Below are 72,089 nucleotides of genomic sequence, written 5' to 3'. Positions count from 1 at the left end.
TTTTGCCCCAGTTTGGGGTCCTCCCTTGGGATACAATCCTCCATGAGCTGCTCCAACATGGGTCCTTTTCATGGACTGTAGTTCTTCAAGAGCTGCTCCAGATTGGGTCCTTTTCTGCAGGGTACAGTTACTCAGGAGAAGACTGTTCCAGCACAGGTCCCACACAGGCTGAAGTTCTTGACAGAAAACCTGTTCCTGCCTGAGCACTTCCTCACAGGTGGCACTACCTGCCAGGATCCTACTCCAGCATGGGCTTTCAATATGGAAGGAAAAGAGCATCTTCATAGAATCATAGAATAGTTAGGGTTGGAAAGGACCTTAAGATCATCAAGTTCCAACCCCCCTGCCATGGGCAGGGACACCTCACACTAAACCATGTCACCCAGGGCTCTGTCCAACCTGGTCTTGAACACTGCCAGGGATGGAGCATTCACAACCTCCCTGGGCAACCCATTCCAGTGCCTCACCACCCTAACAGGAAAGAATTTCCTCCTTATATCCAATCTAAACTTCCCCTGTTTAAGTTTTAACCCATTACCCCTTGTCCTGTCACTACAGTCCCTAATGAAGAGTCCCTCCCCAGCATCCCTATAGGCCCCCTTCAGATACGGGAAGGCTGCTATGAGTTCTCCACGCAGCCTTCTCTTCTCCAGGCAGAACCGCCTCAATTTTCTCAGCCTATCTTCATACGGGAGGTGCTCCAGTCCCCTGATCATCCTCGTGGCCCTTCTCTGGACTTGTTCCAACAGTTCCATGCCCTTTTTATGTGGAGGACACCAGAACTGCACGCAATACTTCAAGTGAGGTCTCATCTTCCTTCAGGGCATATCCGCCTGCTCCAGCGTGGGGTCCTCCACATGCTGCCATGTGTTTATCTGCTTCAGCGTATTCCTCCATGGGCTGCTGTGTGAATATCTGCTCCTGTAGGCTCCTCCACGGGCTGCTATGTGGATATCTGCTCCAGTGGGGTCCTCCACAACTGCCCTATGGATACCTGCTCCACATGATCCTTCCTAGGATGAATCCTCCACATGTTGCAGGGATGCAAGCTGTTTCACTGTGGTCCTCCCCACAGGCTGCAGGGAAAATGCTCCAGCACCTGGAGTGTCACTTCCTGCTTCACTGACCTTGGTGTTTGCAGGACAACTTGTTTATCTCATATTTCTTCCTCACTCCTCTCTCTCACAGCTCCTGTGCAGCATTTTTTACCCCATTTTACATACATTACTACCACCAGCATTACTGATTGGCTAAGTTCTGGCCAGCACAATGTATATTTTGGAGTGAGCTGGAACAGGCTGTGTTCAACATAGGGGCAGCCTCTCACCTCTTCTCACAGAAACCAATAATTTATCCTTTCCCACCACCAAAACCTTGCCACATAAGTGCAATGAAATAAGATAGGGCTACACAAATCTGATTACTATACCTTATCTCATAGGGGTTTTTAGTATTGTTTGCTAAGTGGCTGTTAACAGATGAGAGAGTCAACAACACCTGACATCCTTGTAGAACAAGGAAGCAAATGGTTTTATATATTCAGGATGAGATGGCTACTATTATCATAGTACCAGCAACCATTCCGTGTTGAATACATAAACTAATCTAAGCAGTTAAGGAAGGTATCAGTAACAGAAGCAAATACATTGGCTCTTAAGCGTAGCAATAAGGGGTCACTTCAGGTGTAACAGCTGGTGTATGTGCTCATGTTTTTTCTTGCTTCTATGTGACTCACAAGTGGTTAAGGGTTGAAAAAAGCTGCCCAAGATCACTGCAATCATATACCACTCCAACATCTCCAAAGAAATAACTGCACAACTTAAACCCATCCGAGTCCTCACAGATCAGACACGCAATTGGCCAGCAGAGTTGTAAGATTGTTTGGCATATTGTTGGGCAAGTGTGGAGAAGGGCCACACTTCATCTTGCACAGTCGATAAATATTGCTACCACACTCCTAGCTAAGGAACATAATACAGAAGAATGAATGAGTTGGGGATTGCCTGAAAATCTGACAGCAGAATCAACACAGGGCTGATTCAACAACCCTGCAACTGGTGTACTGAGATTTTCAGGGCTGCTAAAGAACCCACATTTCCAAACCAAATACTGAGATATAATGTGCTTCATAGGTATCTATCCCACCACCTATGAAAAATCTTCCCTCTGCTTGCTCTACATTTGTATCATGTATCTTGGCTCACCCTCAAATGCTATTCATACTTACTGGACTGGAGCTGTTTCATCTTTCAGAGCAAACCATTCAGCTGGTAAAGGTTCATAAAGGCACCAGAGTGCCCAGTCAAATCCATCTGCAGCCACTGAATACTGAAGAAGCTCAAAGTCATCAAAACGAATATTGTCAAATACTGGTGATATTATAATAGTGCGATCTTCTTTTAGTCGAGACAGAATAGGTTCAGCCCTACCAAAATTAACAAGCAGAGTATATTCAGCTTGAAAAAAATGGAAATCTAATGAACAGTACTAACTTTACAGCCTGTTTCTAAAACTGGGTTAGCTACTTTATGTAAGCTATTTACTTTAGCCTCTGCAAAAAGTTATATGCCAGTCTTGGAGTACTAATAGCCCAAATTGTTAATGCCATGGCTCAACTCTCTCTCCTATTAGACTGCTTCTGCATTTTAACTGTCACTAATAAAAATAACAGTAAATTTCACTTTTAAATCTCTGAGTTTGTTGTTACCTGGGAGCCCTGGGTTCAGCAGTAGCAGTCATTTTTCTCCTTCTTAGTAGCTGGTGCAGTGCTGTGATTTTAACTTTCAGCCTGGGAACAGCCCTGAGAACACCAGTGTTTTTAATTCTCGCTAAGTAATGTTTAGTCTGACCAAGGACTTTGTGAGTCTCATGCTCTGTCAGGGAGGAAGGGAAGCCAGGAGGAAGCAGAGACAGGACACCTGACCCGAACTAACCAAAGGGGTATTCCATACCACAGCACGTCATGCCCAGGATGTAGAACTGGGGGCAGTTACCCAGCAGAGCTAGATCACTGCTCGGTCAGGCTCGGTATCGGTCGGCGGGTGGTGAGCAGGTGTATTCTCTTCCCTTGTTATTTCCTTTATCATTATTATTATTGGTGGTAGTAGTAGTGGGTTTGTGATATACCTTAGTTACTGGACTGCTCTTATCTCAACCCATGGGAGTTACATTCTTTTGATTCTCCTCCCCATCCCTCCAGGAGGGGGGGAGTGAGAGAGAGGCTGCGTGGCTGGGCTTAAACCATGACACTGGGTCTGCTTCCTTCAGGCTCCAGACAGTCCCCAATATCTCCATGAAGAGACAAAAAAGGAAAAGGAAAGGACCCCAGGGGGTGCTGTAAGTCCTGAGGTTGGTCATTCACCATCTTTTCCCTGTGCCTTGATGGTACATCTGGCGTATGAGGGAAAGGGTGTGACCGATCAATGGACCCTATGATCAATGATGGAAGAAGGCTCAGAGAAGAGAGGCAAGGATGATGTGCTCATAAAGCTCAGAAGAGAATGTAGGGAATGACCACAGCTATCATAAAGGAAGCTAAACTTATCCCAACCAAGGGAACCAGAGAATGTCCTTTCCTGCAGGTAAATGGCAGTATCAGTTGAGTGGGTCTACCGGTTATGTATGTGACCTTCCTAAAATAATCAATAGAAAGCATTATCTTCCTAAATTAGACAGACCACCATGGGAGAAGTGTATATCTGGCTCAGCCAACACAGAGTATAAAAACTGAACATCCAGGAAAATGAACATTAACGAGAGCAATGTGTTGGAGTTGGCTTCAACCCATGTAATCTTTCCAAGCAACTGGGGATGCCCAGCATCTCAAAGGTGAGCATATAAAGAGAAGTAATGTAAATCTCATTTGTAAAGCATCTTATTGAACATTACAATTGCTATATCATGCTTGTGCTGTGATTTCTGTATATTGCTGTATCACTTTTTTAAACCAAAATCTCATGTTTCTTCAAATAAGTAAATTTAGTATTAAAACATTAAACTCTCCTCATATAGAATATATAAAAGAACCTGGTCAGAGAGTATTGGACTCTGACAGAGGGAGTCTTTTTGCTGGACCCCAGTTGTTGTTAGCCCTAATAGAACTGACCTCACTACTCCTTACATACTCTTGACGTCCCAGCCTATCCCGATGTCATGGTTTAAGCCCATGGGTTGAGATAAGAAGAGTCCAGTAACTGAGGTATAATACAAAACTACTACTACTACCACCACCAGTAATATAACGATAAGGGAAATAACAAGGGAAGAGAATACAACCACTCATCACCCGCCGACCAATACTCAGCCCAACCCAAGCAGCGATCTGGCCTTCCAGGTAATTCCCCCCAGTTTCCATACTGGGCATGATATGCTGTGGTATGGAATACCTCGTTGGTTAGTTTGGGTCAGGTGTCCTGTCTCTGCTCCCTCCTGTCTTCTTGTGCCCCTCCTCACCGGCAGAGCATGAGATTCAAAGTCCTTGGCTGACATAAACATTACTTAGCAACAACTAAAAACATCAGTGTTATCAGCGTTGTTCCCTGCACCAGCTACTAAGAAGGAGAAAAAGGATTGCCACTGCTGAATGCAGGGCACCCAATGAGTCCTGAAGCCATGACTTCAGCATTACCTTTAAGGCTGTAACAACTAGGGAGTGCCAGTGTGTTATCAAAAGAGAGATACAGAGCACATAGAGCCATTCCGGCCTGCAAAAGGGCTGGGATAAGAATCTTGATCCCAGAAAGTGAAACATGAACAACAGTCAGCCAGTGAATTCAACAACCCCGGAGGAAAGAATGTGAAGAGATTTCACATAAAAAAGCACCATAGACATCACTACCTAACCAAATATAAACATCCATCATCAGCTGCTTGTTTTGCCTCCCTTTGCAAATAGAGTCCTACAGAACTATGATGCACTATTAAACTAACAGGCAAAAGCAAACAAGTGTTAGTGAAATCTGGAATAAAAATCAAGCCAATTTAAAGTCATAGGGCATTATGGCTGTTTAATTTACTTATAAAGGGTCAAAGCTGCTCACAGTGGAACTAAATGACCTTCATCGTTCTTAATTTCACTGTATAAAGTCTTTGTTCATAGAAATGTAATAAATACACAAAGGTAGGCATTTCTCCTTTCCTCTTTACTGAACAGCTTACTCTGTTACCTGTCTTTGCTACATATTTCCAACAATTGTATCCCTTTTCCTCTCAGAAATAAATGAGTGGTGGCTGTTAATTAACATGTGCAAGCCAGAAAAGGAGAACCATATGCAGGATGCCTGTCTCAGCTAATACAGTTATACTCCTTATCCCCCTCTCCCCACTTCAGAAACTCCCCTGTCTTCATAGGCTTACCATGCCATGTTCACCTCAATATGGGCATCCAAAATTGCAACAACATCTGCAGTTGATGCCTCCCAGCCAGAAATCCGGGCTTGTGTTAGGCCTTGTCTTTTCTGATGTCTGATGATCTTCAGCAGTTCCGAATGCTTTGCATTGTAATTTTTGACTTCTGTTTCCAAAGGTCCTTTCAGATCATCTAGAACCAGCCCCCAGATTTTAGTCGTTAAAAAAAAAACCCAAAAGTAAAAGAGTTCATCAGTATTAAGAAATCAAAAAGATTATGTAGGCAATGGCTTTCTAACATTTTTCAGATCCAGACTGAAACCTGATTTGTCGTTTGCAATAAAACAGAATTATTCAGGTACTTACGAATTCAAGCGGCTTATTTTAACAACCAGTTTCCTTCCTTTCAGCAGTTCCTATATTTCATTTACATACAGCGCTATCGTATGGCTTCTAAACTGTACACATATACATCAATGTGTAGAGACTTCAGACATGTGCCATAGCAGCAACCAATTATTTGTCTTAGTGCAGTAATTTCTTTATGTATCTTCTACCATGTGGAAAGGAAAGAGAAAATATACAAGCCCTGAAAATGTGAAATGCTCCTGTAAGAGATGTAGGCATACCATCTCCCTCACCAAAGAAGAATATAATGTCAGAGAAAAGGAACAAAAAGCCAGGATCTCCTAGCATCATTTTGGAAATTCATTTAATTGACTTCTTTATTTTGAGAGGTCTACCCTCTGTGCACCCAAAAGGCCACCAACATTAATTTAACACAATAGTGGCATAAATTAGCAAGACTCCTGCTTTCCCTGGGTCACTTACCATTTGAACTGTAATCATCTACCAGGATGATTTCTTTCAGTAAATGAGCAGGTGTTCTGTTAATTATACTAGTGATTGCACGTAAGATGATTGACAGTCCTTCATTCATAAATATAAGTACAACGCTAAGTGTTGGAAGGTCCTTCGGGTATGTTTTCATTTTACAGCTGTAACAGAAGACAAACAACTTTAGCACAGTTTCTAAAGAAAGAGAGCAAGGCAGCTGCAGGAAAGGAGAATTGGGATTTTCACACAGTGAAAATCAGCATAAGCGCGAGGGAAAAAAAGGAATTCCCAAATCCAAGTTTCATTATGCATTTGGGTTGTGTTATGTATGTATATAAATCACCAGGGTAAAGTTAACATTTCTGTTAAAAAAGAACAATTACTGTTTCTCAATCCAAAATAATTATAAAATATTGAACCTGAAGAATACAGTTAACTCAGCCAGCAATTATTACCTTACAAGGCAGTGGACATGTGAATAAAATCTGGCTTTTTGCATTTACAAAAGGAAATCACAATGACCAAACCTGACAGCAGACAAAAGCAAATTAGGTAATTATCCCTCTGTATGTGCAATAAAGAACAACAAGGTAAGACTAGCTATACTTATGCATGTGAGAAGGATTCCCTTGTACAAGGGATCTCTTTAGAAACGGAAAGAGCTTCAAAAGCCCTTCTTACAGAGCAAACCACTCCTTGTGGGACTTCATGCTACCCCACAATAAATTGTTCCCAGTACTGATACAAACTTGTTTTGTGCTATTTGAACACCTCTGGCCTTCTTGCTTACTGTCAAAAGATATATTTATTTATTTTAAGTATATATTTGGGATGTTTGTCAGCTCTGCTAATAGTTATCATCCTGGCCACTGGGCAGATGGTGAGGACTGGGTTTTTCTCATGGTGCTAAGCACTAACTCTCTTTAGAATAGACAACAGAGCATAGCTGGATTCTCCGGGTGATCATTCCTTCCCCTTAGAAACATGTTTATGAAAATACCAGACGGCTTAAGTTGTGTAGCTGCATACTGCAGCTCTGTGAGACATCTTCATGCTTCAGGTAGACCTCTACAGTGTCAACATTTGCACATGTGGAATGTATTTTTGTTGGAATTTCTCCTCTAGCTTTCCTACTCATTAGCACAAAAGCCTGAGGGAATATCTGCAAAACATGGTCTCTACAAACACCTCCTTATGATGTATTCGTATTTCTTTACGATGCCAAGCAAAAGAGCACCAGGCAGAGCATCCATTCTTTGGGACCACGTAGACTTATCATGTGCTTCTTCCAGCCACCTCCATGGTGGCTGCTCCAGAGAGGCCTCCAAAACAATCCCCCAGCAGAGTGAAGATTGTTGAGCTCCGGGCTACCTCAGGACAATCAGTGGCTGGCTCACTACTGCACAAGGCCCTTCTCCCTTGACCTTCTCCTCTGCAACACTACCCCACAGACACACACAGTCAAGGGCAACTTATTACTGCCTGCCCTAGATGGAACCAGGCCCACCTGGAGCAGGACAATGAGGACCCAGTTGCATAAACCTCCCCTTTACACCTTCTGGAGGGCTGCCGGTAAGACAACTCCCCTTTTCCAAGTTTGATATTGTTAATCCATGCCCAGTTTGCAACTCTGTCTGTTCCCCAAGTCCTTTTCTGAAATGCTCTATCAGAATTAGTACCAGTGACTATAGGTACAAAGGTTTAGGCTTATAGTATAAGTGTGATATTCCTCCATGTTTACATTAGTAAATTTCTGGAAAGCTTACTATTATCTGTTGCAATAAATCATGTACCTTATCACACTATATAGGAAAAAAAGTGCTTGCTTTTTTTAGCAGATATTTGTTCTTAATGAGATTTTTAATGGCTACTTATGCCAGCTTCCACAATACCACTGGTCTGCTTAAAAAAAATGCATTATCTATTGGCTTCAAGAACCAACTAGTTAGAATCACAGAATGGTCAGGGTTGGAAAGGACTGCTTGCCTACATTTTAATCCTTTAGATGTTTACCCCACTATATTTTCTGTGTAGTTAAACCTCAGACTGTTTGATAACTTAAGAAGGAAACAGAATGAGAAAATGAGGCTACAAAGAAAACTCACAAGGTCACTGGTCTATTATGCCTGTGCCTACAGTACTAAAGATAAGAGTGCTAGACATCCAGCTCACATGCTGAATCTTCTATCACCCTTCATGGAACTCACTGACTAATAATAAGTTCCAGCCAATTCTCCTGATGGGTTTCTAATCATCTTTAAGTAAGCAGTATAGGTATTCCCCACTTCCTTTCTGCAACATAGCTAAGAAAAACAAGCATTTTGTTAAAAAGGACAGAATTTTACAATGAAAGGGTTTCCTTCTTCATTGATTATATTTTGGGGAATTTCCAAATAAGGGCAAGGGGGTTAAAAATCACCACTTAGGATATCTCAGCATCTAACAGGCTTACATAAAAGACAACGTAAGAGAAAAGAGAAAGCATGCTTCAGGTGTCCTGCCTTCAGGTTTGAATAGAATATAAACAGACCAGAAGGTCTCATACCTTCTGAACTCTATGGTTAGTTTTTCCCCTCTTTACTGACAGTTAGAAGTCCTATATCAATTATAATGTTAACATTACATTCTTTTCCCTATGTGTTGTCTCTGCACTGTGACTTCTTTTCACAGTCTTTGCAGTATTACAAGTCTGAGTGAGATTTGGAAGAAAATTACTGAAAAAAAACCTAAATAAACAGAGCACAAACTGAGATCCGTTAGCAGATGATTTTAAGTTAGTCCAAAGCAATCTAGATCCCTTTCCCTTTAATTTCATGTCTCTTTGTGAAGGTAGAGAGGGCTTATACTGCACCTGGGAGATCTGGTGTCTCTGATAGGTCTATCCAGAGGTAGTCGATCACTGAGATAAACATTATACCCATAATTTAAGAAGAGATTCTGTGCAATAGTTTGCTCATCTTCACTTAAATCTGCACCCCAGCGTTGGAACAAAACTGAGTCTGGGTACAGCAAACGGTGTGCAACCTTCTTTTGCTCCTTTGCATTATCAGCTTTGTGGATTTCAGCCTTGGAGTTATCTTGCAGCTTCAGATCATGTTCTATTTGTTTTACATTCTCATGTAATGCTTCCATTGATTTTGCTGATTGAAAATAAAAGAGGATTGATTATAACAGCAGTTGAGAACACTCTCAATCATCATAATTGAGCCAAATTCTCCTTATAACGCTGCAAGTCAAGAGAAGTGCAAAGTTACAGCTAAACTAGTTATTCACATGAGAGTAGGATCAGACCCTCCCTCCTACACATGAACAGTTATTAAACATCACATTTCACAGCACCCTGCATCAGATTCTGCCCTCAATTGCAAGAGCACAGAGCAAGAGACACTGCACTGGCATCAGTGGAGAAATCTGGCAGGCGACACACAAATTGTTAAATCAGGCCCAAATCATTCCCATGATGTTATGCTTGAGTTACATTAATGTATTAATGACGCATAGCAGGATTGCCACCAAAGTCAGGCTGTTGATACCACATTTATTTTGAAAGTAAATGCAGTAAATGAGCCCTTTGCCCTCTCCTTTAATAAGCTTACTGGAATCTTCTGACTTATGCTCAGAAATATATGAACAGGATGAACCCTAATCTCTCACGGCTCTTTTAGGTTCACAATATTGTGCCACAAAGAAAAGTCACAGCCCAAGTGAGATTGTTCTTGAAGGTAAATACAATAAAAGAGGCCTTTGTAGCATCTTTTGAATTTCTGCTTTGAACATGGTAAGTCCTAATCTCTTTAGGTCCTGTTAAGTTCACAGTATTTGACTGTGCCATAAAAAAAGGCACAGAAAACATGCAGGAGCTAAAGCTTTCTACAGTGAAATTACTGTCCTGGTGAATGAAGGGAGAGGAGTGGACATTTATTTAAATTCAAGTAAGGATTCCAACAATGCTTCTCACATCATCCTCATTCAGAAGATAAGGAAGTAAGTGCTAGATAAGTGGATACCAAGGGGGATTGAACTGCCAAGATCAGAAGGTTGCAACTGCACAAAATCCGGATGGAAGCCAGTCACCAGTGCTGCACCCCAGGGGCCTAGACTGGTTCCAATACTGTTTTAATATGGTCATTAATGGCCTTGAAAATGGGGCAGAGTGCACCCTCATTGATTCTGTGCACAATACCAAACTGCAAGGAGTGGGTGGTACACCAAAGTCCTGCTGCTATTCAGAGGGACCTGAAGAGACTGCAGGAATAGGCCAACAGGAGCCTCATGAAGTTCAACATGTGTAGATGCAAAGTCCCCTGCATGTGGGGAGGAACAACCCCATGGACCAGCACCAGTTTTGCAGAAAAGGACCTACTGGACACTAAGTTGAACATGAGCCATCAGTACCCTGGGGCTGAATTAGAAAGAGTACTGCCAGCAGTTCAAGGGTCCTTCCCCTTTACTCAGCACTGGTGAGGCCACACATTGGAGTACTGTATCTACGTCTGGGCTCCTCAGTACGAGAGAGACATGGACATACTAGAGCAAATCCTACAAAAAGCCACTAAGATTATTCTGAGAGTGGGCCACCTGTTATACAAGGGGAAGCTGAGAAGCCTGAGAAGGTTTGGGGGTGGAGGGGACTTACTGATGAATATAGATATCTTATGAGAGGTGCTAACAAAGAGTCTCTTTCCTGGTGTCCTGTAAAAGGACAAGAGGCAGTGGGCTCAAACTGAAATACAGGGATTTCCATTTAAACGTAAGATGGGGGTGGTGGTTGTTAGTTGTGTTGGGTTCATGTTGTGGTTTTTCGTAAGTGCTGGTGTGACAAACTGAAACAGGTTGTTCCAGATAGGTTATTAAGTCCCCATCCTGGAGATATCCAAACCCCAACTGGACGATACCCTGGACAGCCCACTCTAGCTATTCATGCTTCAACCAGGGGAATTAGTAGAATACACCATATCCAGAGGTGCCTTCCAATCTCTACTACTAGGTGGTTCCATGACTAATTGAAGGCTTCAGCTTTCTTTCAAATGGCTCTAAAATAACCTACAGAAATATGCCCCACTATTGATGCCCATGAGAACAGGTGCCAGTGAAGACACTGTCAGCAATAACAATGACATTACGGGATACTGGTGCTTAGGATAGGGAATATTAAACCTGATCTAGATGTACAGAGAAAATTTCTCACCAAATTCAAGGGTGCAAGTGGCATTTTAAACAGCTAGTTTCAGGCTTGGATGATCAAGACATTCTAAGTTTCTTTTTCCATTCTACATAGCATGCATGTAGCTCTAATGCTAGGAGATCTGGACAATGTGGCAGTTAAAACAATGTCAGCCAGTAGGGTTCTGGCTGCTTTAGGCCTCCTACAGCTACCATGAGGTGATGAGATTCAAGCAACAGAAAAAGAATTGGAAATCTAGGGGGTCCAAAGGAAAAAGAGAGGTGGATTCTTCAGCCCTTATGCAGACAGCTCTATTGTGCCCACTTCCCAGAAGTCCAACCTACAACAGATACCTGAAAACAAAGTCAAAATTCACAAACGCCATTGTGAGAATGAAAAGGCCCTTTCCAAATTAACACTGCTCATACACAAGCATATCTGCTGGGACGCAGCTGGACGTTCACTGTGGTGGGATGAGATAGAAACAGTCCTGCCAGCAGATTTCAGATAATGCTGCCTGGGAACACAGTCCGATCAAGCAGAGTTCATCAAGGTCTTTTCCCCACAGCAACCCCATTGTGTCTGTGCTGAAGGTACATGAAGATTCACAGTTCCTCATTCTGCTCACCCGCACAGCAGAAGCCAGGGAAATGGGGCATTTCCAGTTTCTCTCAAAAAGAGATGGCAAAGTAATGGCAGGAATAATAACCACCTGAGACCGATATGCTGGTACAATTGCTGAACACTACTAAAAGAGTTCAGGTTCAGGAGCTGCCTAATATGCAAAAAAAACCACCATGCTGACTGTGCAAGATTTCATTGTTTTGGGTATAAGCAGAGAAGCTATCAGATCTTTTTTCAAGCTTACAAGAACATAAAACAACAAAAAAAAAAATGCTCTAAAGTGTCCAGGGAAACCCAGCGGTTATTGCTGCTATTATTCAGTCCTTCAGGAAATCTAGATACTTAGTCCTCAGAAAGTTAACCAGCATGTCATTTTACTTACAGAGGTTATGAATGTCCCAGTCCAAATGGTCCAGTCTCTGAAGGATGGTGTTTTCTTTCTTCAGAGATTGAGGATTTACTTCCAAGGAATCAGGTCTTCTCTTTCTTTGATCTTGCAGTAAGTGCACAAGATAACACACAAACCCTGTGCTCACAATTAACAGTGCAAGCTTACGTGATCTCTTCCAGGGTGCCATTGTGAATTTAAAGGAACTCAGCGTAGTACTGCTGGTTGGAGTTTGCCTGTGGTTCTGGGTCTGCACTCAATCTTCTCTCCAACCGTACTGCTTCAAATAGCCTCTACTTGGTTGAGAGCTAAGACTGCTCAGATGAAGTAATTAACAGTCTAATGAGTCATAGTAGTGATGATGATAAGGTACAGCTACAGGTGATTTCTCTTGCATGCTTACATGTATCTGTGCAAGTCACTGGTGCCAGAGAACACATGCAGCTCCCACTGGCTTGTGTAATGAGTCACGTGAACTGAGTGAGAACCTGGGGTGATGCTGTAGGAAGTGTGGAGTAGATGTCAAAAAACCTGTCATGCAACAAAGCACATGTAAGCATGAACACAGTTCGAATAAAAAGCAAGCCAATTCTGTTTCCTGGTCACCAGCAGCTGGGGAATTGTGAATCTAACCAAACAAAAACATTAAAATACATTAAAATGGATTTTCCATCAGATTTTGAGCTGGCTGTAAGTAATTGTGACTGGTATAGGGCACTTAGGGCACTTCAATGGCCCTCTCCCACACAGGCCACTCCTACAGCCCACCTACCCCTGCCAGCTCTACCTAACAAATTCACATAGTACACGTATGTGAATTTGAGGTAGCTCTCGCATACAGAGCTTTCCTTTCCATAAAAATAACCAGGCTTTCTCACACTTCCCGCATCGCTGTCCTACTATGGATCCTCTGCTGGCCACATTCCCTCAGGGCCATCCCTACCCTGGCATGTGCCCCCCATGGAGCACAGTCCCTTCAGAAGTAGCTCCTTCCAAACTTGTATTGGCAGACCTATGCCACCTTCTCAGCAGTTCCCTCTGAGTGTCTCCCACTGCTCCATCATGGAACTCCATAGGCTGCAGGAGGACATCTGTTCCACCATGGTCTTCACCACAGGCTGCAGAGGAATCTCTGCTCTGGCACCTGGAGCACCTCCTCCCTCTCTTCCTGCACTGACCTTGGCATCTGCAGAGCTACTTCTTCCATGTATTCTCACTCCTCTCTCTGGCTGCAAGTGCTTGTGCACAGTGACTTTTTCCTCTTCTTATACACAGCATGCCAGAGGTGCCACCATCATCATTGATGGGCTCAGACAGGGAAAGCTTCTAGCAGCTTCTCACAGAAGCCACCCCTGGAGCCAAAACCTTGCCACACAAACCCAGTACATCACTCTACTGTGTTAATTGCTGCTGGAACGAGAAGGGGGGAGAGTTGGAAGAGTGTTAAAAAAACAAGGAACAAGATCGAGATCCTTCCTCAAGCAAGAAAGGGCGGGACATGTGGAACTATGTCTCTCCTTGCCGTTTTCTTGCATTTCTTTGTCCTCATACACCTTCCCAAGACCTGAATGCTGCAAATGCTCCTAAGCACTGTGACTATTCACCTGGCAAGCCCTCCTGCTCAGAATCACAAAAAGGCTGAGGTTGGAAGGCACCTGTGAAAGCCATCTGGTCCAGCCCCCCTGCTCAAGTAGGAACACCTCGAGCTGGCTGCCCAGGACCATGTCCAGATGGCTTTTGAATATCCCCACGAATGGAGACTAGTCCATGTCTCTGGGCCACTTGGGCCAGTGAACAGTCACCCTCACAGTAAGTGTTTCCTGAAGTCCAGATGCTGTCTGAGTCACAGGTCAGTTACTTCCTAGGGGTATGGGCATATTATGTGATACTAGGAAGAGCATTTGAGGATTGTACAAGGTAATAAAGTGATTTTGGGAGGAGCAAACATAGAAGAGTGGCTGGTCAGTATCCTTGTCTGGCTCTGCCCTGCACCTCATCTGTCCTGTCTTCTTACTAAACTGTATTTCTAAGCATATTCCTGGTTGAGGGACTCTCTATTCTGTGCACATTTGTGTGCTTGGAGGTCTAAGTGCCACCAACTGGAGATCACATGTCAGAGGAACGAGTAACAAGCGGTGTCCCTCAGGAATTGGTGTTGGGCTCAGTCTTGTTCAACATCTTTGTCGCTGACATGGACAGTGGGATTGAGTGCACCCTCAGCAAGTTTGCCGATGACACCAAGCTGTGTGGTTCGGTTGATACCCTGGAGGGAAGGAATGCCATCCAGAGGGACCTTGACACGCTTGTGAGGTGGGCTGATGCCAACCTTATGAAGTTTAACCATGACAAGTGCAAGGTCCTGCACCTGTGTTGGAGCAATCCCAGGCACAGCTACAGGTTGGGCAGAGAAGAGATTCAGAGCAGCTCTGAGGAGGACTTGGGGGTGTTGGTTGATGAGAAAATGAACATGAGCCGGCTTCAGTGTGAGCTTGCAGCCCAGAAAGCCAACTGTATCCTGGGCTGCATCAAAAGGAGCGTGACCAGCAGGTCAAAGGAGGTGATCCTGCCCCTCTGCTCTCCTGAGACCTCACTTGGAGTATTGTGTGCAGTTCTGGTGTCCTCAACATAAAAAGGACATGGAACTGTTGGAACAAGTCCAGAGGAGGGCCACGAGGATGATCAGGGGACTGGAGCACCTCCTGTATGAAGACAGGCTGAGAAAGTTGGGGCTGTTCAGCCTGGAGAAGAGAAGGGTGCGTGGAGACCTCATAGCAGCCTTCCAGTATCTGAAGGGGGCCTATAGGGATGCTGGGGAGGGACTCTTCATTAGGGACTGTAGTGATAGGACAAGGGGTAACGGGTTAAAACTTAAACAGGGGAAGTTCAGATTGGATATAAGGAAGAAGTTTTTTCCTGTAAGGGTGGTGAGGCACTGGAATGGGTTGCCCAGGGAAGTTGTGAATGCTTCATCCCTGGCAGTGTTCAAGGCCAGGTTGGACAGAGCCCTGGGTGACATGGTTTAGTGTGAGGTGTCCCTGCCCATGGCAGGGGGGTTGGAACTTGATGATCTTAAGGTCCTTTCCAACCCTAACTATTCTATGATTCTATGAACTTGTGTGCCTGTAGTGCCAGCAACTGGAGTGACCAGAGTGAGTGAAGCCAAGTCTTGGCAAAGGAACTGGTGACCCGGAGTTTATCACAAACTGATAGCTTAATCTCTCTTTCATATCCAAAACCAACTTAAGGCCATAAAGCATAGGAATGTACATGAGAAACAGGTAAGGATCATAAAGGCACAAGGAAACAGGCAAACACCTTTTGTTTTCTTTTTCACTCAGTGTTATCACCATGCTAAGTTACTGCTCTGTTTTCACACTTTCCTGGAACACAACCCTGTACTTTGCCCCGGACAGCCTCACCACATGCAGGACCATCCTCAGATTTAAGTAACAGCAGTGTCTGCTTGAGGTGGAGCTCCTAAGAAAATGCTATTTATAGAACATGTATCTGTTCCTGTTAAACCACCCCTCCCCTAGTAAGTCTTCATGCTGTTAGCTCAAGACAGTAGGCAACTCCACAGAGACGAGACCCTGGTATTTACCTACTTGCAGAAACACTACAGCATAAGTTTAAGCCTTACACACCAGTTAATTCAATGGCAGACAGACATCACAAATGCTGTAACAGGGACAAAATAAAGTGCCGATGCCCTTTTAGACATGAGAAATCAGATACATATCCAGAAGAAACTAGATTTTTTTTAAGTGAGAATCCTTCCAACTGTTCACTGAAGCTCCTGTTTACAAACCACTCGGGGCCAAGGAAGCTTGGAGAACCTTCCTTCATCTGTAACACCCCTGGCAGATTTTCACAAAGCAAAGAGTCAAAAGGCAGAGTCAGCTTGCAATAGCCAGGTTCAGGGATGATCCTGAGATGAGTGAACTCAATAGTTTTAAAGCAAGGAACACTCACCCCTCTTGCCAAAATCATACAACCACAAGCTGGTTTGGGTTGGAAGGGATCTTAAAGATCATCTAGTTTCAAACCTCTGCCATAGACAGGGACACCTTCCACTAGACCAGGTTGCTCAAAGGCCCATCCAACCTGGCCTTGAACACTGCCAGGGATGGGGCAGCAGCAGCTTCTCTGGGCAACCTGTTCCAGTGTTTCATCACTCTCACAGTAAAGAACTTCTTCCCAATATCCAATCTTAATCTCTCTTCTGTCCTGTTACTACATGCCCTTCTAAAAAGTCCCACTCCAGGTTTCTGCTCCAAGGTCTCCCCAGAAGCTTCTCTTCTCCAGGCTGAACTCAGCTCTCAGCCTGTCTTCATAGGAGAGGTGCTCCAGCTCCCAGATCATCTTCATGGTCCTCCTCTGGACTCGCTCCAACAGGTCCACATCCTGCTCCAGTGTGGGCTCCTCCATGGGCTGCCAGTGGGTATCTGCCCCACCATGGACCTCCATGGATTGCATAGGAATCTCTGCTCTGGCTCCTGTGCCACCTCTTCCTCTTCTTCTGCATTGGTCTTTATTTTTATAGGTCTGCTTACCTCACATGTTCTCGCTCCTCTCTCCCAGCTGCTGTTGCACTGAGGTTTTTTCCCCCTTCTTAACTATGTTATCCCAGAGGCACTACCACCATCGCTGATGGGCTTAGCCTTGGCCAGCCATGAGTCTTTCTTGGAACCAGCTGGCATTGGCTGTTCTGGACATGTGAAAGATTCTAGCAGCCCCCATGCTACCAAAACCTTGCCAAACAAACCCAATACAGTATTCCAGAAACAGCTTAGTCCTTTCACTTACTTCCAAGGATAAAAAACAATCCTTCAGCTCATCTTTCATGATAGCACGGAGGTAACTCCATACACAAAACATCATACCTCCTTCTCCTCAACGACACTGGCCAAGACAGAAAATTAGATACCCTATATTTCTTAAATGATACAAAGTAATAAGGAAAAAAAAAATGCAAAGGAAAAGTTTGGTTTAGTTAGGTTTTTGACAGCTCCAAGAAGACACACCATAGATAGGCCAATAGATTGCTTGATTCATAAATTCCAAAAAGCTGACCTTCAAATGGAAATAAATAATGATAGCTGGCCTGTTTCCCCTGATGCATAGAAGTGTGCTTACCTGTGCTAAGATACTCCAGCTTCTTTTAGACTTTCAGAACCCTTTTTTATTTTCTTTCAGGGGGTGGGGAAAAGAGGAACAGGGAAGTAGAAATGTAAAGATGAATCACAGCAACATACTGGGTTGGTTGTTTTGAGTGAAGGCTGTGCTGCCATTCAGTGGGGCCTTGATAGGCTAGAGAATTGGGTGGGGAGAAACCTGATGAGGTTCAACAAAGGTAAGTGTAGGGTCCTGCACCTGGGGAAGAAGAACCCCAAGTACCAGTACAGGCTGGGGGCTGACCTACTAGAGAGCAGCTCAGCTGAGAAGGACCTGGGAGTCTTGGTAGATGGTAAATTGGTTATGAGCCAGCAGTGTGACCTTGCAGCCAGGAGGGCCAGTAGTTTCCTGGGGTGCACTGGGAGCAGTGTGGCCAGCAGGCCAGAGGGTGATCCTCCCCCTCTACTGACCCTGGTGAGGCCACATCTGGAGTATTGTGTCCAGTTCTGGGCTCCTCAGTACAAGAAAGACAAGGAGCTGCTGGAGAGGGCTCAGTAGCCACAAGGATGATCAGGGGTCTGGAGCATCTCTCCTATGAGGAGAGACTGCAGGAGCTGAGCCTGTTTAGCCTAGAGAAGAGCAGACTGAGCAGTGATCTCATCAGTGCAGATCAGTATCTCAAAGGCGAGCGCCAGGAGGATGGAGCTAGACTCTTTTCAGTGGTGCCCAGTGACAGGATGAGGAGCAATGGCCATAAACTGAAACACAGGAAGTTTCACCTCAACATGAGGAAGAACTTCTTTACACTGAGGGTGCAGAGCACTGGAACAGGCTGCCCAGGGAGGTTGTGGAGTCTCCCTCTCTGGAGACATTCAAAACCCATCTGGACATGTTCCTGTGGTTCCTGTGTAACCCGCTGTAAGTGACCCTGCTTTGGCAGGGGGTCGGACTAGATGATCTCCAGAGGTCCCTTCCAACCCTAATGATTCTGTGAAAAGAAATAATTTCAGTTTCTTCATGAACACTTACAAAGAGAAGACAAAAGTATTTTCATGGAAGAAACAGATTATGCTTCTGTTGAAATTTTACTGAAATCCAGGAAAAAATAAAAGACCTCTGGACAGAAACAAGGCTAGGAAAAAAAAAAAGAATGAGATCTTGAGAAGGAAAAATATAAGCTAGCAAGAACACAGCATTATGAAATCCAGCAAACGGTGTAACGGGAAATGAATTAACTACACTAGAGTGAAATATCTGGAAGAAAAGGTAGGGCAGTTCAGGATTTGCGTGCCATCACACATAGCAAGGAAAGTTCACCAACTGTAAACTCTTCAGATCACAGCTGAAATACTATACTGGTACAATTGCACAGACATTTCAGAGCCACTAAGAAGAAAGAAAAAAGAATCAGAGGGAGCAAAGAGCACCTTGTACTGTACACATCAGGGTTAAACCACAAGTACTGTACTACGCACTCTAAATAGAAGTACCTTAATACTACAAGTGTAGTACAATAGTATTTAAATACTGTGCATTTTAAAATACCTATTTTTTAAATATTCAGTTTGGTTAAAAGTACCAACAAAGTACTTCTTTCGTAATATGAATGCTTTCTGCACGATTTGGGTATACTGGCATGAACAGGAAGGAGAGAGGAGATAAGCACATCTGCAAGAGCTGTACCACTCCACTCACTTTCAGGATCAGAGCATGATCCTTCACTGGTCGTGTGTCACAGCTAAGATACCACTTTGATATACTGAAGAAAGGGAGGGAGGGGAAACACTTTCTAAGGTGCAGAATATCTGATGCACTGCCCAGAGCAGGCTCCTAGGGGCACCAGCTGCCTTTCAGTACAAGAAAAGACAGTGCATTGGAACTGGAGTAGATGGTCCACACCAAAGAAAAATCCTGCATCAGCCAAGAGGGGATGCTGTGAATCACTTTATATTCCTATTGGTTCTGAAACCATTTGAACCCATAGGTTTCAAGTATGTTACCTCTGGGGAAAAGATCATGAACTGGCGTTAAGTGGTCACTGCCATAAACAGAATTCTGCCCTTGTGAAGCAGCCCTGTGTGCACCATGCACTACAACACTGAGAGCTGTTCAGCATGTTTCTTTCCAAGAAGCTCCCCCTCACTTGATACCTGGTGATTTTCCTCTCGAAAATGTACTGGGCTGTATTTTTTCCTGACATATTTTTATTCTTTCCTGTCCACATTTATAACATCTTCAATGTCAATTCACTTGCCTTTATCCTCACAGGTCTTTGCCAAACTTTCTGATTTAGAAACAACTACAAGTTCATCGACAGCTACAAGTGTCACTAATGCATAACCTGACTCCTCCTGCATATTACAGGGAAAAACAGCCTTCAGACAAAACTGCCAGGTGTTCCTTCTCTCTCAGTCACCACACTGTGGATGTGCAAGCTATTACCATCTCTGTATTTGGGTTGTAGTCCTTAAGGTTCTGCAGCTGCATTTAAATCCACATTAGCATTTAAACCCCTTCAATCCAAATCCTTTTTTCCTGTTGGAAGAAATATATATGGATGTTCTGCACACAAAGAAATGGAACACTGCCAGGATTCACTAATTTTGTAATTAAATTTGAGGATATTGCCATATGTATCCCCCAAATATTCTGCATTCATTGAGGTTCATTCATCCTGCTTTTCATAATTATCTGTATTTATACAGCCAGGTTTTAAAGTAACACAAACTGAAAACTGCTCAAACTTAATTGAGTTGATCTCCATAGCTAAAGACTGAACAATGTGGTTTCCAGCTTATTCCCAGCCCTACAGGTTTCACCGCAGCTGATTAAAAAATTTTATTTAACTGTTTTTTCACCTCTCAACTGGAACAGAAACATCTGAGTGCTCACAATTCTGTTCACATTCCTGGGCTGCATGAAAAGCCCCATAGTATAAAAGCCCTACTGTATCCTGGGTTGCATAAAAAGTGTGACCCTTTCCTATCCTGAGACCCATCTTCTAGTTTTTCTCACCCCACACCCTCCAAAAAATCCCCCAAACAATCCATAGTCAAACAAGCTTTGTGCATTAACACTAAACCTCTCTCCAAAGCCTTGGAAGTAGATCAGCTGTGACTTACTGCTGATGATTTGCATACAAGCAAAATGGAAATGTGTGTCAAAACAGGCCTAAGAAAGCACAAGGGAAAGCAGAAGGAGATTCACAGGAATCCAGAATGAGCTTCATTCAGAATTTTCTCCAAAAGGCGTTTGTTTATTACAAAAACTTTAATGCTACCACCCTTGTTAAGCTTTTCCAAGAAAGAATGGGGATTAGGATGAGTGAGTCCCAGGCTACGTCTAGTCATTAGAAGGACAAAAGGAAGCCATAGCACCACCCTGTCACTCTATTCTTGGCTCTGCACCAACTTTCCTTTGCTATCTCATCAGTGTCCTTCACCTTCTGCCTCCATACCTCAAAGAGGCTACATTAACACCATCATTAATAACTTTTGAGTTCTTACACCACTTTGAATTACTTTAAATATAGCATTCCTATGACCTCATTTCACGTAATGCACATCCCTGCATATCACTTACGGCAGGGGGAAAGGAAGAAGACAAAACAGAGGGGAGAGGTAACTACAGGATAATTGTTGTCAGTCATTAACCATCTGAAGAAAGCTTTAAGGCCTTCCAAGAAGAAGTAGGCAGACAAGAAGACTTAACTGTATGCAAGTCACCTGTCTGCTCTTGAAAAAGCATAATTTTAGTGTTATTATATTTTCATCATAAATATGCACATATTTAGCAGTAAGTCCAAACCAGAGTCCTAACTGCTTATACAGTCTTTGAAGAAACATATGGTCCAAATCCTTCTTTCCACCTTAGATGCAGATACTATTCCCATCCAAACAAGCTGTTCCCAAAATGCAAGTATCCTTCAGTCCTATGTGCAGAGGAATCTAAAAAAGCAAAGTGGATTAAGTTTCCTGCTTTTGCTAACTCCTTCCTCCATATCTATCTCCCTTCATACTGAAAAATCACTTTGCAGTTACCTTCCCAACAAAGGATAAAGGCTAGTGGTATTTCCCACAGGAACTCAAAATATAGAGGCACTCTATCATTTCTATGAAGACCACCATTACCATTAGAACCATCTCATTATATTCTACTACTCCTTACAATTTCTCTTCACATCAGCCCCAATATACTGGCACCTCAAGACAGTGTATGAGTGAAGTTAACTACACTGAGCAGAAATGTTACTTTTTCCTATCAGGATACTCGAGTGCTGGAAGTAAGTGATGTTTTAGTGATACCTATGTGCAGTTTCCTTTTTGCTTTCCATCAGAGTGTCCTAGGTTGGGTGGGGTGTGTACACATGTACATACGTAGATGCACACACAGAATCATAGAATGGTTTGGGTTGGATCTTAAAAAAATCTAGTTCCAAGCCCCCTGACATGGGCAGGGACACCTCACCCTAGACCATGCTTCCTAAGGTTCTGTCCAACCTGGCCTTGAACACTGCCAGGGATGGGGCATTTACAACTTCTTTGGGCAACCCATTGTGCCTCACCACCCTCACAGTAATGAGCTTCCTTATACCTAACCTGAACTTCCACTGTTTAAGTTTGAACCCATTACCTCTTGTCCTATCACTACAGTCCCTGATGAAGAGTCCCTCTCCATTACCCTGGTAGGCCCCCTTCAGATATTAGAAAGCTGATATACAGATACACACACACAAACATATATATCTAACATGACCTTCACCAATTCTTCAGCCCTTATTGGTCCTAAACCATCTGTCTCCTAAGTGCACACACACTCACAAAGCCATGCAAAAATTCCATCTGCTCCATAAACAAATGCTGCCAAAGACCTTCTTTCTCACAAGACCCTCTAAAGCAGGCTGAAGGTAGGCAATAGATTATTATACTATGTGCTGGGAAAGGACTAAAGCAGGTTTTATTTCAGCCAGAGACAGTACTAGAGCCATGGATTATTATGCCACTGTACCTAAGTTTGTCAATGTACAATTTTGGGCCTGCCCTGAAAAAAGCCCTTCTGGACAGTCTTCTGGCTTCGAGCAGGCAAGAAAGAGAGATGAGAAACCGCAAAGTCCGAGCAGGAGACGCGGCGCAATAAGCAGCAGCACCCATTGCACTTAAAGGGCCATCGCCGCTTTCTGCTCTACCAGTGACCTCTTGTGGCGAGGGTGGAAAACAACAGCCCCCTTTTCCCCTCTTCCATACACTTTGCTTGACACCCAAGGGTCTTCAGCACAAACCTCGAGTCCACACATTTAAGGACGTTCAGTACTTCACAAATTGTAGATTGTCTGAATAATTACTGCAATCTGAGAAACTAGGAATAGAATAAGAAGGAAGATCTCATTGATAAACAAGTAGAATAAGAATCACTGGTGAAGCTGTATTATAGCAGTTTTGCTAGACTGTATTACAAGTGATTTTATTTAATTACTACACTCAAGACCCCTAAAGAAATAGCATTGGAAAGATAAATAATGAGAAACCACACTGTAGTTTCTACAAGGTAGGAAGCAGAAATGCTGTGTAAAGCCAAGTACTGTGGAAAACCAAACTTGAGGCAGCTGAGCACTAATGTAACACTCCAGTTTACCTGTATTCCTACCTGATACGGAGCAGGCTGCATAAAGCAGACTTTTCATGGGCGTTCATCACCTGCATGTTCTCCATCTAATGGCTACCTGAATTAAGATCTTGTAGGAGTAGTCTGTGGTGCAAATGAAGACACTAGAAAAGCTGTGCTTTGAATGTGAAAACTCCAGCAACTTTTTTGATATGGAAACAAAAAGATTTGATCAAATTCAGGCAGAGATCTTCCTTTGATCTTAAAGTGATTGAAAATAGAGAGCAATGCTTCACCCTCTTACTGAAAGAAAGATGATGTCCGAGCACATTAAAGACTCAGGCATATAAAAAACAGTTAAGACTTCCTCATGAAAATATGGAAGAAATTACATTTTCTCATGTCTATGACAGGCAGCACATACAACTATCACAAGAGATCAAATGACACGTAATAACTTGTTTACATGTCTGACTGACACTTCTTGACCTTAAAAACAGCTTTTGCCATTTTGGTTGGTATATTCTACCCGGGCTGTGCTCAGTTCAGAAAACAAAGTTCAGAAGAGTCAAGAACCTAAAACCGGTCTTTATCTGAGAGCTCATAAACTGAATAGGTGGCAGTACCAGCAATCCCTGTTGGAAAGACCATATTCTAGGTGACATAGTCCTGAACTACAACGTTCTTCAAATCACTTGAGCACCTACTGAAGAAGAGTGACATGTTTACTTTGAGAGCCAAAGGAGAAACTGGCTCATGTTAAGACACATTCCCTCTAGTCCCAATCTTCAAAATATTTTAATGTTCAGCAGCTAAGCAACAATATGCAATTTATTTGCATGACCTTTTAAAGAGAAAAACTGCATTTCAGTGACAGACTTCCATAATTGAAAAGACAACACCAGTGAAATATAGTTTACGTGATTAATGTATTTTACTCAGTATGTACACAGTTCTCCAAACAAACTGGATCATAAAAGGCAGTTTAACAAGTGTCAAGAAACCACCTTATTAGCTGTTACACTGGACAGGTCTTAGCTGGTTTTGCTTCCTCTAGCTCAGCGTCCAACCAGCGGAATCTGCGGTGACGGCGCAGAACTTCAATGGCTTTGTGTTCTAGAGGCGTTGGTTCAATACCCAGGTCTTCCAAACCAGGAAGGTCAGGAAATTTCATGTCTGTTGTATGAAACTTTAAGAAGAAAGGGGGGGGGAGGGGGAAGAGGGAGGAAAGAAGAAAAAAAGTAACTGACTTGATGGAATAAACAGCATTACACCCAACACAATCAAGGGCACACTAAAAAAAAGTATTGTGTACTTACGCCTCCTATCACCTTTTTTCTTTTATGGAAACAAAGTAGTATAAATCCACAGTACTAGAAACATTTTAGTATGCCTCAAAACAATTTTCTACAAATGGCAGCCCTTGGGAGATTCTACTACAGTTTTAAGGCTGCTGGTTTAAGAATGCTTCCCCCAAGAAAGAACGCTGCAATACAACACACTGCTGCATCCTGTAGTAGATCTAATGACCTATTCAAACACAAATGTGGACTCAGCCAACTGTGTGTCAGTCCCAGTTCCTTGACTGCTTTTGGCTCAGTGTCTTCCTCCCGAAATACGAAAAGATTCAGTGTGGCCCCACAGAACTATGGCATAATTACACAAGGTATTGTGTACCAAATGTAATTCGACCGGAGACACAGATGTTCTGCATCCAGCAAAAAGTCTTTCAGGCTTCAGATTTAGATTCAGGAATAAATAGCAGTGAGATATCCAGAAAGTGTCTTCATTTTTTTTTTTTTCATTAGGTGCACACTATCAGGAAGATTACTGCATTGCAACCACAGAATCAAGCCAAACTTGTAAGTGCATATTTGAACTGCAATTATATACATTCTGCTTTGTCAAGAAAATGTACTTTGAATTATCACCTTTGGTAGGTTGTTTTTCTCTGTTCATGGTTTAGAACAGGGTCCTGTACAGAACAAATATTTAAGTCCATTACCATATTCACAACACATACGACCTACGTCTTAGAAAACAGGGATTTCTCTTATGCTGTTATTCCTTGAAAGGTCTTCAAAAGTCAACCACATCTAATTTTGTGTAGATTACTTAAGGATGAAAAGCTGTGAAAGAGGAACAATCAAGACACAGAAGTGACATGGAGAAACTCTCTTACACTACCAATGCTATAGCTAACTGCAGTAGTTTTAATGATTTGGATGAAACATATCTCTAGAAACTAAAGGCAGCTAGAAGGAAGGAGATGTTAGATCTACATCCTGGGTAAATACAGACAATAGAACTATGATGCCAACTCTCTCAAGTATGGGGGATGAGTCAGTGGTTTGGGGGGGCAGGGAATTACACTAGACTGTAAGTTTACCTCCTTTATTACACATACTATCCACAGCTTTCCACAATTATTTCCAAACAGAATAGGAAACCAGTTTATTTCACAGATGGAGAAATATAACACAGGAATTAATTGCTTATAGCTATTCAGTAAGCAGTGCTAAGCATAAGACTCAGTTCCCTGAGATTCATGGTAGTACTCTATCTCAAATTAATTTGGGGAAAATCAGGTCAAAATAAGTTATTAATACTGCAGCATCACAAAGACATTAGAGTTCCAACTCTGCAAAATAGTTGGGAGAGTACCTGCAACCTTCAGAGAGCAGCAAGCTCAGAGACTGTCAGAGTACATGACTATCTTTGCTAACTTACACATATGCCAACAGTTTTGACATTAATACTTGCTAAATCCTACTTTTTCCTCACTTGCGGTTGGTTTTTGCAAGTTATTCCTCCACCCCCACTTAGCACTGAGAAGTCAGGAATAAACATAAAGCTGCAACATGTTCACAAGAAATGCACTCTAGAATTTGAGCTGTATCCAGTATTGTCAATTCAGCTTGTTAAAAACATCATTATCTGGATGGTGTAAATTATTTTAATGCATCTAGAGGTACATAAACTCACTAGTTACATAAAAGTGGGGAGTACATTCATACATACATTTCACAGTATCCAAACAGTCTGAAAGTCTTTATAATCAAATTCTAGCCACTGAACTGAAATTCAACACCATATGACGTACACACATTTCAGCACTCTTTGAATGCAAAACTACAACTGCAAGTTACAAACACACAAAACATTTTCCAAGAAGAATTTGTGGATTGTCCTACACTTACCCGGTCCACTTTGTCTCGTGTTAACCACGGTTCAAACGGATTCATCTCAAAGAATCTTGCAATTAAACTGTCATTAGAAAGAGTATTACACAAGCATAGTCATTATCCAGATGCACAAAAGAAAACAAGAACTGGTAAAAATATTTCGCACTTAACAGACTGTGAGCAAGAGCGTGTTCTGTAGCTGTTCTCACAAGCTATTAATTCATTAGAGTAGTGAACGTGCCAGCCAGCAAGTTCTTACTTGTGCTTCTGGTAACTTCAACTGTTTGCTACTGAATTATTCGGTCTCCTTTTCCTTTGGAAGGGAATGGAGGAGCAGATATTTAAGTAAAAATGAGTGTTGCTGGGTAGGGAAAGTAAACCTCCATATCCAACTCCCCACACACCAGAGGGTTCAGTCTTGCCCCTGCCTTTCATCCAAACTCTGTTCCCTAGTAGTGTAGGCAGTAATCCAACTAGTCACAAAGTTTGAGTCAATGCCTCCATGAGAAAACATGCTTGCTGACAACCGAGTTAGTTAACAGCCGTACAAACAAAATGATGGAATCAGGAACAATCTGCATCTATTAAAAATTATGAGGATTAGTATATATTTGCAGTTTAGAGAAATTAAGTTTCTCTTGAAAGAAAGAGAATATGGCAGAGAAAGTAAAATAATGCTACAGCTCCTCCCCAGTGTCTTGGGACCAACAGTATTTATTCGAGATAGAATCTCTTTCTGGAGTGGTCACCTGGCAGATTAGGGTTACTAAGCTACTGCACAAAACTAGGCTTTCAGATGCACTCTTTTCTCAAAAATATGAAATACTACCTAGCTTAGCCCATTAACATGAACTTCAGCAAATGTGACTAAAACTAATAAGCAGCTCAACAGTAACTTTTTAATAAGCTGCTCTGTATCAGCTTAGCCACACTGAGGTGATGCCTCTACAGCCAGTTCAGATCAGACACAACAGTTTCAGATGTTCTAGCATTATTCATCATCAGTTACATGAATTATATTAGAGGAATGAGTCCTATTAGCTGATTGGTAGGAGGGTTCTTTTTTAGCTAGTGACTTTTTTAGCCTATTAGCTCTCATTGTACTGAAACTGAGGAAGACCAGCACCCCAAACATTAACACATCTCAACCATGCTGAGGTCAACTTCTGAAATGGCATTTACTATTTGAGGTAGGTCTTCAAAAGTATATGATTATGCCTTAAGGACTATATCCAGGCTGATTTATACTGCACATCTTCATGTGCTATTACTCAGTAGCTGCAATTGAGCATATAAGCTTCTATGTGGCCTCTGAGGCCAAAACGCACAGCTGCAGAAGCTCAGTGCATGTGAACAGAGCCTTCGCAATCCATCCACTGCAGTCAACTGAAGTGATGCTACACCTTTCCTTTCTTATCTCCCAATTCACTACCATCTTCTAAAGATGTTACTGCCCTTATATGGCAAACAGACAAAGAAATGCTTGCTCACAACTGCACTGCTCAAATTTCCAATCCAAGATCTCAATACAAACTTACTCCAACCTGGGCTCAAATCACTACAAAGGACTGAACTAGATGGTCAATCAATACCCATACCCACCTTTACCCCAACTCCGCTTCCAGGGCAGCAATGCTAACTAGACTGGAAGAACAGCCGACAGCAGCAATACCTTAAGCTGCTGCTGAAAAATCCGTCAGGGCTTATGGTCAGTAACATACACACAGATTTTCCCTGTGGTGTTACTATAAATTTGTTTAGTTTGTTACTGATTGTCCCAGCTTAGGACCTTTTGCTACTTGTTGACTCAGCAAAGCCATTCAGTAACTCTGGACTAAATAACTAAGCTTATTACAAGTATACATTTCACACACTAGCTCATCAAACACAGGCCTGTGCCTGAGCTGAAGACTCAAAGCTAGCTAACAAGTATCTAGAGAAAGCCAGTTTCTACAATCCTACCATGTTAAATAACAACTGGCAATATTAATTAACCAACAAAACAGACATTTATGCTTCCGTGGTGGATCCCAAGTTCTTAGAGAAAGAAGGGTCCCACTTACTGGTAGAGAGGACGTGGAAGCGGATACGGAATAAAGGTTCGAAAGGAAACCGCGTAGATGTATTCTACCATGTCGTACAGGAAATACCGGTTAGGTCTTAAAGAAAAAGCAACAAAAATTATAGGTAATTTAGGTGTACTTGAATACTTGCACCAACAGACAAAAATTTTAAAGCCCTCCACCCCCAAGCCTACCAAGGGCCTGCTTCCTTCAATCTAAACAATTTGACAGATACGTCATTTTCCTCACAAGAGACAGATTCTGGCTCTCCAGATTCTGTACTGTTTAAAATAAAGAACAATTAAGTTAGAAAAACATATAATCTGACATCAGCAATGGTAACAATGCAAGTCACAAACTGCAAAATTGTTTCATCACTGTATTTGAAAGCAAACTGCACAGAGGTCAAAGGAGGTGATCCTGCCCCTCTACACTGCTCTCTTGAGACCCCACTTGGAGCACTGTGCAGTTCTGGCGTCCCCAGTATAGAAGATGGAGCTGTTGGAGCAAGTGCAGAGGAGGAGCACAAGGATGATCAGGGGGCTCAAGCACCTCCCATATGAAGACAGGCTGAGAAAGTTGGAGCTGCTCAGCCTGGAGAAGAGAAGACTGCTTGGAGAACTCACAGCAGCCTTCCAGTATCTGAAGAGATGCTGGGGACGGACTCTTCATCAGGGCTGTAGTGACAGGATAAGGAGCAACGGGTTTAAACTTAAACAGGGGAAGGTCAGGTTACATATAGGGAAGAAGCTCTTCCCTGTCAGGGTGGTGAGGCACTGGAACAGGTTGCCCAAAGAAGTGGTAAATGCCCCAGCCCTGGAAGTGTTCAAGGTCAGGTTGGACATGGTCTAGTGTGTGGCGTTCCTGTGCATGGCAGGGAGTTGGAACCAGATGATCTTAAGGTCCTTTCTAACCCAAACCCCAAACAATTCTATGAGTCTATGTATTCTACCATGTCATACAGGAGGTGTTGGTTAGGTCTGAAAGGCTGGTACCCAGGAAGCACTGGGAAGGGGTAGCTTATGTGGAGAGGTCGGGGCTGCCCCATGCTGGGGACAGCCAGCTCCAACAGACCCACCAGAGGGCACAGCTGAGCCCCTCAGACAAGAGGTGGCACCTCTGGGAAAATGTATTTAAGGAAGGACAAAAATGCCACAAAGGCCCAGAGAAGTGAGAAAAGGAAGCGTGATAAACAGCCCTGCAGACATCAAGGTGAGAGCAGGCACCTAAGCAGAGATTCCCATGCAGCTCATGAAGAGTCCATGCTAAAGCAGGTTTTTCTTGAAGGGCTGCAGCCTGTGAAAAGGCCCAGGCTGGAGCTGGGGGAAAGTGTGAAGAAGTTGGAACAACAGGAAGGAACTGTTATGGACTGACTACATAACCTGCTGTTGCCCATAACCCTGCGCTGCACAGGGTGAGGGGGTAGAAGATTCAAGAATGAAGGACTGAAGTTGAGCCTGGGGAAAGGGTGGAGGAAGGGAGGTAGTGTTGGTTTACTATTTTTTTTAATTTATTTTACACTATTCAAATCTATTTAAATTGGCAAGAGATAAAATTAAGTTTTCTCAACTTGAATGTGTTCGGCCCATGACATAAGTGGGAAGCAACCTCCCCCTTTCTTTATCTCAACCCATACATCTTTCATGCAATTTTCTCCCACTGTCCTGTTTAGGAGGAGAAGGGAGTAGCTGAGTGGGCATCTGGCTGCTGGCCAAGGCTAACCCACCACAGTTACACTGAATAAAGTGTGTTCTTAGTGAAAACTAAGAATGAGAGAACTGTAGAATCAGCTAGGTTGGAAAAGACCTTTAATATCAAGTCCAACCGTCACGCCAGGACTGCCAAGGCCACCACTAAACCATATCACTGAGGACCTCATCTACACAGTCTGTGAACACTTCCAAGGACGGTGATTCTACCACCTCCCTCAGCAACCTGTTCCACTGCCTGAGCACCCTTTGGGAAGAAATTGTTCCTAATATCCAATCTAAATGTCCCCTTGTGCATCTTGAGGCTGTTACCTTCTGTCCTATCACTTGTTACTTGGGAGAAGAGATAGACCACCACCTCACTACAACCTCCTTTTAGGCAGCTGTAGAGAGCAATAAGGTCCCCCCTGAACCTTCTCTTCTCCAGACTAAACAACCACAATTCCCTCAGCCATTCCCCATCACATTTGTGCTCCAGACCCTTCAACAGATTCATTGCCCTTCTCTGGACCCGCTCCAGCACCTCAATGTCTCTTCTGTAGTGAGGGGCCCAGAACTGAACTCAGGATTCAAGGTGTGGCCTCACCAGTGCTGAGTACAGGGGGATGCTCACTGCCCTGGCCCTGCTGGCCACACCAGTGCTGATACAGGCCAGGATGCCACTGGCCTTCTTGGCTGCCTGGGCACAACTGGCTCATGTTCAGCTCTGAAAGTCAGCACTTCCAGGTCCTTTTGTGCTAGAGTATGACTTACATATGCAAAACTTCACACAGCCCAAAAATCCAAGCCTATGATACAAAGAACACGAATTACAGTTTGATAAACCCAAGATCTCAGAGATATCAAGGTCTGAGGTTGCATGCATGGAAAATGACATGTACTTCAAAAAGAACAGCAGTACTAATGACCACAAACAGAATTTGTTGATAAACACTGGAAAAAAACAGAAACCCAAATTACTGCTACTTGAGCTTGTAAAAGCAAATTAGGAAAAAAACTTTGTAATGGATACACTTAAAGGTAGGTCAGCATATTTGGCATAATTCAAAAGAATTCAACACTTGAAACTTTGTATGAGCTTCATACAGGCGGCTGGATTACTGGCTGACATATAAGAATATACATTATAGCCAAATGTAAAAATGTGAAAATAAACATACATACTGTTTGTTCCTTTACAAATCAGCAAACATCAACAATACAACTTCACCAAGAATAGAACTTCACACGAAAGTTTCATTACATTACCCACAATACTAGCAGATAGCAAGCTCTAGCGAGCATTAACATTCAAGGCAGAAGGCTTAATGAGTGGAGGAAGCAAAACCAGTGCCACAAAGGAAAGAGGGGAACAGGTAAAAAACCACTAGCTGCCACAGTTAAAACTCTATTCCACCACATAGCAGGAAGGAAAAAAAAACCCACCCAGAACATACAGATTTAGTCAAGGGTTATGCTGCAGAGTTCCTTTGGTTTTCTAACACTGATTTGGATCTTTGGTTTAGACCAAAGTCTTTTCAGTCACTGCTATGTGCCTGAAATTGTATTCCTTGCAGTGACAGTCTGGCATCCTCGTTTGAATTCCTGCCTCCGAAACCTGGTAACTGAACTCCTGGCCTTCAGTAAATTGCCAAAATATAAGACTTGAAAACTGCAAGAATACATACAAAGTTTAGGCAACCGCCCTCCCACTTGGCTGCAAACAGTGCTTTGTTTTGTGTGCAGTTCTCAATTTCTCCTGCAGTTGGTGCAGTTGTTTTTGTGAGACAAAGATGAACCTAAAAGCAGGCGCCTCTCCTTCCTTTTGTGGCAGGCAGCTTTGGATACATATTGACCCATCTTCAAGTTGCCCCAAGAGATACCATAGTCACTCAAATAAGTATATTCATCACAGTTTGCGGTTTTGCCTTAGTTGTGTCTGACACCTACATATGTATTCTCTTTGATAAAAAATTAGGTTTGAATGGCTGTAGCATTCCCCTTGTTTCCACTTGTCCTTTAATGTGACACTTCGTATCATCCCTGTGATTTGAAAGCAACCTCAAGTTCCTTAACCTCGTTGTTATTGTCCCTTCCAGACCATTGGTAGCTTCTTTCTCTTATTTTGCTAGTTTCTAAGCAGAAGCTCCTCAGCATGATCCAAAAGAATCTGAAGACCTGCTTGGTGCCTCTTCCAGAGCATACAGTATACCTAGCATAGCTACCAGGATAACATCTTCCTCAACAGCTCAGTGACAGCACTGAAGAAAGTGAAATCACATGAGTAAAAACACAGACCAGCAATGATCTCTGCTTTACAGGAATAAAGAGCTGTCACTGCAACAGTGTCACAAAACAGAAAAAAAAACCCACAATCTCAGATAAGCCTTTTGCAAAATCAGATACTAGGCACATTTTCAGTGTATAAGCGGGAGAACACAGAGATACGCATGCAATAGAAAAGTTCAGCATCATTTACACCTTGACTAATTAGCAACTGTTTATCAATAAAGCTAATGCTCCTTTTACCACATATGTTAGATGAAGACCAGTTTCAGTGCTTATGTTAGAGCATCAAAACATGGACCCATTACCTTGGCATCTGCCATGTTGTTTATTCTTAATGCTAATGACCTATTCTGACTTGGAGCTTGCGTACACAAAAATATTCCAAGAGATCCACTGTCTCTATCTGTTCTAATTCCAGGTGGCTTCCACACAACTTTAGCATAATTTTCTCCAAATCCACGTTGTCTAGCGTGTTTCCCAAGACTGCCTATTTCTTTGTGTGCATGTACATAACATTAAATGCAGTGGGGCCCAAACTAGGATTTTCAGAGTACTCACAATAACAGCTTGAGTCATTTTTCCTCCCAAAAAGGAGGTGGAATTTATTGTAGCTCAAACTGTGTGCATGGATGGAGAAATTAAATGTACTGTGCAGCATGCCAAAAAATGACACCAAAAAGAAGTACTTCAGTTAATTAGAATCAGAAAAGTAACCTACCCAGCCAAGGCATATGTTTTTCCTTTAGCATCAGGATCCTTAATTGTGTTAATAATTGCCCTTGCTACATCAACCACCTGTAAGAAACAAATTCAGACAATTACCAATAGAAAACAGGAATGCATGCACACACTCCTCTTTCAGAAGTGATTTACAGGGGGAAAAGTCAGAAAACCCAACACACATGCACACACAAAAGATTTGGGATTGTTTTGATTTATTCAAAACTTACATATACTGGTTGCTTCACTGTTTTTTTTCCCAGAGAAATAAGAGGCACACCACCAAACCAGCGCATGTCTGACAGAAAGACACATACATAACTTGAGAACAAAATCAGAACTCTTTCAGGTAAATAACCAATACATTTTGCACTACACCCGAGTGTTCATCTATTCTGAACACTGAGTTAGCCGTTTTAAAAACATAAACTTGGGAAGAATTACCATCCAATTCCAGTAGCACTGTTTTCAACACAGTTTTCTCAACAACAATGGCTGTATTTACTGTTTACTTACAGTGATTCAGACATATCTCAACTTTGCAAGATAGAAGCAGATTACATTCTATCCTGTCTAGCAATTTTGTCGGTGATACATCAGAATCATTACTGGTGCTTCTGAGCCAAGAACAGCTCAGGCTGATTTTTACATTTGAGCATTATACCATCTTGAAAAATTACTTTTAGGGATAACTATTTTGAGGGTTAAGATGACCAGATCTTAGCTCAGACCAAAGACAGAAAACAAAACTAAGAAAAACCACCCAAGAAACAAATAGCAAAGACTAACTAGACTCAGAAAGAATTCAGTCATGAGGTAAAAATTTATTATGTTTCCTATTACACACCTTCAGCTAATAAATACAGTATACTTCTGATAAAAACATACCTCTCTGCTTCTCAAAAGCAAATCACATTTTCCCTCTGTACTCTATAGGCAGGTATACTAATCGTACATGGTTTTACGATTTCAATACATACTTGCGTAATGATTGAGAAATCGGTCCTCCCTCCCAAACATCTCAGACGGTTTCAAAATTATAGCATCTGGAAATTCTTCCCTCACTGCTTTCTCTCCAACAGCCTATCATTCAATTAAAATGAATACATTCATTAGATCCACTCTGAACAGACAAGAATGCCTTTTCAGAACATGATGCATCCTGACTACAGCACTGAAAGAAATTATACCATCAGTAGCTCAAAAATTATTTTTATCTGGCCATTTGATCTTTGAGATGCTATGCTAAAGGTCTCACAGAACATCCCAAAAGTCCCATCAACATGTAGATCATTTCTTGTACTCAAAATATAACACAGCCTCACCAGTGAAGTGACACAAATTTAAATTCAAAAAGAAAGAAGCCTAACCTAAATACTTTTCTTGCTTATATTAGATCAGAGCTTGGAAGAAAACAAAAGGTTTACATAAGCCCTACTACATTATAAGAACACTCCAAGAACTGCTTAAGTACAGTATGAAATTTCAGTGGCAGCTGTCTACTTTCCAATAGGTATGGTAATTACACTGAAGCTTACCTATACTATAGAGTTGTTACACGCTGAGAGCTACCAAATTTTAACTGTGTTGTTTTTTTAAAATGTTTAGAATGAAGACAAGGCAGAATACAATAAGCTCAAGCAAAACAAAAAATGTGGGACAACAGTTCTATTAAAAAGATAAAAATCAATAATAAAAAATTATACCACCTAATAGGGAAAAAAAAAAGATACCAAAACTATAATCATGATATTCATCTGTCTCTGCACCACTCTTTTTGGCATCAACTACTTACTTTGCTAGGTCATTCCAGCCTTAAGTTGTTTAGGCCTGATATCTGATCCCAAACCATCAAACTCGTTCCTCTTTCTTAATGACAACAACTTTAGATGCAAAGATATTCAAGGACAGAAGAAAGGGTTTTCAGTAATACACGATCTATTTCCCTTCAAAGTACATGAAGTACTAAGGGGGATTTCTAGCTCTGATAATCACAGTAACTCAGAAATTCCTCAGCTGCAGAAAACATTCCATAGTAAATTCATTCCCCAATTTCCTTTGAACAGACCCAGCAGGAATAGATGGGGGGGGGGGGGACGGGGGACGGGACCAACAGAAAAAAAAAAAAAAAAGGCATCTCTTGGAAAATATATTCAAAAGGATTCCAGACTTACTTTATTCCTGAGGTATTTGGAAGGACTCTTCATGCTAGCATTCAGGTGAGAGATATGAATAAACGTCTTCACACCAGCTTCCCTACTTATCTGCGCAATAGTTCTAGGAATATTTACAAATTCATCTTCAAAACTGAAGTTTCTAAATCAAGACAAAAACCAAATTTTACTTTAATAGCAATTATGGTATTACTTGAATATATTTCAAAAAACCTATCTTGATGCTCACTGTTTCTAAGAAGGTTTCCTTTCATGAGGGACTCTTCAGGTAACAAAAACTAGAAACCAGTGAATTGCAAAGGTAAGCTTCAATTACAGCTTCAGTACTGTCTGCTTTTTCACCTGCTAACATTAAATCAATATGAAAAATCCTCTTGCCCACTTGTCTCTGACAAACAGAAAGCTCTTTCCAAGTGAAAGCAGGTTTGTTTTGTTTTTTTAGAGAACTGCTGCATCTTGAAATCTGAGCAAAGCTGTCTTTTTATACCTGCTCTGTTCAAAATTTGACCTGATTTGATGCACTCAAATACTCTACAAAGGAGCTCAGAAATTCTTAGCAGCCTTAGTTTGGTCAGATGTACTGCAGAAGTAGACAAAACCAGACCACAGAATACACAGGTGCTTATGTAAATTGAAAATTTTACACTGACAGAACAATTAGAACCACTTCATAGCAGCTGTAAGGGACTTCAAGGAGAAACATGAAGAAAGAATGACTTCACTAACTTTATGCCATTCAAGGGGCCTAAAGTGGGGGGTTCAACTATTAATCTAGTTTGGCATCTGATCAAGAACAATACAGAAGCTCTGTCTCTAAGCAGAACTAACACTATAGGCTGGCAACAATCCCAAAATTGTTTCCAACTATCCCAAGACTGCAAGAAAGAGAATTAACTTCTCACGTCTTTATATTGTCCTTGTAAGCACCCTGCTCCATCCTTTCCATTTTCTTTGGGTAACAAACATCTTGTCCAAATGCCTCTCTCTCTGTCCTTATCTACTCCCACAGCTCTTCAGATCCCACTGGAGTCTAAAGAAAGCCTTAAAAATAAAAAGTTATTTTTGACCCTTCAATAACTAATCTGATCCTGGGAACCATCACTCCTGTTCCACACACAAAAATAGATTTTAGAAACATACAAGAACAAACAACATCCCTCCTGTAACTATGGAGTTTTCAAACAACATAGTATACACAGATGAGACTGTAAACTAATACTAGGCAAGGACGAAAGTATTTAATGGCAGACTTCACTTTTTTTGACTGATCTCTACTTCTAATCTTACCTTTTTCATAGACTTTGGGATGATAACAATATTTAGTCTGACCTTGTGTTTAACAGAGCACAGAATTTATATCAGGGTTCCAGCACTACCACTGATACCAAGATATATAAAATAACTTAAGAACATATGTGCAATACAGTGGTAAGGTATGGAACATCCAAAAGCCTTTAACATGTACAAAGATTCCTTGCATTTGAATCTACTGAAACTGACCAGAGTGACAAATCTGGGGGATTTTTAACTAGAATGAAACTTTTTGCTGTTGTCGCCACACTTCCTTTCAATAAGAAAGGAAACCTCCCTTACACAAATCATACTTTTTACGCAAATCCAGACATTTTAAAGGGGCCAGTACACAAGAAACACTTAGCTGAAAGACAAACAGATACCACAGTGTCCTTGGGCCAACTGTACAGGCTTTCTTTTCTTTCCTCACTTCCACATTAGAAAGAAACGTCTCCTCTTTTGACAGCAATTAGCATTTGAACCCTTACATTCGTAATTCAGCAACAGCGCAAACAATCTTGGCAAGCTGTTTTGTATATTTTTACCTTTACCTCAAAGAAGAAGATACCAAAAGTTAAAAAAAACTTGTCAGATGCACAAGACTTAATTTAGGTTTGGTGGGCTTTTCCCAAAATAAGCTTTGTTATAGACTCTAACAGTGGGACAAGGAGCTAAGTGACTATCAGAAAAAAAAAACAGTTCTACAAACTTGAATGCAAAATCAAAGCATCTCCCAGAATTATGTATATTTCACTAGATGAGAAACAGCTGAAACAGCGAGTCTGTTGGCAAGCACATATTTTAGGGAAAATAACTGTACACTATGAGACTACTAATTCTATTAATACAATTTGACTATTAATTCTACAATTTGAACATCAAATGACTTCACAAAAAAAAAAGAGCAGCAAAGGCATTAGACTTGTAAATGTAGATGAAACTGATGTCTGCACTTGTTTCTGTCTACTACAACAGCAAAATTATGTACCCTATAAAGGCAAATCACACAACTAATGACATTTTGTCTGGCAGTTCTGAACAAGGCTTTACACAAAGTAGATATAATTGCATGCACACACGAAAAAATCCCAAATGCACATGAGGCTATTACAGGTATTTTCAACCTAAAACAAACACAGGATTTTTTTATGGATCTCAAAAAGGAACTATTTTAAAAAATTATTTAAAAAAAAAATGCTTATGTAGCTAATAGTGTTTGTGCCAAAATTCTAGCAAGGAATTACGTTATTAATCTTAGAGAGTCTTAATTAGCTATTCCTGTTTATTAACATTTGCCAGAGAATAGGAAAAAACTTGATCACAGCTTATTCTAGTAGGCTACAATTCTTCACTATGCCAAAGTGACAGGATGAAAGTCCACTTCTGTAATAATGTAAATATGAGCTGACAGAAACTAGTGAGCCTCTGTCAGCCATAGGAAGGCATCCATTAAACATCTGTAAGGTGTATGAAAACAGCACATAGAACTCTCTGGCAGAACAAAAGCTGTAGGCCAAAAAATTATAGAAAGAATGCACTTTTCAAAAGCAGATCATAACCAGGACTTTAGTTAATAATTTAAAGAAATAGAAGAACTTTTATATAAAAATTTTCAGTTTTGCCTTTCCATAAAAGCCAAGTATAATGTCAGAGTCACGGCATACTGTATACATGCTGGAAAATGCGGTTACAATGTCCAATACCTGGTGTAAATCTATCTATAGGGTGGGGAAAAAAAAAAAAAAAAAAAAATGGAAAATTACTTTGTTTCCCACTCCTTTCCAACAAGATTAATGACCACATTGCTGTGTTCCACGGCTCTTCGGATAGAGTCTTTGTCCTTACAGTCCCACTCCTGTAACCAGAGCATCAAATGGGAAAAAGATGAGATAATGTGTAAATAGGCATAATCAAAGAAAGCTCTTTCACACCATTTCCATTTAGAGGCTAAACAATAGCTGGAGTTCTGACTTTAAGAATGATTAACAGATTTCCTTGTATAGCAATGGTATTGTATTTGATCTAAAGCCAAAGCAAAAGGCTTACCAAGAAGAGAAGTTGCCCCAGGTCACCCATGGGCCGCAGATACATGAGGTCATACTGATCACAGCGATAGGGGATGATTACTTGAGATCCAATGCGACCTAAACATTCACAAAATAAAGTCTGACTTATCCTAAACAACTACATAACTTTAAGTAGATGAACTCCTGAATACACAAAACTTCCTTTTTCCCTGGCAGTAAAACACAACACAGATATCTTGAATAGCTATCTGCACAGCTAAAAGTAGAACAGAAGTAAATGTTTGAACCTACATCACTGGAATTCTTAAGCAAGGACACACTTGAGTATTTGGGCTTGTAAGACAAAATAGAGAAGCATGTATTAAGCTTGTTAACAACAACAAAAATCAGAGCATGTGCTATAAATATATTACAATACCTAAAAATGTGTCACATCTAAGGGCATTTGCATTTTTTAAGTTGTATGGAAAGGGGAAAGAAAAAAAGCAATAATTGTTATCTAAAACTTGAATTCAAATGGGTTATTTCAAAGAATCCCAAATTCCTAGAATGTCCTAATAAGGCCAAAACAGAAAAAGTCAAATATGTGTTGTACCTCTCCTCAGAAACAGTTGACTCAGAAATAGTACTTGAAGGAGAATAACTTATTTTAACAACTTTAATGGTTGTTCTAAAGCTTCTAGATTTCCTAGATTAAAACAGTTTTCACTAATTGCCCTATCTTGACACTTTAGTAGACCAAACACTACAGAAGCATCACACTCTTAAGATCCAAAGTGCCAGAGATTTCTAGCAACCCTGCAACCTGAAGAAAAATTAGAGGGTTTTTTGTTTGTTTTTTTTTAATTAGTACTCCTGGGGAACATTACCTAAATGATTGACAACATATCGTCCTAGGAAACCTGTAGCCCCAAAGACAGTGGCCACAATGCCACTAACAGATGATCGTCCACTTCTTCCATGAGGGATCAATGCATGATGAACTCGGCGGTTCTGCTGCAACACAGATGGTGCTGCAGCTAGCACAGAAATGCCAGGGCCTACAACACAAAACGGAAGAGAGCATGTGACATAAGCTAAAAGTTAGCAGTGTCAAACTACAGTTAATGTTATTTCTCTTGTTACAGATCCATTTTCTCTAATCTCCCTCAGCAACATTTCCCATGTCAAGACTCCTGAGAGGCTATTTCAGAGACATCTGGATAGGTCAGAGGACAGCAGCCTTGAGGGAGCTGTTGGTAAAGACCAAACTAAGATATACAAAAGGAGCAGACTAAGGCTATTGGTTCCTAAACAGTAAATAAAGCTTTACTAGCTAGAATTAGTACTTGATGTACAAGGTGAAGTACAGAGGTTAAGCAAATAAAGAATACTTGCTACAGGCAGGTCCCACCCAAGTACATCCACATCCTACTCCCAGATCTCAGAACTGAAAGACAAAAAACTCAGCATCACTCCAGATGCAGTTAACCAGACTTTTCATCTCAGTCTAAATATATCAGACCCAAATGCTGGAAGAAGCAGCAACCCTCCTGTATCATAGCTCTGAGTGAAGGGAAATGAAGAGAAGAGATTCAAAGAGACAGATTCATGATGCAAAGAGTACTGCCTTAAAGCTGTTCCTTTTCTCAAGAAGCTATGAAAACATGAAAGCCATGAAAATATGACATCACTAGAATATTCACAGAAATTGACAAGGTCACTCCAATAGGGATTTTGAAAAGAAGAAACATATGTCCTCTCCAACCACATTACCTAAAAGCAAGAAACAAACTGCTAGTAAAAGATTTCAGAAATTAGAAGTGTTTTAGTGTAATTACATGTGCATGCTCACAGGAAGAAAGGAACAGATGAAAGACAGAGTGCATGAACACACTACAGACATCTGACTGTTGACAAGAGATCATAAGAGCTGTCATTGGAAAACCAGCCTGAGGATATAACAGAAATTAAGTAACTGACCTTCCAACTCTTAGTAAGTCATGGTCATAAGCATTTTTTGGAGAAAGATAAGCAAGTTTAATCTCACAGAAATCCAAGTGTCAAGAACCATAATGAAAACAAGATTAGTGTTTGATATCAGAATGACAGATGCATTAAGGAACAAAATAAAATCCCACTTGTACACTGAAGGAGTACGTTTTATTCCAATATGGTTAGGTGTTACCAGTTGCACTGTGGCACTGGTGTAGCCAAGATGAAAAGGACCAGTGATGTCTGAACATACATTACAGTTCATTAGATCAGCTGATATAATTCAAACCAGAAAATTCAGCAAGATTTCAGTGCCTGAAGGTGTTTCTCCATCTAAAAGTCTGTCTATCCCTCTTCTCTCTATAACTCACAAATTAGAATAATAAAAGAAACCACATCCCAATTTTGTCCTGAAAGGTAGCTTGACACTCACTTAGCTAGAGCAATCACACATATTGTACTTACCAAATTAATATATTATGCCTAGAAAATATACTTTAATACTACCAATACAAACTTCAAGTAGGTATATGACTTCCTAAAAACAGTTCCTACAAAACAGAGGTAAGCTCAGGAACAGTTAAACTGGGCATGGTATCTGTCTTAAAAGTGGCAGATATGCAGGTCCTATCCATTACTGAAGCAGAGACCTTGAGATTAACTATGAGAAAAAAAAAAAAAAGCAAAATATACACCATGATAAGCACCCACTAAGAAAAAAAAAAAAATTAAATCACACCATTTGTCAAAGATGTGCTGGAGTCTAAAGAAAGTACACACTCTGTGGCATCCAATTAATGTCTGAAAACCTAACATGCAGTTTTAAAAGTGACACAATATGTTCATATTAAACTTTAGAATACCTCAAAGCAAAATTTTAAGGAACGTGCCAACTCATCACTGCCACACTGACCATGCATCTTCACATTCTGCTTTATCTATCATCATCTATCATTAATTTAACACTGCCCTCAAAAATCCTTGTGTATAATTCTGAGGAATGGCAGTGAAGGTGAAGCAGTCATTTCACTGGATTTCCAATACAGCATATATTAAAACGCATTATCACACTGTGCTCACTATGTAATCTGACACAGGCTACAAAAACATACAGCCCATACCCTAGGTTTTCACCAGTTCAAAACTCCTGGAGAGGAGGGTTGCTTTTTATCTTTTTAAATGACAACAACAGAAAATGCATGCAAGTGAAATCACTAGTGCATACTGAATACTCTGTACAGAATAAAGCCTGTAGCTATGTAACAGGTACCTGGACAGTGAAAATTAACCAAGCTCAGTACAAGCGCAATCATAAAGGATAACACTGAGGAAGAGAGTTGAATGGTCTTGTTACCTTCATTCTTGTAGTGTTCTAACAACTAGGATTTTGTTACTTTTTTAGGAAAAGCAGACTCATGGAAAAATGTTCTTTATAACCACCAGCAGCATTCCTTCAAGTATGCAAAAAGCTACATGGTATGCCGAGATACTGAAGAAGCGAGTTTGATGACCCATACTCCTCAGTACTTTGTTTACATATTCTCTTTCTAAAGGTTTGTAAAAAAAATAAAATAAAAATTATACAATATTGACATCAAAATTCATATTTACAGAATTAACACTATCACTGTTACTTCTAGATAGGAACACATTTCAGTTCCTACAATATAAAACCTAAAAGCAACAAGATTTCAGTCCACTGTGAATACCTGTTGAAAAAAGCATTATTAAACCAATCAGCCTACATGAGAACGATTAAAAAGTTAATCTGAAAAAAAATTTAATGTCTTTCAACTACTTTGCAGTTTCTTTGCTGTTATTTCTGCAAAATAATATTGGTGACTGGCTCTTCATGATGCTATCACTGCCACACTAACAAATAACTCCCAATTAGTTTTGTATTCTCCCACCTTTTTGCATATACCTGTTGTTGTTTGCTTTATACTGTAACACCTTTAATAGTATACACCTCTTCTTGTTCCAAAACTGCACAAGATCTGTCACAAATTGACACCACAATATATGGCCACATGCCAAATGACTACTATTTTATGTTTTAAAAATAGGTTTAAAGGTATCTATGAGACTCAAAGAAAGCAGGCTACAGATCTTCACACTGATTTGTGAGTAAAGGACCTTCCACATGGTGTGGAAGCCTATCAAAATGCACATTGAGTAACTCACGGCTTAACATAGCCATATAGCTTTCACAGCCCATGTTGACACCTTCAGACTGAGCAGCACCGCTTAAAGCTCTGTGCTCCTGTATAACACTGACTTGTACCAGGATTCCTTCCCAGAATAGTACAGTAGGATTTCTTCACAAAACAGAATCTATTTGTCACTGAAAGTTTACTTTTACAATCCATATTTGAAGCTTATGAACACTCGCCTGAATTAAATCTCAAATATCCACAGTAAACCAGAAAAATCTTTTTCTTGAAAAGACACATCTCTCCAATCTAAAGTATGTTAAAGTCCTTCCTCACCTTTATCAACCTACAAAACCTGTTTGTCATCTCCCACTTTGTTCAACAGAGGAGCATGTGCTGAATCAATTTAACTATAAATCATAGAATCACAGACTGGTTTGGGTTGGAAAGGACATTAAGATCATCAAGTTCCAAGCCCCTGCTGTGAGCAGGGACACCTCACCCTAGACCATGTCATACGAGACTCTGTCCAACCTGGCCTTGAACACTGCCAGGGATGGTGCATTCACTACTGCTTTGGGCAACCTGTTCCAGTGCCTCACCACACTCACGGGAAAGTTCTGTTTTGGCATCAAAGGCCAAAATACAAGATTTAATATAAGTCTGCTACTTGAGCATGCTTACAAACCATGGCCAAAATGTCAAGGTCACCAAAAAAATCATAAAAGGAACTTACACTTTTAACCAATGGGGCATTTCATTTGCTGAAATTTAACAGTTCCGATAACACAACTTACTGTACAGCTTACACTGTACAGCTTGTGCCAATCCTACCTTTGGGCTGTAAACTCCAGCTCCCTAAAGAAAAGGAAGGCAGAAACCCGACCTTTCTGCCGCAAACAGTTGTATCAGCCAGCTGCTTTTCAGACGCTGCCCTGTGAGCTCCTCGCCCCGCTCTACACCGAGAGCAGACGTGTAGAGCGAGCAAGCGGCTGGCGTAGTGACACCCAGGCACGGAGCGCAAGGGCAGCCTAGCCCGCGGCACAGGCCCTCGGCAGCGGTGACACTCACCTGCCCTTGGCAACAAGAGGCTGCGAGGAGCCCGAGCGCAGAGAGACACGGCCGCCATCTTGCTTTACCCACCTCCCCTCACGCCGACGGCAGACGGATAGGGACAAACCTCGCCAGTGCGCCTGTAGTTCTCCGGGAGGCGGGAGTGCGCATGCGCGGGCACGTCCGCCAGAGTGCGGAGGCGTGTCGCGGGGGTGGGCTGGGGTTCGTTGGGGCTCGCTGGGGTTTCCCTCTCCGGCGGTTGCGCTATGTCCTCGGCCGGCCCCGCCGAACAGGAGTGCTATCAGCCGTACCCCCGATTGCTGGGCTGGGGCTAAGCCGGCCCGTAAGGGACGGGGGGGGGGTTGTTCGGGGGCGGGATGTGGTGTGGTGAGTGTAATGTGGGCGCGGCTGGGGAGGGATGCTTGAGGTAGACTGCTCTGGAGAGTGGGATGGAAGCACTTCGAGAGAGGGATTTCGGGGGAGGATGACCCCCAACGCATGCAGGTGCATTTGAAGCTCCCAGAGTGAAATACTGATTAATGTCTACGGGAACTGCTGTTTCACAGGTCTTTTCACCTCCTCATTGCCCATCTGAGTGGGAAATGAGCCAAGCCCTGCAATTAAATGACAGTAACCTTGGGCGCTACTGAGCTGCGCTGATTGAAAACGTTTCCAGTAACTTGCGCCTTGAATTACCTGGCCTCGTTAAATTTGCCTTAAGAAGGGATTAATTTTACGATTACAGCCACGCAACCACTCTAGAAATTCCTAACCCCCTCTGTCATCCTGGATCTCCAGCGTTTCACTGGGACTTCCTCCCTGAAGCGAGTGTTGCTGTGAATGTTGCATCATGCTCACACACAGGGCACTCTAAATCTGCCACTCGCGCTATTATAGACTTGTTTTTCCCATGGGTTCCCATTGCTTTTTGGTCTGCGCGGAATACAAATGGCCATTCCTTTGTAACCTGGCTTACTCCATTGTGGCTGGTACTCATATTCACCAAAAAGTTTTTAAAACTTCAGCACGGTAAAAGGCAGAACAGTCAGGGAAGATTTCTGGCAATTTGAACAGTTGCCAAAATATGCTATTTTAACTCAACTTCTGACACAAATACAAGAGGCAGTTCTACCAGAGCTGTGGCTCAGCAGGTGATTTGGGGTTTGGGGCAAAAGTCCAGGTGCTCTGTAAACTCTGACTATTCCCAGTTCTCAGCCCCAACACACTTTTTTAGCGTGCAAGCCAGATGCACACCAAAGCAAACATCCTCATCTCTTTTTGCTGGTAGCGGAGAACCACAGCAGAAGGCCCCCTCTCTCCCACCCCCAAACTACCTACCCACACTTTCTACCTTCATCGTGCCTGATGGTCTCACCACAGCTTTTTTAGCAGCCCAGGCTCCTCAGCACCTTCAGGGAGTCCAGTTTGTATGGCTATACTTAGATAGATTACAAAAAATCTGATAGCACACAGCTATGTGAAAGGGGCTGTCTGATTCCTGCATCTCACTCGCACATCTTGATCCAAGTCAGAGCCTGTTGCTGTGGGGTCTTGACCCTTAATTGTTCTCTACAGTGGCATAAATGTCCATGGAAAGTGCTTTTATAGCAAATTGTAAGCTTGGACTAGAAGGAGAAGGATGAATAAGGCAAAGGACCATAAATTAGGAGATGTGTCTTCTATGCTTGTCACCCACTGATTTTAGGTGAGATGAGCCAGAGCTCTGTGGCTTCCACTATTTCTAAAATAATATTTTCCTATTTCAGCAGTGCTATTGTAGGGATAAGATGTGCTAGTTGACCAGAGATGCTTATGTCTTATGGTGATGTAATCATAAAAATAAAACCAGTAAGATAATGGACACATCCAACTTGTTACAGCTCCAATTACAAGTTAACTGGGTTAAATGTGCAATATACAGGGAGCTGAATTTGATTTGGAGCAATTTGGAACATCATATTGCTGATTAAGGACTATCTCACTGTATTTGAATCCCAGGGAAGTTAGAGCCAAACGTCTAAAAGCAGCCTCAGGGCTAATGATCACCTAAAATGTGTGAGGATTTATTAGGAGTCCCGTGCTGGGTGTTTCTGGCATCTCTCACATCTCCCACATCCGGGAACAGCAAGCTCAGTTACAAATGCTGACTTTAAGGACTGGCAGGTATGAATGGTGTGCCTCAGTTTCCACACAATCCTACCTGTTCCCTTGGTCTCCTTGCGGCCTTACTGTTGTTATGGAAATACTGATGTCACTCTGCTTTCTGGCTGGAGCAAGGTAAGCAGGAGACCAAAGAGCCTGTCTGGTTGGAACAACTCAAACAACCCATCCATTGAGAACTCTCTGGGCCCAACAAACACACTGGTGTTGCTGAGATAGAAAAGTCCAGTCAATTCTTCAGATGATTCAGTGCATGTACAGGATAAATAAGAGCGTGAGTTCATGCCTGGAAGACCCCATTTGCTGTCTGATTTCACCATCCTTTGAATTCATCTGGCTGTTTCAGAGGTTTAAGAAACGTCTCTAGACTATGTTCGTTTCTGAAACTTCGCTCACCATAGTCTCCTTTGTCTGTAAATGTGGCTTCTTCAAGAGCTGTGTGAGGGTATAGCAGATACCCTTCTTCCTCTGAAAACATCTTCCTTTTCCGCTGGGTTTCTCTGCCGAGGTGTTTTGAGTGGCTTAGGCCAGCAGCCAGGAGGGGTGCAGGGTGGAAGGCAGGAACTAGCTTTGCTCTGTACATGCAGTATTGCATCTTCTTCATCATACCTTGCATCTGTTTCATTTGCTAACTCCTGAGCAGTGTTTGGTTTGTAAAATATTAGGTAATTTCCCCAAGGTGTTAGCTTCTTATGCTGCAATTGAGGCACCCCATAAATCAGAATGAAAGCCATTTCTAAGTGGAGGAAAACAGACATGCTGCAGAGATCTCTGCACAATAGGCTGTTTCCTGTGATGCTGCTTATGAATTTGACTTAGAGGAAGCTAGACTATATACTGTAGATGGCAGAAGGGGATCACAGAATTGCCAGTGGATCAAGCACAGGGTTAGCCCTAAGGGGACGAAGGGCATGTTCCCAGTTTCACTGCTCATCTGCTCCATGACATAGGGAAGTCACATCACACTGTCACACCTCAGCTTCCCCACCCTTACTTATCCAATGTACTAGAAGGCATAACTAAAATAACAGGTAAAGGAAATGCCAGTAAGTAATCACAGCCCTTCATCAAGATTTGTAGCTGCATACTTCATAGCTGATCCTGGCCAGTTATTTCTGCTACTTTATAAGTACTTACATAGCCAGCAGATATACATTAAAGTTACAAAGAAGGTCAGTGAATTGAGAGCTCACTCATTTCTGTTTCTTGCAGCCTATTTGTGGTTTTGCCCAAGTTTGATCATGTTTGCACTAGTATTAAATCTGAAATGGCTCTGTTGAGTTCAGTAAATAAACTGACCCTCTGTAACCTAAAGGGCTCTTGCCACAGAACGAGGACTATTATTAGGGAGACAGAATAAGTCTTGGGTGAGCTGGGATGTATCTTCCCAAATGGCTCAGCTCCCTGCATGGCAGATTTTGACAATCCAGTGTTTCTCAGCAGGAAACTGGCACAGCTTGTGCCAGTAGTCATGCTGTATTTGCCACCACTGAAGGGCCTCAGACAGGATCATGCACAATGAACTCAGTAAATGATTTTGTCCAACACAGCTTCTCTGTGTTTAATCTAGTAAAGCCCAACATCAGACCCCTTCCATGTGTTCATAAGATACAGTGATAGAAAGAAAAGATATCAGATAACAAAATTCCTTTCACAGTGAACAGGAAAAGTTTCTTGGAGAATAGCAGTCTGCACAGCTGGAGGACCACACAGATCAACCTCATTTGCCAGAGTACAGCAATGATCTCATTTCAGTGCATGATGTAGTTAAAACAGGGAGGTCTAATTAAAGCTTGCTTTGGATGGTGAAATAGTATCAAGAGCAGGGAGAAGTGGAAGGACTGGCTTACTCTGTGGCTATCAGCTTAACAGAGCTAGGAGGCAGACTTCTCAGATTGTAAGTTAGTTCCTTTGGAAGCATTACTTTCTATTTCCTTACAAATGGACAAGTAAGAGCTGTCAAGAGCCTATGGGAACGTCCAACTGGAGGATTTAGAAAAGGACTCAACAATCACAAAGTGAGTAGTCAGGGCAAAGGGAACCAAGTTAATTTCTATATTTGGTAACAGGACATCTAACTCCTGCATGTAAGTACAAATAGGTTCACTATGGGAGTCTGTAAATCTCACATGGAGCAAACACAGACTTTCCTATTGCTGCCATCAGCTGATGTAAGGTCTTTCATGAAGTACTGTGCTTGGGCTTGTGCTTATGACAGGAGCTGCTGAGTGTGCCACAGACAGAATAGAAAACTTTATGTTAAAACATCCAAAACATTGCTTCTGGATGCTGAGGAAATAAAATCCTCTGAAATTAATATGTTGTTTTTCCCTGTAACTAGGTAAAAAGGTGCTGTTAATAGTACACTGGGTGGGGTGTAGTATTTCTGTCATTTCCATCTACCCACATTTTAAAGTTCCTTGTGTAAGCAAGGGTCTAGAGTTCATATTGATTGCTCTTACCAGATGGAGAAGGAATTTTCCTCAATGGCTTTAGATCTCCTTGTGAACAGACATGTGGGGAACACAGCTGGTAGCCAGTGCAGGTCTAATAATTTGAAATAATTGTAAAACTACCAGATGGTGAATATCTGAGTTTGTAGGGTTTTTAGCAGTTCTTCATGCTGCTTTCTATGATTTATCGCATCACCTGAATTCTTCCTCACCTCCTCGCCTAGTGTTTTCTTATAGCTGATCTCAGAAATTTTTAATATCCAGTATTGGTGCAATTCTGTGTCCACAGAAGCCAGCAAAAGGAATCTTGATGTTTACTAATGTTAGTGAACCAGGACCTTGCCCAGACTGCCTTACTACACATAAACGGGGGAGGGATGGAAGGGTGCCTGCTACCTCACTCACTCTGTTGGAAAACAGTATTCAGCCATACTACCATCGGGCCGTATCTCCAGGTTAGTCTCCAGGTGAAGCTTCGGGAACTCAACATCAAAGCTATATCCCAGGGCAGGTGGTCAGTTTAATTTTGCGTGGTAAAATAGCATGAATTTCTAAACACTTCCAGCCAAATTTTCAATGGAGGTATAAATCAGCTGGTAGACTGTTACTGTGAGTGCTGGGGGATTTATTTGTGTGCAGCAAACCTGAATTTGAAAGTCCCAGCTGAGCTCCATCCTTTACAGTGGTGCTTTAAATACATCTATCTAATTCTGCAGTCCTCAATCACCCAGAAGACTCCTTTGTAACATAAATGATTTCCAGGTTTCACTTTCCCACTGAGGATATTATTTCAGATTATATTTCCCCAAGTATGTTAGCATGCATTTTCCAAGCTGAATCCTGTTTTATTTTCGGCCCACGTTTCAAATGCCTGTGTGTTATTTCTCTGTCATCTTTCATTTGCAGTTCTTCATCTCATATGTATATTTTCTTAAACTTTAGTTTATATATAAATGGATTTAAAACATTACTGCACACCTTTCCAAGTTTAGCATGTTCTTGGCTAACACTCCTGTTTGTAGGCACAGAATCAAAGAAGATAAGAAGATAAATTTACAAGAGACCTGAAGAGGTCTCCTGGTCTATTCTCTTGCTCTGCCATAACATCAGCACTATCTAAATTTTTCCCGGCAAACATTTGCCTGGTATCTGCTTAAAAGTCTCCCAAATTAAAATTTCCATTGTATCTCTAGGCAATGCTTTCTGTCCTGTTCTATTAAAATGACCTTACCAATAGTTTAACTCTTCCCTGAAAGATCTGCAGACACTGAATAATCACCGCTTTGATCCTTCATCTCAACCAGTTTTCATTCCAGTGTCTTCTTTCAGGTTGACCTGAAATCCATGTCCCCTTAAAGATACGCTTCTCAGTAATTTTCAGTGAGGGTGAAAAAAAGAATATTAAGACTGTTAATATTCCTTAGACTGTTAAGGAACTGAAAGACTTAGACTGAAAGACTGTTAAGGAACAGTCTCATTATGATATTCTTTTTGTTTATTTTCCAGATTTGACTTGGGAGTAGTCTGTAACAAAAGAGGATTTCAGAAGAGTTCTCAAGGCAGCCCTTTGACTCGCCATTTAAAGAAAGTTTAACATACAAAGGCATCTTAGGAAGCATTTTACACAAAAGACACGGATTCTAAGAAATCTCAGTTGTATTTGGCAATGTAGTGGTTGCAGGTCAGTCCTGGGAATTTTATGTTGAATCAGCAGTTCACTGCTGATAAAGGGATTCAGCCTGACAGGCACAGTGACTTCAGCATGTAGCCCTCTGGACCAAATACCTTTTGGAACACATAGTGGGATTTACATTCATCTGGCTGTTCCTCCAGACCCCTCGGAGGGGGAGATGTGTTGGCTGATAAATTCATTATTATTGCCCTCATGCCCTTTCCATCCTGGTCGTTTGACTCCAGACTACTATGAAGAATGAGAAGTATTTTGCAGCTATTGGTCACTGAGCACATTACTGCAACCATCTTTTTGCTTAATGTGACTCACTGAATAGCCATTGGTTGGTAGCAACTTCTGGTAACTATGGGCCCCAATTGGATCTCCTCCAGTCTCTCACAGACCAATTCAACACTCAGAGAGACAGAGAAATCTTTCCATCAACTTTAAAAAGCATTAGCTTGGGTTGTCTCCATAGACTTCACCTCTATCACAATATTCTGAGCCACACAGCTGTTACTTGAAGCCTTTCAGAGTCTATCACTTAGCCACTAGTAAAACTAAAGACTTCCTCTAAAAGTGCCTGAAAATTGTATTTTAATTTAATCTTAATCCATAAGTATTTCACACAGCAGTACTGCTAAAGACAGTCAGGCCGCAGGCACATTAGCATAGGTTAAAGATGACCCCTGGAGGACTAATAAATGCTGGCATAATAGTTTGCTGGGGGTATGGTTGTACTGGGTCTTTAAAGAGAGATTCTACTGCCTATAACTGAGTACCTTACAGGTTCAGATGGCTAAATGCTTTTTAGAAGTTCACAAACAGGGAGCTAGGGCTGGCAGAGAGCTGGTGAAGGACAGGATGGTATTAGTATTAGTTCTCTTACTGGGATCAAGGGAAAGCCTTGCTTAGCCTGTTCATCACTCTGTTTAAGGGCACTTGCAAATCTCTCTCTGGACAGCGTGAAAATACATGCATCGGCTGATCTCAGAATGGCAAGTGTCTATCTGTGTTCAGAATGACCATTGTCTATCTGTGTTCAATTTCTCTTCTACCATTTGTTCACTCCCTTTTCTCACTTTCTTCCTTTCAGGCCATTGTTTCTCCCTGTCTTTTCTGCTCCTCCACTTATTTCACCCATATCTTTTTTTCACTCCCATCTGCACTCTTTGAGCAATCAGTTTGGTTGGTTGGTATAGCCTATTTATTTTTATGTTATTATTTCTACTACAGTAGCACCAACAGGCCTGAACCAAGACTGAGCTCCCACTTTACAGTTTAAATGTATAGCAGGAGACAGTCCCCACCCTGAAAAGTTTATACTGTCAGTGAGCAAGGAAAAAGAAGCAAAATGAGTTTCCCAAGGTCCTACAGCAGGTCAGTGGCAGAGCAGAAATTAGTGCTGAAGGTCAGCTTGGTCTCCTGAGTCTCAACCTAGTCCCTGTCTGTTATATATTACTTTTCTTACTCTTTTTTTTGTGTGTGAAAGTACATATTTTGGTACATATCTTGACTGTCTTCATCATCTGTCCATGCAGAAACAACCTAGGGAATGGTAGGCAGAGTTTTTGCATTATTATTGTATGGTCTTGTATTCCCAGACTTTTACCCGGAACTTTGTCCCCAGAGTTGAGGGGTCTACCGAGATTTGCATATAGAAGTGCAATCTGTGTCTGTTTTTGCTCCAAAGCCTTGATACACTTGTGAGCAAACTTGAACCTGTTCTCAAAGCCAAACTTGTCCACTGCTTTTCAAGCATGCTTGTAATCTTTAAGCACTCTGTGGAGGAGAAGAGTCTGAATGCTTCCTGCTCCTTAAAGTGTGTCATAGCTCCTTTATGTAATACATATAGCACAGGGGTAAGGAGAAACAACACAGCCTATGCTATTTATATACCTCGGGTTCAGCTTGCTTAACTACAGAGTAGACATTCTGAGCCCTTGTTACAGCCAGTGTTGTGGATAGAAAGTCACTGAGCCTGGCTTGCTTAACCCTGCTTCTCACCTCACAGTACAGTTACAACACTTGCCATTCCTCCACTTGCTACGGCAACTGGGAAAGATTGGGAATTAACACAGTTCTAGAATAAATGGCTTCAGAGCTGTGTTTCTCTTGGAGAACAAGGGATGAAATGATCTTCTTAACTTCTTTCACCTTGTCTTTGTCACCTTTGCCACCTCAGCTTTTGCTAGAAACTCTGCAGGGGCACTTCTGGGAGGTCATATGTGAAATAACCAGGAATGTCCATGCAAAAAAAAGCACCAAAATTAATCCTGAGAGATTTTCCATGCTCCCCCCTCCTTTTTCCTAAATATTCTCCTTATTGGTTCTAAATGTAGGGTATTATCACTTCAACAGTCACTAGGTAAAACACAAAGCCTGTATTTTCAGTCACTTGACCAAGTGCTTGCTTAAATGGTCCTTTTCCAGCCCTGTGGAACGAAAGCTGAATTTATAATCAGTAACTTTGTCAAAGTCAGTCTGAGCTGTATTAGCATCTAAGAAAGCAAAACAAAGTAAAACCCCAAACCCAGCACAAGCTTATTTGAGTGGCAAACAAGAAGGCATAAAATTAAGAAAGAATCTCCATGGGCAGTTTCCTCTCCACAGAAAATCCTGAGCTTGGAGACTTTTTGACAAGCCAAATACTGGGGTTGTATGATTATATGTGCTGCTGTCAGTAGATTTATTTTGTGGATCTCTTCAGAGATTATCTCCAGTTCCGTGGTTTTGTATTCTGGTGCAGGGTGCGTTTTGTATTTCGATTGCGTATGTGTTGGAGATATTCATTAGGCTTTCAGAAGGATATTCCATAGCTGTAAGCCTTTTAAATCACATACAATGTGTTTCTTATTTCCCTATGGCATTCTGCTTGCATCTGCTTGGTATGTGGAACGTCCAGGCCAGCCGCATTTCAGTGGACTGTTTGTCTCCTGGTGATGGAGCACGTGGCTGATAATACAGGGACATGTAAGCATTCATGGTGCTTTTCTTTTGAAAGCACGTGCCTAGTGTTTAACAGAGTCAATACTTTTAGCGACAAAAACAAGACAGAATTGTTCTCTGTACCCAAGAAGAAGGGAAATATTGGAGCATTTGTGGTTACAGAAACTTCACATTTAAGATTCATAGAAAATAGACTTGAAATTCCTCCTCCTAAGGCAATGATGAGGATTCACAAATAATGTTGTTTGGTAATTTATTTGCTAGCAGAAACTCCTGGACCTGTCTCAGTGGTTACAGAATTGGTGGATTCCTGCTTCACAATGACATAGCCCACAATTGTTTATTGAAGGCTGCAGCAGGCAAGCAGGGTGAAATGTGAGGAGAGAAAGGCTGCAAGAAGATCTGAGAGAGAAATCCTCCTGTTGTTTCTTTTTATTATTATGATTATTTTCTGCACTCATCACAAAGGAGCAAAGAGAAAAGCCTAAGACATGGGCTGGGATTCCTTAAATTCTTAAAACACCGTGCAGCTGCCTAGATGCCCTTGCCTCACCAAGTGTATTCCCACAGGTCACTAAGCATCTGAACATCTGCTGCTGGATAGATGTACTTCACTCCTTCCCCTGACCAGGGTGAGTGCATTGAACCCTAGCTAAGATCTGTTAGTCCCCACAGGAGCTCTCAATGTAGCTCATATGCAGAGTTGAGTCTAATCAATGTTTTCGGAGCACGCTTCCTGGGTGAGGCTCCACACACAGAAGTGAGAAAGGGAGTTTCTTTCCTTGCCTCATGCTGGGCACTTGGGTGAAATAGTTAACATCCAGGGTCAAATCTCTCTTCAGCCCCAGCATGTGTGTACTCATGTCTCCAAAGGAGGTGATGAATACTCAGATCAGCTTCAGAAAAAGAGACTAAGACAACCTCCCTTCCACAGATACCTCTGTTGCTGGATTTTAGCTCAAAGATGGTAAACATAGCACACAGAGCACTGATTATGTGCTATGGTTACTGGCATAGGCTGTTTCTCTTGTAGAAGGTTGTACCTTGCAAGAAGGAGCTTTCTAAGGTCAAGCACAAACATCCAGAAGAGAGCTTATTGGTGGGAGGCCCAAACAGGGGTGGATGCTCTCCTATAGAAGACTAATTATGCCATCTTCTATTTATTGGTGTCTACATAGGTGTCTCTTCTAGGTTTTTGGGATGCCGTTTTTTGGTGCGCCTGACTCTCCACATGTATTATTTTCTGGGCGCTCAGTCAAGGACTCTAAATTCCATTGAACATCTTGTGTGCCTTAAAGCTACGTATCCTTTTACTGATCTAGCACGAAAGGCTTCCTTATGGGCTGGGCAGACCTGCTAGAAGAACTCCACAAAGTTATCAGGACAGCTGTTCTCCCTGCCTTCCCTTTTCAGCAGTTTACAGTTTTATGTAAAAGGGACATTGGGTGTATATTCTGCTGCTTCCAAAATGAAGACATTTAGTGAGACAGAGACTCAGAGCCATAATGCTTCAAAAAAAAAAGTTAATGTCAGTTCATAGTCACTAAGGAAATGCCATGGTTTGAGTCTTTTTACTGCTTATTAATGTTATTCGAAGATTAAAAATAATCCCAATGTTTTGCTTTTTAATAGGAAAAATGGCAGAGTTTTAGTAATTCAGAATCTTAACAAGACATAACTGCATCCATTTTGTTTCCCCACTTAAAATTTTGCACAGCATGACGGAGCAGGAGGCACCATCAAATGGGCTCAGTATCCCCTTTCACAAATAAAGCGTGTACAAAGTGTGTCAGCATTTCAACTGGGGCCCTTCTCCTGAAGGCCTTTAATTAGTGCAGAACGCAGACTTCAGTTCTTTTGCCAGGGTAGATGAAAATGATTTTGGAAGACAGCCCAGACAGAGGAATTTGTCATAGGTTAGAACTGTTCCAACTCTAAGAACCAAGTGTACAGCTTATGCAAATCACTTTGCTAAACACAGATTCTGTGTTAATTTTTTTGAAGCTTTTTCTTTGACTAGCAACAAGAGCTCACTTGCCAGATCTTGTCTGAAATCAAAAAGAAGTGATTCCTTCTCTGCACCCGAAAAAAGAAAAATGTTTCTAGTCTAAAACATGTCAAGAAAGAGCTAGGATGTAAGAATAAGGCAAATATTCATAGGAAGTAGAAATGGAAAAGCTCAATGACATCACCGCTCCATCTGCCCAGGGCTGTCGTATTCCTAAGTACAATGTGCTCCACAGTACATTGAAGATGAGGCTGGAAGAAGCACTGAGCAGTGTCTCAGACTGCACTGAAGAAATGGCTCTGCAAATAGAATGTCAGACCGTTTTCCTGATAACTGGCAGGTGCCGTCACCAATCCCTCCAATAGCACATAAATCTGAATGTAGATAGGTCTGGCATCTGTTTCAAATTATTAATACTGAATTTTGCTGTTATCAAGTGTTATGGTTCTTTAAAATTTCCCAAGACAGCATTCAAAATGTTGACAAAATTGGCAAGAAGGCAAAGCTTGAACATGAATTGTCCAGTTTCATGCCTTAAGTATTCCAAATGTGGGTACATACTTAGATCAGGGATGAAATTCAGCTCAAAAGCAAGACATCATATACCTTGTTCAACCACACAACTATTAGGCCTCCTTTTAGAAGTTCCTGGAAATGCCTCAGAATGGCATTTGCCAACGCAGGGATTGGTAATCCCTAGCATTCAAGTCAGTACAGAGCATTAGAGAGACTTGCAGCATGATCACTTGCAGTAAAAAGTTTGTGCTCCTTTTCTATAGATGACACATTAAATCAGAATTGAGTGATGTTGCCATGCCAGAGTACAAAACCTCATCAGATTAAGTTTGTTTTGACATTTCCACATTAAAAACTGGTTTTGAACCCCAAGGGGGAATAATTTCATTTTGGATCCACACAAAAACTTAATGACCCCATCTTTGAGAAATCTGGAGACTCAAAGGGGAGAATGTCCTCAAAATGTAACAGGTGTTTATATTTAGGTTTTGATGTAAAATAAGGATTTAATTATCTCTTAATTTATTACAAGCCATAAAATAAATAGATCTAGTAAAGCACTTGAAATTATTAAAATATCTATATTGTGATCTTTCAGAGCCAAAGCTTTGACAATTTCTTATGAATATGCATACTCTTATATGCATTCTTTTTAAATAAATGTCTGTTATTTTTTAAAAGTATGAGGGGTATGACAGAAATAGGGATGGTAACACACTCTTCTACTTTCAGCTTCCCTATAAGCTTGTGAATCTAGTTTCTGTAGTTATTTCCAGAACTAATGACTTCAATAATTTCCAGTTACAAGGGTATATCTTAGACTGAAAATTAAAAAACCAGACAAACAACATTCTTTGCCACTGTGACTCCCTGTCTCCACAATTCTTTACGTATTCAAATCTTTCTGTGAGGTCTACAGGAAAAGGGATTGGTTATATTGTCCCAGACTGATACCTGTTTCCTACTCCAAATGTTGGTTTTGCTGCTATTTTCCATCCCAGTCTTTTTCCGTCTTCTTCCTTTGAACTCAGTGACCTCCTGGGCAGACAAAATCTCTTTATACAGGACCTGGACATTAGAACTCAAGTCATATTGGCTCTTTATGTGGCTACTGTAAAGCTGGTCAACAGATCATAGAACCACTGACTCATAAAACAGTTTGGGTTGGAAGGGACCTTTAAAGGTCACCTAGTACGCCCCCCCTTGTGATGGACAGGGACATCTTCAAGTAGACCAGGTTGCTCAGAGCCCCATCCAGCCTGATCTTGAATGTTTCCAAGGATGGGGCATCTGCCACCTCTCAGAGCAACTTGTTCGAGTGTGTCACCACCCTCATCATAAAAAAATTCTTCCTTATACCTTGTCTGAATCTACCTCTTTTTTTTTTTTTTTTAATTTAAAGCCATTATCCCTTGCTCTATCACAAAATATCTCCATTAATCTTTTTAGCCTCAGCACCAAACTGTACTGAATTTTTTTTTAATTGTCTGGAATGTCTTCTTCATCTCAGTAATGCTTGAGAAACACTGCCCTGTCCTTAAAGACTAGGCACTCATTAAACTCATTAAACTTGCATTTGATGCCCCTGCACTATAGGTGCTGGGTTCTTTGCACAGAATTCAGCAAACCTAGTCACATAGAATCATAGAATGGTTTGGACTGGAAAGGACCTTAAGATCACCTAGTTCCAAACCCCTGCCATGGGCAGGGACACCTCACACTAGACCATGTCAGCCAGGGCTCTGTCCAACCTGGCCTTGAACGCTACCACAGCTGGAGCATTTGCCACTTCTTTGGACAACCCATTCCAGTGCCTCACTGCCCTCACAGTAAAGAATTTCTTTGTTATATCTAACCTGAACTTCCCCTGTTACAGTTTTAACCCATTACTCTTTGTCCTGTCACTACAGTCCCTGATGAAGAGTACCTTTCTGGTATCCTTGTAGGCCCCCTTCAGATACTGGAAGGTTGCTATGAGGTCTCCATGCAGCCTTCTCTTGTCCAAGGCTGAACAGCCCCAACTCTCTCAGCTTGTCTTCATATGGGAGGTGCTCCAGCCCCCTGATCGTCCTCGTAGCCGTCCTCTGGACTTGTTTCAACAGCTCTATGTCCTTCTTATATTGAGGACTCTAGAACGGCACACAGTGCTCCAAGTGGGGTCTGAAAGCCAGATGTGTGCCTGCCTTACCTGCGTTCCCGGTTCACCAAAGCCTGTTAGGTGAAGAAGGAGGTGGAAAAAAAAAACAGCTGGAGCGTTTCTGGGACCTCCTGGACGGAGCAGGAGTGACGCGGAGCGACAGTAGGAGGCACCAGAGAGCCGGGCCACAAACAGAGCATCTCCCCGGGAGCCTTGGTGCCAGCACTTCCCTCAGTGAGAACATGAAACAAAATTCAAAAAAACAGGCACTGCGTGTTTATTAGAGAGAAGATGGATAAAGGCGTTAGGCTTCGCAGCCTCTCTGGCTTAGTCGAGGCCGTGAAGCGATTACACTGATGTGTAAAATGCTGGGATAAAGACAAAAAAAATGTATATTTTCCTTTTACTAATATTAAAAAAAAAAAAATCAGAAATGTTTGGTTTTTGGCTGCTTTTTAAAACAACATCTTTTTGCTTTTTTTCCCCCTTGTTTTATTTTTCAATCCACAGATTGTTTTTTAGGAGAGTGTTGAGTTCAGGGACAGGAGAACACAGACCCAGCTTTGAACTCTGAAGCAGGGATACTGCTGTCGAAAGTCGGATTGTCACCACAAGCACTATGCCATAAACACATCAAGGCTTAAGCAAAAAAAATCACTGGTTGAGGTTAAACCTTGACTTAAACATGGTCAGAAAAGACTTTTAAAAAGTTAATACTTTTACACGGTTTAGATTCTGATTAGCATTTAAAGCTCTATTGAGTGACAGTGCTTAACTGTGGTAGGGATTTTGTTTGTTTGTTTGTTTGTTTGTTTGTTCTTTCTCGAGTCCAACACCAGCAAAACTTCAGAAATGCCATTTTTGTGCTTTTGTAAAGTCAGTGGGTGGAGAAAGAACTTTATTCAGATTTAGCCACAACTCTGTGATGGGGCTTTAGAGGAATGCTTAGTTTCTCTGCTTCCCGTGGTGTTTTCTACAAGATGGGTTAAGTATTTCCTTCTTTCCTGCCTCATCCTTAGCAGATCAGCAGAGATCTGAAGCAAAACCTTCAGTTACATCAGTTAGGTCAAGTTTTGTCTCAAGGTCCTATTAGAGCATACATGAACTTGTCCCATCCCTTACTGCTATTAAGCCATTTCAGCTGATTTCAGATGAAGAAAACATAGGTGCTGGGGGACTGAAAAATCAAAAAAGACATCAGTTGTTGCCTTTTGCAAAGGAAACACGTTGGTCAGAGAATAAGCTGCACTCCCAGTAGGATCTTTGAAGTTGACACAAAGCATTGCTAGGAATTATGCATGTTTCTTCGATGGCAATTCAATGCTTTTCTCTCTCTCCTCCCCCCCAACCTGCCCAAATCTTTAGCTTCAGTTCGACAGAGTGGCTGAGAACAGCCGCTGACATCCTTCCCCAGACATATAAATGTAAAAAAAACCCTGAGGCCCGATTGTATCTGTCATTTGTACCAACACTTCTGGGTTGCAAAGGCTGAAAACAATCCTCCCCCCTCCTGCGCCAGGGCCGCACAGTTATTGTTGTTCTGGCTGTTTTGTCCCGTAGTGGTGCCCCTGGGATCCCCTGCACAGAGCACAGACAGGCAGGGCAAAACCCAGCCCAAGCTGTGAGCCGCTCACAAACTGCTTGAGCAAATAAACAAGAGGGAGGTGATATCTGTAATTTCCATTTTGCAGTCAGAGAAGCAAGACCCTCAGGTAGTGTCACCAAAGGTACCCTCAAAGCAGGCCCAGGAGCTGAGCCCGGAGCTTGTAGGTCCCAGCCAGCTCTGTCGGCCAAAGGAATCATCAGTCTCTCATGAAACAGCTCCTGCATCTCCAGTGTGTGGCTGCTACTCCCTGTTAGCACTTCGCAGGGCCCCAGGCCTGGCTGCTAGACAAGTCTGCGGGAGGCTGGCTGCCACACAAGGCTTTTCACAGCGGGTGCCAGCCACCTCTGGCAGCTCCCTGAAATCACCTCAGCCTGGCGAAGGTAGGTATCTGCCCAAGGGCTGCAAGCAGGGCCAGTCCTCTGGGAGTAGTTCTGTGTGTCCAGAGCAGCCACCATGTCCCCCTCAAGGAGAGCACGGGTACATCTTCAGTTCCTAGCCGGGTCAAGTCAGCTGCCATTTGCAACCAGTTTGCACAGTGGAATCAGAGTCTCCAACTCGTGGCTACCCTCCTCTCCTGCACCTGCTTTGCAGTGTTGATTGCACTAAGTGCTCCTCCTTTCCCACTTCCTAACTCCTGCAACTTCCCTGTCAGTATCTCACCTCTCTGCATCACCAGTCCTCCTTTTCCCTTGCCCTGTAACTCCCTCCATGTAGCATGCACTGATATTTTGGCCACTGTGGTGGTTACTTTGCATGTACATTGGTGTGACTGTGCGTGAGTTCAAACTGACCGCATGCCTTGTCCATGACTGCAAGCTCTCCATTGCTGGGGTGAAAGCATTCCCCTCTGCACCATGGCAACTTCCTTACATCTGTGCTTCCATCTCTACTCTAGTCTCATTTTATAACATATAAACTATACCTTTGCCCTTTATTTCATTTTCTTCTCTGCTGTTCTTCAACTTTCTACCTAGCGAGTATCTGATACTTGTATTTGTCTCTTGTATTTTCTATTTATGATCTATGTACAGTTTGATTCTTATTGCATCTATTTGTTTCCTATATAAAGCAAAGTTTATTGTTGGGGCTGATCCAAAATTGGAAGGAAAATGTCATCGCTCAAATCAAAATTTGAGGTTTCACATTCAGCTCTCTGAGTGGGTGAGACTCCTGCTATTTTCAGACACATTTTAGTCAAAACCTCCAACTCTGCTGTCCAACAAAATCTGAAATCATGCTGAAAGTTTTCACTGAAGCTTTGAGTTCCAGCCAGCTCTGCTCCACTGCTGCAGTTCTAAAGTCATGTCACTTTGTGGCCATTTCCTAATAAATCGGTGCCACTCTGGGGGGAAAACTGTCCATTCTCTTTAAAAGGATTGCCTGTCCTGCAGAACCCATCTCACACATTAACAAGATGCCTAAGAGAAACCAGAACAATGCCCAAGTTCAACAGACCCAAATTTTGAAGGGAATTTCAAGAGTGGTAAACTCTGTCAACAGGCAAAGCAAGGCTCTTTGCAAGCAGTATGTATTCTGATTCCTGTGTTACCCATGCACATTTGGCACAGGAAAAACACTTTGAAATGTAGTTAACAACACTCAAAAGATGAAGCAGAACTTCTCAGAAGGTAACAACAGCAAAAGCAGCGCAAGTTTGGGGAGGGTTTACAACTCATATGTTTATAACTCATGGTTAAAACCTGTTTTTCAGCTGTTTTCATAACCTTGCTTCATTCTTTAATGGTTACATAAGGTACCCAGAAATCGGGTTGGGAAGACATCTCCTAGCACATGGCAGGATCACTCAGGGGTATACCACAATGGGCTCAGAAGGGTTTTGTTACCTCATGGTTTTGAACTTCACCCCTGCACTTCCCTCATCTGTGTTGCAGCTCCCCGTTCCATGATTCAGAGCTGGGCATCCCACATGGCAGGCATACAAAATTATTTGCTTTTATAGATACAAACAAGCAGTCACTGCACAGTGGATCATTTGAAAAAGTGTGTGTTGCTATACACCCTGTTACCAAGAGGACCACAAGAAGTGAGGACTTTAAATCGGATCATAGCAGTTCCAGGTATTAAGGCAGTGAGCAGCAAGCACGTAAGGTATGTCTTCACTGATTTTCCTGGTTGTACTAAAAAAATATGTGTGATAATGCTCATGTGTATTATGCTGAGGCGATATGACCATGAAAGACCTGATTTAGCACCTAAGCACACACTGAATTTCATGAAGGTGCTTATTTGCATCCCTTCTGTAGGATGGATTATTAAACCTTCTAGTCCTTCTTACCCAGTCAGGAAAACAGAAGCATGGTGAAAACATATGCTATTCAGACAAGATTCAATGCCAGCCACATAATGATGAACTCCACAAGAAGCATTTATGTTTCCATTCTCAGGTATGTGCTCTGCTGACTTGAGTAGATGTCACTCTGGGACTACTGAAGCTTACCTCCGCCTGTATGCCCAATTGTGTGTTCCCCATCCCCTTACAGATATGGAAGTATGCTGGAGTCCTACCTGAGCTCAGATAGGAGAGATTTCTCAGTAAACCTGTGATCAGATTTGCAGCTGAATGCAAAGCAGCAGCATTTCCACCACTACTATCATAAAAGAAGTCACTGGGACAGACCACAGTGCTGATCACAGAGCTCTGCTGCTTCATACCAGCTCTTGATGTGACTGACTGTGCTTTCCTCTAAGTCAGAAAACAAAGTCATTTTCACAAATAAGCAGGAGGGTCAGGAGCAAAAAATTTCCATTAAGGCAGATATTTTCAGGCTATCTAAGTTTCCGGCTTTTATGCAGAAGCAATTAACAAACAAATACGTGTTATGTGTTTGATCTTGGCAAATTCTATCCCAAATCTGCACAGCGCTGTGATTAACTGCATGGTTGCACTGCTTAGTCTGTCCTGTAACAGTTGGAAGAATATTCTTTTCCCTTGATAACGCCTGAGTGTCAGGTTCAGAGAGCCCGTGTATATTTGGTGGCCATGCCTTCTCCCCTGACTGAGATTAGCTACCATCTGGTAATGCTTCAAAGAAGAAACTTTCCCCATTGTCACTTCCTATGTCTGATGGTCTGTAACATCTGACCTCTGCTTCACAGGTCGTGGCCTTCACCTCATTTCTTTCCAAAAGGAATAATGACAGCAGGGTTAAGTTTATATGATACCTCTCGTAAGTGCTACTTCAGAGCACTAGGCTTTCGCAGCACTTCTTTCTTTGATGCTAAAGTTTCTGTTTTGACCTCCTTGCAACATTAAATCAGTCTGCCCTATCTGCCACTAATCTGGCCGCTTGGTTTGCCAGGATCTGCACTTCTATTTCTCTCCTCTGACTTTGAAAACCCTGAGCTGAAGGTGTGTACCAGCTGTCTTTGCAAAGGTAATTTTTTATTCTATTCCCATAATCATAAATTCTCTTTCTCATTCAATTATATAGCTCTAATTCTTTGTTCCATGTGTAACTGATGGACTAAAGGGCCACCAGTCATCAAAGGGAGAGATAGTCTTGGCCCCAAAGCGCTTCCTCTCTGATGTCAAACGGGGGCATTTTTCATTTTTGTTTATTAAAGGACTGAATTCCACGGCAAGACTCCCATCAGCTACTGTGAGAACAAGATTTTGTGTTAAGTGACTTCCCTAAATTCATGGCAGAATGCTCTGGTAAGGCAAGTATGAGCCCTAAATTCCTAAATGTCTGTCCTGCCTTGTAGCACCACAAGTGTGTCCCTCCTTGTGCAGACCTTGTGGCAGCACCACTGACAAGAAGAGCATTTCCATTTGAGGGCTTCAGTGATAGCAGGACACTCCGTGGCCTTCCAGTGTCACTCTTTACTACTGCTGTGCAGTGTTTTCCCATTCTTGTTACAAGACTGAGAAGCTCAAGCTGACAAAGAAGTTTTCTGTGGTGAATTTAGGGTCTATATCAATGATAAACTTGACAGCCTTGGGAGCAGACATGTAGCCACATATAAGAGGTGTAGACATGAGGACAGAAATATGAATGCTCCTCACATGAACATCCCACTGATTCCTGGGTTTGGGGTGGAAGCTCTCTGTGGATAATGGTACAGTTTTACTTTCCCTGGCCATTCAGGCATGTGTTTTTGAAGAATTCAGACAGATGCTGGTCCTCTGCTCCCCTGGAAGTCAGTTCAGGTGAGACACCTAATTGCTTTCAGGTCCCTTAACTGCCATGAGAGTGGCAAGAAGACATGCTGAATGCATTGACAGTTCAATGATATACCCGCTAGTATCCTGAGAGTCTCGCAGCCATCTCTTGCCAGTCCCTGCCACTCTCTGGGAGACTTTGGCTCACAAGCTCTGCAGCAGCAAGGCTGTGATTACACAGGGACAGCTGAGCCATCTGAATCCCTAGCTTACTGGGAGGAAACAAGAGAGAGGTGAGAGCAACCATCCATAGATCACCTTTGGAGGGAGCCACAGGCTCAGGCCTGTCTCAGCCTGGGATCCCTGGGCATCCCTTGCATCCCTCTGTGCCTGATTTCACCCCAGGGCACCTCTTCCCTGGCTCTCTGAGGTGTGGTTAGCTGTCATACTGCTTTCAGTCATGTGCAGATTTCGGTATGCAGTTCCTGGATGGGTAAGGCTGGAAACTCTTGAGGCACCATTCACCGCAAAGATGTAGTTAAGACTACAGCCAGATAGTGCTGTCACTGTGAGAAGGGGCCATGTCAGGTGCAATTTCCTTTCTAGACACTTTTCAGCCTTGCTCCTCTGACGCAGCTATGCAAGTACCACACGGCCTATTGGAAAAATGTGTCTCACTGCTGTTACTGACTCTTGGTGGGCATTTTGCATTTTGTTACCTGCTCTTTCATTGATACGAGTTGGGCTGGAATGATGCTTCTGCCCCTTTGGCTGGCGGGGGTGAAACTATAAAGGTTTCAAACCAAAGATATTTCCAGTCATTTCAACACACATGAAAATAGCTCAAATTAAATTCTTGAGGAAAAGGAGAAAAGGAAAGAAAAAATACCATTCTGTTCATGACTAATAAGAAGTAGCACCATTATGTTATAAACTCGATCAGCAGCATCTTGATGTTAGGGCCAGTGTTGTTTAATATCTTCACTGATGATCTGGATGAGGGGATCAATTGCACCCTCAGTAAATCTGCAGACGACACCAAGTTGGGTGGTGTGTTGATCTGCTGGAGGATAAGAAGTCTCTGCAGAGTGATCTGGACAGGCTGGATTGATGGGCTGTGGCCAATGGTATGGGGTTCAACAAGGCAAAGTGCTGGGTCCTGCATTTGTGCCACAATATCTCCATCCAAAGCCACAAGCCTGGAGAAGAGTGGCTGGAAAGCTGCTCAGTACAAAAGGACCTGGAAATGCTGACTGACAGAGCTGAACATGAGCCAGCTTGTGCCCAGGCAGCCAAGAAGGCCAATGGCATCCTGGCCTGTATCAGCACTGGTGTGGCCAGCAAGGCCAGGGCAGTGAGCATCCCCCTGTATTCAGCACTGGTGAGGCCACACCTTGAATCCTGTGCTCAGTTCTGGGCCCCTCAGTACAGAAGAGACATTGAGGTGCTGGAGCGGGTCCAGAGAAGGGCAATGAATCTGTTGAAGGGTCTGGAGCACAAGTGTGATAGGGAATGGCTGAGGGAATTGTGGTTGTTTAGTCTGGAGAAGAGAAGGTGCATATTGCTCTCTACAACTGCCTGAAAGGAGGTTGTAGTGAGGTGGTGGTCTATCTCTTCTCCCAAGTAACAAGTGATAGGACAGAAGGTAACAGCCTCAAGATGCACGAAGGAAGGTTTAGACTGGATGTTAGGGACAATTTCTTCCCAAAGGGTGCTCAGGCACTGGAACAGGCTGCCCAGGGAAAAGGTGGAACCACCATCCCTGGAAGTGTTCACAAACCGTGAAGATGAGGCCCTCACTGACATGGTTTAGTGGTGGCCTTGGCAGTCCTGGGGTAAAGGTTGGACCTGATGATCTTGAAGGCCCTTTCCAACCGAACTAATTATATGATTCTATGATCCACCCGTCTCCCGCAGCTTCCCCAGGAGCTCGGCTCTCGCGAGCTACCGGTGCCGGTAGAGGGCGGGCGACTCCCGCCGGTACCGAGGGATGGATCCGCTGCTGCCGCCGCTGCAGCTGCCCGGCCCCGGCGGGTCCGAATTACCGAGAACTCCTCACCTCTGCTTCCCGCTCCTACTAAACCTCGGGGGTGTTACAAGGCCAGGTTGGACAGGGCTTGGAGCAACCTTGTGTAGTAGAAGGTGTCCCTGCCCATGGCAGGAGGTTGGAACCGGATGAGCTTTAAGGTCCCTTCCAACCCAAACCATTCTGTGATTCAATGATTCTGTGATTCCAGGTGTAAGGGCCTGCAGCTGGAGATAGATGCTCACCATTGGCATTGGGATGTAGGGGTTTAAGCTAGCTATCTTTGTCTCTGGGCAAAGCCTCTTTGGGGACTTCTCAGCTGAAAAAAAAAGAGAATTGTTATCTGAATCTCATTCCCAGCACAGCAGAGAACTGGCCTCAGCCCGGGCCTCTGGTTCCTTCCCTAGTACCAAAAAATAGGCTGCTAGGAGAGCAGCCTACAGCTGAGACTTCTTAGCCAGGTTTTCTATGTTCTCTTTTCCATCTGCTTTTGCTCCTTCTCTGCTTTCTTTCACTTACCTGCTGAAACCTGAGCTGCTGAGACAGATTCTCTTCTGCAGCCCGCCTCCCTCCAGCAGAAGACCACAGCATAAAATGGCTTACCTTTCCTGAGGGGCTCCTTTCTGCTGCCAGCGGGGCTGAGGGAGCTTTAACAAGAGAATGAAGCCCACTGGTTTATGACTGCTTTAGTCTGATATTTTAAGGTATTGGCTGGGATTACATTCAGGCCAACCTTGGCATATACATGAGTAGCACAAGGCATGCAATGATTTACTTGTCATCTTAGCTAGGGAATGACCACTTAAGGACACTTATGTATGTTGTACACAAGATTTTTTTTGCCAAAATGGATAAAGAGACATTTTCTCTGCAGGTCCAAGAACCTAGGAGAAGATCTTCCAGGGCATCCCCCTTTGGATTTGGCATTTACTGTAGCATTCAGAAGTTAACCACAAAGCTAATAAAAGAATGTGCAGTAATTCATTTTTAATGATCGTTTCCTGGGTGTGGTAAGTGGTTTTGTCGCTTTAAATTCTTATGCAAATAAAATCAGGCTAATCTTCTTAAATAGGTAGCTGTAGCTGTGTCAGGCTATTGGGAGCTGGCAGGAGAGCTGCATAATACTTGGAATTCTCTAAATTGTTCATGTCAGTGGGATATCAACAATCGGCACAATAATAATGATAATAGGCATGTGTTTGCTTGCAAAGAAATTATTGCATAACTAAGGGCCTCATTAAGGGTTTTCAATACCTCAGAAGAATGCCCTAACTTTCTGATTGTTTTCATCCTATTAATACCAACATCACACATGCCACTCCCCAAGAGACTTCTAACAAGCATGTTGTTTTAATCACTGGTTACTTAGGAAATTTAGATGCAGCGACATATTTGAAATGAATTAACAGTGCAGTTACGCCTGGAGTGCTTTGATTAACAGAGAAGAGTGCCTGCTCATGAGACTGACATATCTCATTCTGGTTTTCTGGGATCCTGCAATGATGCTCCTAATGTGATTCCAGTCACCCTGCAAAAGTGGTAGAGGAATAGTAATTGTTAAATATAAACCTTCTAGTAATTTATACAAGATCACTTTAAAAGTGAATAGTACCAACACACCTTCACCCCAGCAACACAAGAAACCAAATGGCAGCTCTGTGGCACTCAAGGCACGATCACCCACATCAACAAGCCCAGAGCATCACAGTCACAAGCATCCTGCAGCCTGACAAGTTCAAGGGAACATCTATGCTCTGTTCTCCCACAGCATGTGTCACAAAATGCTCCATCACCAAAAACAGTCTGAAAACATTTGCCACCAGACCTGCTGTGTCATAGGGAAAGAATTCCAGATTTCCAAATCACATACTAAATGGGATTCTATTAGATGGAGGTGCCCAGATGACAGGGCAATCTAAAGGATGCTGGCAGCCCTGAGGACGTCTTGTATGCTTCTGAGACTGGAATCTCTGCACACTGTCACAAAGTGGCTGCACAATCATATGAGGCAGGCCTGAGACCTAAAGGGCTGGATCTACTTTTCCACTTGTGGGCCTAAAACCTGGGTCTTTAGCATTTCTTAAGATGGCAGTAGATAATCTAGGAAGCCAACCACAACCCACACTGCAAAGCAAAGGAAACAAAACCAACACGTCCCTGCCAATGTGACCTAGGGCAAAATTCCTTCCTGACCCTAGATCTGACGGTTGGTTTAACCCAAGTATGTGAGCCACACCTGCCCACAGGTACTTGAGAGATTTTCCAATACCACTGCAAGCATAAGCATGCTTGTCCAGCCTCCTCTTATTCAGCCAGGGCAACACCGGTGCTTCAAAAGTGAAATTAAACTCTACAGTGCAGGAGATAAATCATAGCAGTTATGAAGACGATTTATTCCTAGTCCTCAGGCAGCCAGCAGAAGCATGAAGCATGTGAGTGACACAAGATAAATACAGAACAGAAAATGGCAACCGAGTCACCTTCAAAATCCTTTTTTCCCCTCCCTGTCACAACCTTAAAAATAAGAACAAATCAACCCCCCTATCCCCAGCTGTGTTCTGATGCAATTCCCACTTCTAAATGCAAAGCAAAGGGATGAAACAAAACTACCTGACAGGAAAACAAAAAAAACAACCTCGAAAGAGCTGAATGAGCCACTGCTAGGTTAGCTAACTGTCAGCCCTAGCCCTGTACCACCAGCACAACGTGCTCTAGCATCTTGTACCAGCCATCCTGTTGCCACTATCAATGGTCACAGATACAGTCACCAGGCACCTTCCCCTCTTTCTTATGCTCCACAGCCTGCTGGTGAAACTGATTGATGCCCTGCTCCCCTGGTTTGCACTGCTTGGGCATCCAGCCAGGGGTCTCCAAAATATTCCCCACAAACTCTCCATCCAGACTTTGCAGAGTCCAGCTGTTAGGCCAATTTTTACCTCCAGAGAGGCACAGCTTACAGCAGGGCTGTGCTACACAGCCAAAGGAGAGACCACAGCCCCAGCACTGAAGTGGAAGCCTAGGCGGGGCCCTCTGCCTGCAGCACCGCTTTCAGCCCAAAGAGCCACGATTCTCCTCAGTACCTCAGCACACCCTGTGCACTACTTCAGCTTTGTAGGCAAATGCAACTCCAATGGCATAGAAGTCCTCAAAAGAGTCTTTAGCACAAATACTCCTGGGTAGAAGTTCTACCATCCTTTTTCTAAGGTTGCTGCCCTCAGGATTCCATGAGTGCAGTATAGGCTGTGATGGGCTTTACTGCCAGATACATTAGACACAATTTTTCCATCCATTCATATGCGGTATGAATAACAGCACTGTGTTCACTCCGATTTCGCATCCTAGCACAAGTGTGTGAAAAAGCAGCATAACCAGCTTTTAACCATGCAGCCAAAGTCTGGCCCATCCAGCCAGTTCCTTGCTTCATGCCTATAGGAGCCAACAGGCAGTTCCCACCACAGAGGAAGCAGAGTTGGAATTTCTCTACTTCTGAGTCCTTCTCAGCCTTTGCTTCACCACCATAGAATCATAGAACGGTTTGAGTTAGAAGGGACCTTAAAGATCAACCCCCTGCTATGGGCAGGGACACCTTCCACTCTACCAGGTTGCTCAAAGACCTGTCCAGCCTGGCCTTGAATACTGCCACGGATAGGGCAGTCACAGCTTCTCTGGGCAACCTGTGGCAGGGTCTCACCACCCTTGCAGTATCTTGGAACTGATTGCAGATATGGCCAGATTTTCTTTCCATTCAGTTTAAGAACAAAACTCTTTTGTCCTTGCTTCTGAACAGTCTTGGTCCATATGATGTCTGTGAAATGTAGGCTTCTAATAACCTGAGTCACATGTGAAATTGGTAATTCAGCTCCAGGGTAAGGTGGCCGATGCTGAAAATTTCTATCCTCTGTTCCTCAGTTAAAGCTCTATGACTTCAGCAGCTCATGGAACAATATGTAGCTCATTTACACCTTTGTTCTTTTTCCTTCTCTACAGCTTGAGCTTGCCAAAAACTCTTGTAAGACCTAGCCCAACCATAACCATTACTACAGTCATTATACCACCACTTGCAATACAGCCATTACAATAAATGATAACAACAACAAGGATGTTAATGTTTTATCTCTCTAACATTTGGGTACCCTATGTCTGAAAGCTATGCATAAATGCCAGCCTACCTGTGCTTTTACCATGTCTGCTCTGCAAATAGAAGAAAGTCACCTTTTTCCTCTTAGATTAAAATGTGTGTATGGACATTAGCATAAACCCATGCAAAGCAGATAGGTAGTCACTGAAGTCTGTGATAACTGGAAGACCTGTGTTCCACATTTTAAGTCTATGAAGCTGTGTTTAAAAACAAATCAAAACAAACAAAAAAAAAAAAACAAAACTGGCTGCACATTTGTTTTTAAACTTTTATTCTGACAGCCTGGGATAAGGTCAGGGCTAGGGGTAGGAGCAAGGCTGGGGAAAGAATTATGGTTAAGGATAAACACATCCGGGACTTCAGAAGTGAGGCAAAATGGGCAAGTGAAGTTCCCCTTAGGTTATCAGGGATCTCTGCTAGTAATCCTGAACATGCAAAAGAGACCAGATCCAATTTCTGGCAAATAGAAATTGGATCATGTTATTAACGAAGCCCTAATTTTCATATATGTTACAAACTAGGTTGTGTGTTATAGCAACAGGCAGGAAAATCATAAAGCTCCTTGACAGTGTCAGGAAAAGTCCAGAATCTCCCACAGTACCACTGAACATGGACACTTGTGCTCCCCCAGAGCAGTATGACACTCTCTGTCTCCTGCTTTCTCTGCAGGACCACAGGTAAGCATTGCAGTGGCAATAGCAGCCATGCTGGAACTAAACCCAAGTACTTAGATTTGGCAGCAGAGAAAAATAGCATGTCTCAAAGATAATGCCTGTGATGAAGTCTTCAGCAACTCAGTCTTTTAGGCACTGCATGAGCAGCAAGCTATTGACTTAGTGCCTTATGCACTGAGATGTTTCTAAGATAATGTCTTCTTAGGAAGAGATCAAATGTGAACCCGTTTTGCACAGCTGTGTTTTGCAACAGTGCTTCCAGTACTCTGCAGCTCTTTCTTCTTTGTTTTGCTCCAGATTGCGCGATGAGTGTCTCATATCAGATGCTTCTTGGAGGCCCTTTTAACAGGAGTAGGATATTTGAGGCATCAAAGTGAATCCTGTGGGAGTTGCAGGATTAGGCTATAGAGCAGTTAATGGTATATGTCATAAAGGAACAATAGCATTTTATGTTTTGTCTTTTTAGTTTGCTGTGAAATGGTGACCCACTCCACCAAATTTTGACTTGAATTATCAATCATTTGCCTTAACCTTATTCTCCTAGACTGTCATACCCCATGTGGTTTATGCAAGGATTGTATCCTATACTTACGGTGCAACATATACATGGGGGCAAGAATAACCTGGCATAGGAGACTAAATATCAATGATATCAATCTGGTCTTTTCAGACATCAGGCCTGAAAAATCAGTTAGTTTGCTCTGAACTTCACTCATTGTTTTGCATACAGTTCAAAGCAGGAAAACCACTATCCCTCCAGATCACTAAAAGACTGCCCTGGAGAATTTCTCTTTTCCCCTTATGCAGCATGTTAAGCTTCTGGCTTTTGCCCTGCCAGACCAGAAGATGGTGAATATTTATGGTAATTTTTGTGGCTGATGAATTATTCTGTGGAAGAATTCTTGTGTTGTTACCATTATTTATTATTTGCTGAGAGCTGGCAACATGCTTCTATCTTGAAAGAGACTTTGCAGGGGAAACTTCTTCATGTGTACATGAATACATACATGAATATGCCCTCACTTCTACCTCAGATTCTAGTGAGTCTTGCTTCTCTGTTTCTTCATGTAATGCCCCTAGAGGAGTGATGCCTGAATGGAGTGACAGGCCAACATGGTGCGTATGGACTTGATCAAGAATGTGTCTATCTTCTGGAAAGAGTGCTCTCATGTGGGAGAAACTCATCAGATCCGCCTCCTCCAGCTGCGCAGAGCAGCCCAAACAGGAGCCACATTTTGTGCAATCATGGCTGACTGCATGCCAGATGTGGCCACTCTGCCCATCTCCAGCCTCATGCCAAGAACAATGGCAATCCCATTGTGCCCCTCTCTCAGAGGAGATGCAACAGTCCCATGACACTTGGAAACCAACATGGGGAAGGGTGGGAAGTGGAACAGCTCCTACCAGCACAGGCTATGCCTGCTGTAATTTCAGAGTACTGTGCTCAAAACCATGTGTGCCACAGGGACAAGACCAGATGTTATACACAACAGAGCTCCCTTGATTCTTCTGGACTTGGGAGCGGCAGCCTAAAAGCTCTGGGGTAGCTCTCTTTAAACCCAAACTGGAATCCAGTATGAACATGAATAATACAAGCTGCACATTAGCCTCTATTATTTATTTTGATATTGAAGTACATTTATCTTAGCCTTTCCCTAAACATCCTCAGCAGCCTTCCACTGAAGTGGGAAGAGCAGCACAAGGAATGCCGCAAATACCAAGGTAATGTTATCTGTTTTTTCTAAAGCAAACTTGGCAGATTTTGAAAGGACACCCACTGTGGCAAATTCAAGACTTCAGTAAAACCTTTTGATAATGAAAATATGAAATGTCAGATATCGATAATGGAGGCCAGATTCTGCATTTTGTTGTGGCCTTTCAGGCTGGGGCAGAAAAGAAGCCATGCAGCTTTGCAGCAACAGAGTGGTGGGAG

At 42.4% G+C, this 72,089-nt stretch overlaps 2 protein-coding genes across 2 annotated transcripts in view; both read right to left on the bottom strand.

Annotated features, from left to right (window-relative positions):
* The window catches only part of GALNT8 (polypeptide N-acetylgalactosaminyltransferase 8), a 23,463-nt gene extending 10,314 nt beyond the window's left edge, over positions 1 to 13,149 (bottom strand). The window contains exons 1-5 of the mRNA XM_057426057.1: positions 12,354 to 13,149; positions 9,035 to 9,323; positions 6,178 to 6,344; positions 5,356 to 5,539; positions 2,228 to 2,425 (exon numbers count right to left, since the gene is read on the bottom strand). Of these exons, the coding sequence (XP_057282040.1) occupies positions 2,228 to 2,425; positions 5,356 to 5,539; positions 6,178 to 6,344; positions 9,035 to 9,323; positions 12,354 to 12,549 (1,034 nt within the window). The 5' untranslated portion in view covers positions 12,550 to 13,149. The remainder of the gene's footprint in view (positions 1 to 2,227; positions 2,426 to 5,355; positions 5,540 to 6,177; positions 6,345 to 9,034; positions 9,324 to 12,353) is intronic.
* Positions 13,150 to 23,985: 10,836 nt separating this feature from the next.
* Positions 23,986 to 43,845, bottom strand: NDUFA9 (NADH:ubiquinone oxidoreductase subunit A9). Its single transcript, XM_057426016.1, has 11 exons — positions 43,713 to 43,845; positions 39,384 to 39,554; positions 38,534 to 38,631; positions 38,251 to 38,342; positions 35,195 to 35,336; positions 34,001 to 34,103; positions 33,251 to 33,318; positions 33,019 to 33,095; positions 28,324 to 28,419; positions 26,276 to 26,342; positions 23,986 to 24,264 (listed from the first exon to the last, which is right to left on the bottom strand). The coding sequence occupies exons 1-11, from the start codon at positions 43,768 to 43,770 to the stop codon at positions 24,094 to 24,096; spliced, it is 1,143 nt and encodes a 380-aa protein (XP_057281999.1). The 5' UTR covers positions 43,771 to 43,845; the 3' UTR covers positions 23,986 to 24,093.
* Positions 43,846 to 72,089: the final 28,244 nt, after the last annotated feature.

This window comes from Pezoporus wallicus, unplaced genomic scaffold (assembly GCF_028554395.1).
Source record: "Pezoporus wallicus isolate ANWC-B61680 ecotype Strahan unplaced genomic scaffold, APGP_CSIRO_Pwel_v1 scaffold_3294, whole genome shotgun sequence".
Lineage (NCBI taxonomy): Eukaryota > Metazoa > Chordata > Aves > Psittaciformes > Psittacidae > Pezoporus > Pezoporus wallicus.
The sequence above is the reverse complement of the archived record's forward strand: the minus strand, read 5'-3'. Positions and strand labels throughout refer to the sequence as shown.

Coding starts and splice junctions, on each gene's coding strand:
- NDUFA9 (XM_057426016.1), bottom strand. CDS start 43,770: ATGGCGGCCGTGTCTCTCTGCGCTCGGGCTCCTCGCAGCCTCTTGTTG. Junction 35,337..38,250: donor GGAAAGGAGTGGGAAACAAA/GTAATTTTCCAT, acceptor GTCTTGATTTAG/AAACTTCAGTTTTGAAGATG. Junction 34,104..35,194: donor CCAAATACCTCAGGAATAAA/GTAAGTCTGGAA, acceptor ATTGAATGATAG/GCTGTTGGAGAGAAAGCAGT.